Source organism: Phocoena sinus, chromosome 17, assembly GCF_008692025.1.
Source record: "Phocoena sinus isolate mPhoSin1 chromosome 17, mPhoSin1.pri, whole genome shotgun sequence".
NCBI lineage: Eukaryota > Metazoa > Chordata > Mammalia > Artiodactyla > Phocoenidae > Phocoena > Phocoena sinus.
The window spans coordinates 12,244,248-12,305,195 of NC_045779.1; the positions used below are offsets into that span (position 1 = coordinate 12,244,248).

General features: G+C 37.8%; 1 protein-coding gene across 5 annotated transcripts; it reads right to left on the minus strand.

Moving 5' to 3' along the window:
- Positions 1 to 18,726: 18,726 nt before the first annotated feature.
- Positions 18,727 to 53,353, minus strand: MYBL1 (MYB proto-oncogene like 1). Of its 5 annotated transcripts, XM_032610480.1 has the most exons (16): positions 52,963 to 53,353; positions 43,981 to 44,086; positions 43,592 to 43,663; positions 42,054 to 42,146; positions 40,184 to 40,404; positions 37,982 to 38,153; positions 35,491 to 35,565; positions 34,779 to 34,883; positions 31,407 to 31,637; positions 29,664 to 30,032; positions 27,357 to 27,499; positions 26,816 to 26,930; positions 23,453 to 23,569; positions 23,260 to 23,364; positions 22,642 to 22,821; positions 18,727 to 21,353 (listed from the first exon to the last, which is right to left on the minus strand). In XM_032610480.1, exons 1-16 carry the CDS (start codon positions 52,980 to 52,982, stop codon positions 21,228 to 21,230), a joined length of 2,250 nt encoding a protein of 749 aa, XP_032466371.1. In that variant the 5' UTR covers positions 52,983 to 53,353; the 3' UTR covers positions 18,727 to 21,227. The 5 variants fall into 5 exon arrangements, with proteins under 5 accessions (XP_032466371.1, XP_032466374.1, XP_032466373.1 ...); XM_032610483.1 differs by lacking the exon at positions 22,642 to 22,821; XM_032610482.1 differs by lacking the exon at positions 23,453 to 23,569 and having other exon boundaries at positions 52,963 to 53,164.
- Positions 53,354 to 60,948: the final 7,595 nt, after the last annotated feature.

Genomic DNA, 60,948 nt, shown 5'->3' on the forward strand with positions numbered 1-60,948 from the left:
ATTTGCTTTATAGTAAGTCCACCCCCTCTGTGTGATCTTGGGCAGGTCACAGAACTTCTCTGGTCCTCAGTTTGCTCATCTACAAAATGGAATCATAATAGCTACCTGCGAAGGTTGCTGTGAGGACCAAAGAAAATAATGCAGAAATCAGTGCTGGAACCCGTGGGGACCACACAGTCTGGTTATTATTCCTCTAATGCCAATGACTGGGAGGTGGAGGCTATGTATGGGACACCCTGCACTGTTCCTCATAGAGACCAGTTTCCTTCCAGTTACATAGATTATTGTCATTTTTCAACAATCTATGCCTGCCTTCCTTATGTCACTTTTAATGGATTTTTAGACCAATAGATTTTGTGAGTTTTTATAGAGTCTTCTCTAGCAATTTGCAGTTAAAGGAGGAAGTAGGTAAAGCAACAATTTATCTGGGTCATCCCCTTAATTATTTCTTCTGAAAACAATGCCTGAAAAAAAATCTTTTTCTGGGGGGGCGGGGATGCATTGAAGCAATTAGAAAAATGTTAAAGGACTCAGGAGATTCAACGGCTCTGGCCTGTGAGCAGACGGGCCATTCATAACTTTGTAGTTTCTAATTCAGAGCAGTCTCAGATGAATTTCCTACCCAAGCTGGTCTGCTTATGGAACAAAAGCCTGGAGCTGTGTCTGTTTCACGCCCCATTGGAGGTGCACACTGCCAGGGCTGGCCTCTCTGGTGGCCTATATTCAACAGAGGGACTCGCTGCCCTCAGCAATTTGGCTTTTACAAATCACTGCAGGGAAATCCAGTTTAGACAACACATAAATGCTTTCCTTTATACCACTGGGACTTCGCCACAGTCCTTTTTATCTTCTAAGTAACGCACAAAGGTTTCAATGAACTATTTCCTGTTACTGCAGCCTCACCAAGAAAGGCACCCTCTTCTGGGGCAACTTTTCCAAAATGCTAAAATCTGAAGGTGACCTCTGAAAGTTGCCCCTAAGTGATCTCTTCCAGGTTTTACAACATAGAGCCCTCCAACGATCATTTTCATGCGGCTGCATTTTACCTGATATCCTACTGGCTCTGACAAACAGGGATTAATTAGGTACCTGTAAAATAATACACAATCTGGGAATGGTGTTAATACCTCAACAGGCAAGAGATGCCAAGTGTCTCATTTTAAACAATTTACCTCGGTTTTAGTCCTGCCTTTATGAAAAAAAAAAAAAAAAAAGCTTCTGCAATTACAACTACTCCAGCCTCAGCTCAGTTACCTTACCTACATAACAAAGGAGGAAGGAATGGAGCCCAAGGACCACACGGTGGGCAGGAGAGATGAACAGATGAATGTAACAGGGAGGCTGGGCGCCACCTTCCAAGCAGATCAGACTAAGGGACAGGAGGACGGGCCAGATACCACCTCTGTGTGCTGGAGAGAGGAGACAAGAAACCAATTAACTAATTTTAAAGAGTGGGTGGTGAGGCATAACTATCACTTCCCAGGATTTTCCTGAGACTACAGTTTTTGCTTTCATAATTTAAAAAGTATATTTTTTTAATATTTGGAGATAATTGAATACTTATAAGTGAATTTCCTTAAATACTGAAAGTAAATATCTAATAACGGTGCCTTCTGTTAGAGAATTGACCTCAAATATTAAATTAAATTTTCCGAAAGCTTCAACCCAGGTTTCTTCTCCACATCTTGAATTTTGGCTTTCATATTCTTCAAACGTTAGGCTGACCTGATTTTTCTTTCCGGTTACATCAATGTAACATGATGAATTCCTAATAAGGAGAGTGTATCCAACTTTGTAAAAAAAAAAAAAAAGTTAAGAATGGAACTAAAATACCGTAATAGAAAAAAGAGCATTTAAGATAAAGACCAAACAAATTTTTTAAATTCTTTAAAGATAAAATTCATCTTACAAGGGGCTATCTGGATAGCTTCTTTTCATTGACTACAATTCCTAAGCATTATGTCATTTGTGTTATATTTACTCCATTATTAAAAATTTGCCCATGGACTACATATCTACCACAAATGCAACAATTCACACTGTTAGAGTAGCCTAATATGAGAGGCTGAATAATGACCCCCCCAAGATGTCGATGTGCACATCCCTAGAACCTGTAAACATGTTACCTTACATGGTAAAAAAGGACTTGGCAGGTGTAATTAAGTTAAGGGTCTTGACATGGGGAAGAGTAGCCTAGATTACCCAGGTGGACCCAGTGTAATCACAAAGGAGACAGAGGGAGGTTTGACTAGAAAGAGAAATGTCAGAGGGATGTAGCATGAGGAAGGTTCCACCAACCACTCCTAACTTTGAAGATGGACGAAGGGGCTAAGTGCCAAGGAACGCAGGCAGCCTCTTAGAGCTAGAAAATGCAAGGAAACAGATTTTCCCCTTGAGCCTCCAGAAGGAATGCAGGCTTTCTGACACCTTGAGTTTAGCCCGTTGAAACTGACTTCAAATTTCTGACTTCCAAACTGTAAGATAATAAATTTGCATTGTTTTAAGCCACTGGATTTGTGGTCATTTGTTACAGCAGCAATTGGAAATTAATACAGCAGAGTATAGTGTAATAATTCCCATTTTACAGAGAGAGACCTAAGATCTTTCTATTTCAAACTTCTATGAGCCAAAATAGTTGAGCACAGTGACTTGAATAAGATGAGTTGATATTGTTACCAAAGCAGGTCCGTTGGCCAACTCACAGCAAGCCAAGTGCTGAGATGCCAAGGTTCACAACCAAGAAAGAATTTACTCACAAGGCAGCCAAGTACAGGGATGGAAGAACAAGTCTCATAATCCACCTCCCTGAAGTCGATGGGTATATGGGATATTTAAGGGATAAGCAGGGAGGTCTTAGGTGTGGAAAAAGGTGACTGGCGGCAGGGGAAAAGGTAAGATAATGTGTTCTGCACAGGCATATCTGGGTTACATGCTTCTCATATTCAAAAATGGAGGCACTTGGGACTTCCCTGGTGATCTAGTGGGTTAGACTCCGCACTCCCAATGCAGGGGACCCGGGTTTGATCCCTGGTTGGGGAACTAGATCCCACATGCATGCCGCAACTAAGAGTCTGCATGCCACAACTAAGATTCTGCATGCCACAACTAGGAGTCTGCATGCCACAAATAAGTCAGCATGCTGCAGTTGAAAGATCCTACATGCCACAACTAAGACTGGTGCAGCCAAAATAAATAAATAAATAAAACTATATAATAAATAGCAATATATAATGTTATAAGCAATGAATATACTGTGTATTGATTGATAAATAAAATTTTTTTAAAAATGGAGGCACTTAACATGATCTTAGGGTAGAGTTCTCCAGTCCTCTGATGTCAAAAGACCATCCACTGGACACCTGCACAAGCCCAGTTTTAGGGTCAGTGGTCCCAACCAGCCTTAGCCGGCTGGCACTGGACAAGAGCTCCCTCCAATTTCCTGTAAAACAATGGGGCTATGTGAAGCTGGGAAGGCATGCAATTAAAGAGAGAAAAAAAAGGAAGGAAGGAAGGAAGGAAGGAAGAAAACAAAAGCCAGCTTAATCAGCGAAGGCAGTTTAAGAGCAAAAGGGTTTTAACAAGCTGTCTCCCTATCTGTTGCTCTGCAAGACAGTCTCAAGAATTCCTGTTAGCCACCAGCTTCTGTTCACTCTACGGGACCCGGTTTCAATATTCCTTGAGCAGGAATGACAAGATTATGGGCAAGAGCCAGGTGGGTGATAAAAACCAACCAATAAAAGCCAACCAACCTAGAAGTTAAAATTGTCTAAGGAAAATCCGTTAACATAATCCAATGAGACCCTTTACTTATTATTACATTGTTTTTAAAGAAAGAATTCACCCCAAAACTGCTTTTATATGCCTCTCAAGCCATTTCAAGTTTTTTTTAAAAAATACTATTTCAATAAATTCTAGAGTCCTATGGGACTTAATGATAATAGTAAACACAGTATTCTGACAATTACAATAACTGATAAGGCCCCAATAGTATATGTTGAGCTTGATTTTTCTAGATTCAATATAGTTATAGTAATAGACTGCACATGTTTGGAGAGGAAGTTTCGGCCAGAAGTAGCTAGAGGTGGTAATTGAGAACCAGAGGTCAAAGAGCTTTCCTGAGAGCTGGCATTCCTTCTTCCAACACTCCCCAACTAGGTGCCCTCCTGAAACTTTGAAAGATGCTGAGGTCATGTTCAGGCATGCACCCTACACATCCTGCAGCTGTGGCCTCTGATCTTAGAATGCGATGTTTCAGTGGACGCAGTAGAAGCCGAGAGAGCCTGCCCTGCTGAGGGGGTGTGCAGACTGGAAGTGTGTTCAACATAGAGCCTGGAGAGCAAACGCCAGCTAATAAATAAGTTTGGCTTCATTCTGTTCATATTCTTATACTTTATCTCCCTCTCTCGGGAGAGAGTCTGCTCAAGCATCATTTCCCTGGGGAAACCTTCTCTGCCTGACCACCCATCTAGTTGGCATTGTAGACATGCATAAAACATGGCATTCCTTTCCTTCAGAACGTTCATCATGGTTTGTGGTTATACACTCATTAGGGTCATTGTTTGTTTAGTGTGTCTTTCTCCCCACTAAACACTAAATCAGGTAAGACTGGAACCAGGTCTGATCTGTCCCTACTAGTTTACGGTTATGGTCAACATTTGTTGAGAGAATGAATGAATAAGAACATGGGATGTAATCCTCTAAAGCAGCCCCGCTGCTGGCCTCTCAGGGAGAACGGTATACTCTATACAGCTGGAGCTTGAAACTCCATTTTTGGATCCTAGAATAACGCTTTCCTTTGCTTCTGAACCAAACTTGGTCCCATTATATTGGTGAGCAAAACATTGGTCAGGAGGACCCTTGTTCGGCCTGACTCCAAAGGGTCAGTAAAAATGGCATGAGATTGAAACGAAGACTTCCTTTCTAGAAACCCAGATTTCTCATCCAAACATATGTATAATTCTACTTAGTTTGTAATCATAAATGTTGGTTCCCAAAACGGCCCCTGTACACAGAGGGAAAGGAGAGACTGAAGAAAGAGGCAGACCACCTCAGACTGTTCCAAGTGACCCAGCTTACATAGTGTCAAAGCACTGGGTTGAGGGGGCTGATCTACAGTCATCATCTGTCCAGACTGTCACCTCGCTGGCACAATCTACAGGGAATGAAAAATTCTTTAGGGGAGACCCTCAAGATGGTGGAGGAGTAAAACGTGGAGATCACCCTCCTCCCCACAAATACATAAGAAATACATCTACTCGTGGAACAACTCCTACAGAACACCTACTGAATGCTGGCAGAAGACCTCAGACTTCCCAAAAGACAAGAAACTCCCCACGTACCTAGGTAGGGCAAGAGAAAAAAGAAAAAACAGAGACAAAGAACAGGTACGGGACCAGCACCAGTGGCAGGGAGCTGTGAAGGAGGAAAGGTTTCCACACAGCAGAAGCCCCTTCCGGGCGGAGACTGCAGGTGGCAGAGGGGGGAGCTTCAGGACCGTGGAGGAGAGCACAGCAACAGGGGCGCGGACGGCAAAGCGGGGAGATTCCCGCACAGAGGATCGGTGCCGACCGGCACTCACCAGCCCGAGAGGCTTGTCTGCTCCCCCGCCGGGGTGGGCGGGGGCTGGGAGCTGAGGCTAGGGCTTCGGTCGGAGCGCAGGGAGAGGACTGCGGTTGGCGGCATGAACACAGCCTGCAGGGGGTTAGTGCGCCACGGCTAGCCGGGAGGGAGTCCGGGGGAAAGTCTGGACCTGCCAAAGAGGTAAGAGACTTTTTCTTCCCTCTTTGTTTCCTGGTGCGCGAGGAGAGGGGATTAAGAACGCTGCTTAAAGGAGCTCCAGAGACGGGCGCGAGCCGCGGCTATCAGCACAGACCCCAGAGACAGGAATGAGACGCTAAGGCTGCTGCCGCCGCCACCAAGAAGCCTGTCTGTGAGCACAGGTCACTCTCCACACCTCCCCTCCTGGGAGCCTGTGCAGCCCGCCACTGCCAGGGCCCCGGGATCCAGGGACAACTGCCCCGGGAGAACGCACTGCGCGCCTCAGGCTGGTGCAACGTTACGCCGGCCTCTGCCGCCGCAGGCCCGCCCCACACTTCGTGCCCCTCCCCCCGCCCCCGGCCTGAGTGAGCCGCAGCCCCCGAATCAGCTGCTCTTGTAACCCCGTCCTGTCTGAGCAGGAACAGACGCCCTCAGGCGACCTACATGCAGAGGCGGGGCCAAATCCAAAGCTGAACGCCTGGGAGCTGTGAGAACAAAGAAGAGAAAGGGAAATCTCTCCCAGCAGCCTCAGGAGCAGTGGATTAAACCTCCACAACCAACTTGATGGAAACTGCATCTGTGGAATACCTGAATAGACAATGAATCATCCCAAATTGAAGAGGTGGACTTTGTGAGCAACCGTAGACTTGGGGTTTGCTTTCTGCATCTAATTTTTTTCTAGTTTTATGTTTATCTTAGTTTAGTATTTAGAGTTTATTATCACTGGTAGATTTGATAATTGATTTGGTTGCTCTCTTCTTCTCTTTTATATATATAGAGAGATACAGATTTTTTTTCCTTTTTCTCTTTTTGTGAGTGGGTATGTGTATGCTTCTTTGTGTGATTTTGTCTGTATAGCTTTGCTTTTACCATCTGTCCTAGGGTTCTGTCTCTCCTTTTTTTTATTACTTAAAAAAATTTTATTCTTAATAATTTTTAATTTTTTTAAATAACTTTATTTAATTTTCTTTCTTTCTTTTTTTCTCCCTTTTCTTCTGAGTCGTGTGGCTGACAGTGTCTTGGTGCTCTGGCTGGGTGTCAGGCCTGTGCCCCTGAGGTGGGAGAGCTGAGATCAGGACATTGGTCCACCAGAGACTTCCCGGCTCCAAGTAATATCAAATGGCAAAAGCTCTCCCAGAGATCTCCAACTCAACTCTAAGACCCAGCTCCACTCAACAACCAGCAAGCTACAGTGCTGGACACCCCATGCCAAACAACTACCAAGACAGGAACATAAACCCACCCATTAGCAGAGAGGCTGCCTAAAATCATAATAAGGTCACAGACACCCCAAAACACACCACCAGACAGGGTACTGTGCACCAGAAAGACAAGATCCAGCCTCATCCACCAGTACACAGGCACCAGACCCCTCCACCAGGAAGCCTACACAACCCACTGAACCAACCTTAGCCACTGGGGACAGACACCAAAAACAACGGGAACTATGAACCTGCAGCCTTCAAAAAGGAGACCCCAAACAGTAAGTTAAGGAAAATGAGAAGACAGAGAAACACACAGCAGATGAAGGAGCAAGGTAAAAACCCACCAGACTAGGGCTTCCCTGGTGGCGCAGTGGTTGAGAGTCTGCCTGCTGATGCAGGGGACATGGGTTCGTGCCCCGGTCCGGGAGGATCCCACATGCCGCGGAGTGGCTGGGCCTGTGAGCCATGGCCGCTGAGCCTGCGCGTCCGGAGCCTGTGCTCCGCAACGGGAGAGGCCACAACAGTGAGAGGCCCGCGTACCGCAAAAAAAAAAAGAAAGAAAGAAAAAAGAACACCAGACCAAACAAATGAAGATGAAATAGGCAGTCTACCTGAAAAAGAATTCAGAGTAATGATAATAAAGATGATCCAAAATCTTGGAAATAGAATGGAGAAAATAGAAGAAACGTTTAACAAGCACCTAGAAGAACTAAAGAGCAAACAAGTAATGATGAACAACACAATAAATGAAATTAAAAATTCTCTAGAAGGAATCAACAGCAGAATAACTGAGGCAGAAGAACATATAAGTGACCTGGAAGATAAAATAGTGAAAATAACTACCACAGAGCAGAATAAAGAAAACAGAATGAAAAGAATTGAGGACAGTCTCAGAGACCTCTGGGACAACATTAAACCCACCAACTTTTGAACTACCAGAAGAAGAGAAAAAGAAAGGGACTGAGAAAATATTTGAAGGGATTATAGTTGAAAACTTCCCTAATATGGGAAAGGAAATAGTCAATCAAGTCCAGGAAGCACAGAGAGTCCCATACAGGGTATATCCAAGGAGAAACATGCCAAGACACATATTATTCAAACTATCAAAAATTAAATACAAAGAAAAAATATTAAAAGCAGCAAGGGAAAAACAACAAATAACATAAAAGAGAATCCCCATAAGGTTAAAGCTGATCTCTCAGCAGAAACTCTGCAAGCCAGAAGGGAGTGGCAGGACATATTTAAAGTGGTGAAGGAGAAAAACCTGCAACCAAGATTACTCTACCCAGCAAGGATCTCTTTCAGATTTGATGGAGAAATTAAGACCTTTACAGGCAAGCAAAAGCTAGAGAATTCAGCACCACCAAACCAGCTTTACAACAAATGCTAAAGGCACTTCTCTAGGCAGGAAGCACAAGAGAAGGAAAAGACCTACAATAACAAACCCAAAACAACTAAGAAAATGGTAATAGGAACATACATATCAATAATTACCTTACAGGTAAAAGGATGAAATGCTCCAACCAAATGACATAGACTGGCTGAATGGCTACAAAAACAAGATCCGTACGTATGCTGTCTACAAGAGACCCACTTCAGACCTAGGGACACATACAGACTGAAAGTGAGGGGATGGGAAAAGATATTCCATGCAAATGGAAATCAAAAGAACGCTAGAGTAGCAATTCTCATATCAGACAAAACAGATTTTAAAATAAAGACTATTACGAGAGACAAAGAAGGACACTACACAATGATCAAGGGATCAATCCAAGAAGAAGATGTAACAATTGTAAATATTTATGCACCCAACATAGGAGCACCACAATACATAAGGCAAATGCTAACAGCCATAAAAGGGGAAATCAACAGTAACACATTCATAGTAGGGGACTTTAACACCCCACTTTCACCAATGGACAGATCATCCAAAATGAAAATAAATAAGAAAACCCAAGCTTTAAATGATACATTAATCAAGATGGACTTAATTGATATTTATAGGACATTCCGTCCAAAAACAACAGAATACATTTTCTTCTCAAGTGCTCATGGAACATTCTTCAGGATAGATCATATCTTGGGTCACAAATCAAGTCCTGGTAAATTTAAGAAAATTGAAATTGTATCAAGTATCTTTTCCGACCACAATGCTATGAGACTAGATATCAATTACAGGAAAAAATCTGTAAAAAATACAAACAAATGGAGTCTAAACAATGCACTACTTAATTACCAAGAGATGACTGAAGAGATCAAAGAGAAAATCAAACAATACCTAGAAACAAATGACAATGAAAACACGATGACCCAAAACCTATGGGATGCAACAAAAGCAGTTCTAAGAGGCAAGTTTATAGCAATAAAATCCTACCTCAAGAAACAAGAAAAATCTCAAATAAACAACCTAACCTTACACCTAAAGCAATTAGAGAAAGAAGAACAAAAAAAACCAAAGTTAGTAGAAGGAAAGAAATCATGAAGATCAGACCAGAAACAAATGAAAATGAAATGACAGAAACAATAGCAAAGATCAATAAAACTAAAACCTGGTTCTTTGGGAAGATAAAAAAAATTGATAAACCATTAGCCAGACTCATCAAGAAAAAAACGGAGAAGACTCAAATCAATAGAATTAGAAATGAAAAGGTGGTAACAACTGACACTGCAGAAATACAAAGGATCATGAGAGATTACTACAAGTAACTATACGCCAATGAAATGGACAACCTGGAAGAAATGGACAAATTCTTAGAAAAGCACAACCTTCCGAGATTGAACCAGGAAGAAATAGAAAATATAAACAGACCATTCACAAGCACTGAAATTGAGACTGTGATTAAAAATATTCCAGCAGACAAAAGCCCAGGACCAGAAGGCTTCACAGGCGAATTCTATCAAACATTTAGAGAAGAGCTAACACATATCCTTCTCAAACTCTTCCAAAATATAGCAGAGGTAGGAACACTCCCAAACTCATTCTATGAGGCTGCTATCACCCTGATACCAAAACCAGACAAAGATGTCACAAAGAAAGAAAACTACAGGCCAATATCACTGATGAACATAGATGCAAAAATCCTCAACAAAATACTAGCAAATAGAAACCAGCAGCACATTAAAAGAATTATACACCATGATCAAGTGGGATTTATCCCAGGAATGCAAGGATTCTTCAATGTACGCAAATCAATCAACGTGATAAACCATATTAACAAACTGAAGGAGGAAAACCATATGATCATCTCAATAGATGCAGAAAAAGCTTTTGACAAAATTCAACACGCATTTATGAGAAAAAACCCTCCAGAAAGCAGGCATAGAAGGAACTTACCTCAACATAATAAAGGCCATATATGACAAACCCACAGCAAACATCATTCTCAATGGTGAAAAACTGAAAGCATTTCCACTAAGATCAGGAATAAGACAAGGTTGCCCACTCTCACCACTATTATTCAACACAGTTTTGGAAGTTTTAACCACAGCAGTAGGAGAAGAAAAAGAAATAAAAGGAATCAATATCGGAAAAGAAGTAAAGCTGTCACTGTTTGCAGTTGACATACTATACATGGAGAATCCTAAAGATGCTACCAGAAAACTACTAGAGCTAATCAATGAATTTGGTAAAGTTGCAGGATACAAAATTAATGCACAGAAATCTCTTGCATTCCTATGCATTAATGATGAAAAATCTGAAAGAGAAATTAAGGAAACACTCCCATTTACCACTGCAACAAAAAGAATAAAATGCCTAGGAATAAACCTACCTAAGGAGACAAAAGGCCTGTATGCAGGAAACTATAAGACACTGATGAAAGAAATTAAAGATGATAAAAACAGATGGAGAGACACACCATGTTCTTGGATTGGAAGAATCAACATTGTGAAAAAGACTGTACTACCCGTAGCAATCTACAGATTCAAGGCAATCCCTATCAAACTACCAGTGGCATTTTTCACAGAACTAGAACAAAAAATTTCACAATTTGTATGGAAACACAAAAGACCCCGAATAGCCAAAGCAATCTTGAGAAAGAAAAACGGAGCTGGAGGAATCAGGCTCCATGACTTCAGACTATACAACAAAGCTACAGTAATCAAGACAGTATGGTACTGGTACAAAAACAGAAATATAGATCAATGGAACAGGATAGAAAACCCAGAGATAAACCCATGCACATATGGTCACCTTATCTTTGACGAAGGAGACAAGAATATACAATGGAGAAAAGACAGCTTCTTCAATAAGTGGTGCTGGGAAAACTGGACAGCTATGTGTAAAAGAATGAAATTAGAACACTCCCTAACACCATACACAAAAATAAACTCAAAATGGATTAAAGATCTAAATGTAAGGCCAGACACTATAAAACTCTTAGAGGAAAACATAGGCTTAACACTCTATGACATAAATCACAGCAAGATCCTTTGTGACCCACCTCCTAGAGAAATGGAAATAAAAACAAAAATAAACAAATGGGACCTAATGAAACTTAAAAGCTTTTGCACAGCAAAGGAAAACATAAACAAGACAAAAAGACAACTCTCAGAATGGGAGAAAATATTTGCAAATGGAGCAACTGACAAAGGATTAATCTCCAAAATTTACAAGCAGGTCAGGCAGCTCAATATTAAAAAAACAAACAACCCAATCCAAAAATGGGCAGAAGACCTAAATAGACATTTCTCCAAAGAAGATACACAGATTGCCAACACACACATGAAAGGATGCTCAACATCACTAATCATTAGAGAAATGCAAATCAAAACTACAATGAGGTATCACCTCACACCTGTCAGAATGGACATCATCAAAACATCTGCAAACAATAAATGCTGGAGAGGGTGTGGAGAAAAGGGAACTCTCTTGCACTGTTGGTTGGAATGTAAATTAATACAGCCACTATGGAGAACAATATGGAGGTTCCTAAAAAACTAAAAATAGAACTACCATGCGACCCAGCAATCCCTCTACTGGGCATATACCCTGAGAAAACCATAATTCAAAAAGAGTCATGTACCACAACGTTCATTGTAGCTCTATTTACAATAGCCAGGACATGGAAGCAACCTAGGCGTCCATCGACAGATGAATGGATAAAGAAGATGTGACACATATATACTATGGAATATTACTCAGCCATAAAAAGAAACGAAATTAAGTTATTTGTAGTGAGGTGGATAGACTAAGAGTTTGTTGTACAGAGTGAAGTAAGTCAGAAAACAAATACTGTGTGGTAATACATATATATGGAATCCAAAAAAAAAAAAAACCAAAAAAGATTCTGAAGAATCTAGGGGCAGGACAGGCATAAAGACACAGATGTAGAGAATGGACTCGAGGGCATGGAAAGGGGGAAGGGTAAGCTGGGACGAAGTGACAGAGTGGCTTGGACATATATACACTACCAAATGTAAAAGAGATAGCTAGTGGGAAGCAGCCACACTGCCCAGGGAGATCAGCTCCGCCCTTTGTGACCACCAGGAGGGGTGGGATAAGGAGCGTGGGAGGGAGACGCAAGTGGGAGGAGATATGGAGATATCTAACACACCATTGTAAAGAAATTATACCCCAATAAAGATGTTAAAAAAAAAAAAGTAAATGAACCAGAAAGAAAAAAAAAAAAGAACATGGGTTGAGGATCCAGGCTCCTCTCCTCCTCCCCTAACAAATACTTGGTTAAGTTATAAATGGAGTCAGCATAGGGGAGTCAAAATAAAACCGGAACACAACATCCTGGAACATTTAGAGAATATATGTTGACGGCCCAGTGGGAGCTGGAACTCTTCAGAGAGCTACAAGTCCGCAAGAGGAGCTAAGGCATACATAAAAAACTACAACAAAAAAACAGAAGTGGGCTTCCCTGGTGGCGCAGTGGTTGAGAGTCCGCCTGCCGATCCAGGGGACACGGGTTCGTTTCCCGGTCCGGGAGGATCCTGCGTGCCACGGAGCGGCTGGGCCCGTGAGCCATGGCCGCTGAGCCTGCACGTCCAGAGCCTGTGCTCCACAACGGGAGAGGCCACAACAGTGGGAGGCCCGCATACCACAAAAAAAATGCCAGAAGTAATGACAACCAGCAGTGGGAAGTCAGAAGAGGCAAAGTGAGTTCCAGTGGAGGTTACCCTGCCTATTCCGTGAATTACCTCTCTTGATAACGTTCCACAGCCCCTTGCCCCTCAGTCTTTTTGTCCCATACATTTGGCAGATGGATACGCTGTCTGCTTCCTCTGCTGCTGCATGTGATCAACGGGCCCCTGTGGTGGGCACCAAGGGCAGAGCAGACACACAGCACTGTGTCTCGGTGCAGGGCCCTGCCTGTGGTTATGCACCCATCCAAGGGGACAAGTGGGGCTGGATGAACACAAAAGCATCATTACGGACCTAGCAGAGGGCCTGAACTCACACCTGCCAACCTGGGACTTCCCTCACGGTCCAGGGGTTAGGACTTGGCACTTTCACTGCTGGGGCCTGGGTTCGACCCCTGGTTGGGGAACTAAGATCCGACACGCCATGCAACACAGCCAAAACAAAACAACAAAACAACAACATCAACAAACAAAAAACCACACCTGCCAACCTAAAACAAGTCCTCCATGCTGCTTGGCAGTTCTGCTGTGTTTCCCTGATCAAATCCCTTCTCCATTCTTCTCAAGAATTGTTTCAGAAACCCTTTATTCTCCTCAGATCTCTGACGGTGCCTCTAACACCAACCATTCCTCCTTTTTTTCTCAGCAGAAGACCCTGCCTCTTACTCCACAAAGAAACTGAAGTCAAAGGATTGCCTCTGCTGAGCTAAGTGCTCGCCCAAGGCAGGCGCCCATCCTGGGGAGCCCACTTCCAACGGTAGACCCAGGGCTAGAAAGACTTGGGCTCCTCACCTGACTTGGAACAACTTGAGGGGCCATCCGAGCCTCAGAAGTCCCCATGGAGCTGGCCAAGGCCTTCTCCTCCCTCTGCCCAGTCCTGCTTCCTTCCCTTCCTCAGGCGTTGATTACAAGAGGGCTCCCTAGTTCACTTCTCTCTCGCCTGCTAATCCCCACCAGGGTCTGCTTCCCAGGGCATGCGTGTCCTCCCCGCTCTGTGCCCTCTTCCTCAGGAGCCTTCTCTGCCCTGTCCTCCTTCTCCACTCATCTCAACACTTCAGCCCCTCCGGCCTTAAGGATTTTTGCATGTGGAACACTAGCTCCCTCCGTGGGACCTTAACCTGCTGATCCCCAATCTTCTTTACCTAACTACCTCCTGCCTATCCATCGGGCAGATCTCACTTCAAACATAACTTTCTCCTGAGGAAAACAGATGAGTTTCCTTTGTCACAGCCTCTCATAGGATGTATTTCTCTCCTTCCCAGCACTTAGAGTTCTGTCTATCTCCCCTCCCAGATGGAAGCACGCTCCTGGGCTGCTTGCTTTTGCTATTGCATCCTTTGCGTTTTGCACAGCTCCAGGCGGTGTGCTAAATTCTGGACACATTCCCTTGGAGCTTACAATCCACTGAGAGAGACAGTCAGTCATACGGAGGTTAAAGAATGTAAATGTCCCCGGCCCCTCGGTCAGTAAGGAGAAGAACTGGGATTAAATTAATGAACTCCAAAAGACTTAGGCCGAAAGGAGGGGAAGAGGGAAGGGAGAGTGGGAAGAAGAATTACAATGACTATAACTTCTGAAGTTGTTCTGCTGTGGCCTGAAATAGGCAGTGTTTCTTCTGAATTACAAAACATTTTCTCTGTAAATTCCTAGTGATTTAGAACTGCACTGCCCAGTGCAGTAGCCACTGACCACATGTGGCTATTGAGCCCTTGAAACGTGGCTGGTCTTAGTTGAGATGTGTATAAAATGCACATTGGATTTCAAAGATTTGGCATGGGAAAAAAAAGAATGTAAAATACCTCATTAATAATGTATATTAATCACGTGTTAAAATGATAATATTTTGGATATATTGGGTTAAATAAATTATTGAACTTCTAAAAATGTAGATGCCCTCTTATCTGACATTATTTGCACTCATTGTTAATTGAGCAAAAGTGTTCAATAACCTGGAGAAGGCCTGTTAGCTTACTAACCATCAATCAGATGAGTAAGTTAAGTGAATGTTGGTTAAGAGGACGTCAATACTAGGTAATTCCCTGGCGGTTCAGTGGTTAGGACTCAGTGCTTTCACTGCTGAGGGCCTGGGTTCAATCCCTGGTTGGGGAGCTACGATCCCACAAGTCTTGCCGCCAGAAAAAAAAAAAAAAGAACCGCGAGAGAGAGAGAGAACATCAACACTAAATAAACAAGGTAATAAGACATTGTGCTATAAAGCAATGTAGCTGACAAAGTACAAAGTAACTAGTGGACCACATTAGAGAGACGTATAATTGGAGAATATGGAAATTTCAGTGGGGCAGGAGTGAAAGCTTGAACTTTAAGGTGGCGGCAAGGTTCAGAGATGTAACTGGACTGTTATGGAGGACTCTGACAAAAGTTCATTCGGTGGAGTGTAGGAAGCTCTTACAGGTCAACTTTTGGTATATTTGGTATATACAGCCCAAGGAAATAGTCACTTATTCCATGCAGCACTTTAACATAAATTTACCAGAAGAAATGGGCCCAACATATACTAGAGAATAATGGTGAGACATCCGTAACAGTGCTAGCATTGTAGACTCTTACATGTAAGCATATGAACGGAATAGTGCAAGGCATAATTCGTTTGTATTTTCCTCTACTATCCAACCTAGGCTTAATTTTTAAAAACGTGTCATAGAAGTGTAATGTACATAAACACAGAAAAGTGCACATTTAATAGTAAAGCTTGAATTTGTATAAACATAAAACCATCCATAAAATCAGCACCCAGGGAATTCCCTGGCAGTCCAGTGGTTAGGACTCTGTACTTTCACTGCCGGGGCCCGGGTTCAACCCCTCGTTGGGGAACTAAGGTCCCGCAAGCTGTGTGGTGCGCCCCCCCCAAATCAGCACTCAAAGCAAGAAATAGAGCACTGCAGCACTCCAGACACCCCCCTCAAGGTTCCCTTCAACAATCCTCCCAACCAGGGTACCTGACTTCTAATAGTATACATTAGTTTTGCCTGTTTTTATACTTTTAGAGAAATAGAATCATATATGTATTCTTTCGTGCCCTATGCTTAATTTTTAAAGAATCAATCCAAATCTCAGATGACTGAATGAATCCACGCTCAGCATTTTACTGAGTTTGGACAAGCCTCTTAACCTAAGCCTGTTTCCATATCCATAGAAGTGGATTATAAAATGTTTATCTAATAGAGTTGTTGGGAGGATTAAATGAGATCATATATGTGACTGGCACATGGTTGCAGCTGTTACCTGTACTCAAACTTCCAGTATGTGGACTTCCTGGGAGGTGGAAGACCCCTGGGCACAATTCTCCATAGTGTAAGGGAGGAAATCCACACTATCTGGGCGGAACTTGGCTACTTGATCTCACTTTTGGCCAAAGGAGGAGAGATGCCATTTCTGTTACATATTTACGCATCTCTTCTAGAATATCAGCTTCCTCAAGGGAAGCTATCCTGTTTACCACAGCATCCCCAGTACCTATTGCCAGGTACTGTAAACACACAGTTAAGTATTGGTTGCTAGTTGAACAAATAAATAAGTGCTAACTGTACTGGGGCTTAGGAAATTATGTCAGAAACTGATCCAGTCTTTTGAGCTATGGTTGGCATAGCTCAATCTCCCTCCTTCTTTCCCTGTGCTGGCAAGAAAAATCCACTCAAATCTAGCACATTCTGTACTTGGAACTTGAATAAGTATACCGGATCTGAGACCTTCAAAAATAAGGGCAGGATAGTACACTGCTTTTAATATGGAGTTTGCTCAAACTCAACAGCTTTTAATGTACTGATGCCAAGATGCTAAAAAGTTTTTGAAAACACTCTCTTCCCAACATGTCAGCCATGAATAATTTTTTTCCTGGTGTACTTTATCTTGGTTTTCCACCAATTTTTAAAAAAATCTTCTTGACATTATCCATTTATCAAGACAAACAAACAAAAACGGCCAGAGAAGGGGAAAGTGTAATGTTCTGATGGAATTGCCCTTGGTTCCTTTTACCCTCCACTACTTAATTAAAAATAACTTTTCACTTCTCACAGAGTCACAGAGTGGGAAGTACCTCTTCAAAACCTCCCATCTGTTTTATATTACAATTAAAAGTCTGATTGGCTGGCAAGCCTACCACTCTATAACTGGATAAATCAGGCAGGAAATCACATGGTTATAAAATGAACTAAAAGATTTTAACAAAATAATAGCTTACTGACTATAAAGCAACACTGGTTTTATGCAGATAACTGAGAGACCAAACCTATTCACAACTATTGTGTAAAATAAGTATAGTTAATATTCCCTAAGCATCATGACTCCTTTTATAACATTCTTTCAATTTAACACTTACTGAGATTTTCTAAGCACCACGCTAGACACAGGAGCTATAAATAGCAATCCCTACTCTTCAAAACATGAAGTCTAGTGGGAAAGTTTTATGGAGGCACCAGGATAATCAGGAAATGATTCACAGACCTGTGCCTTGAAGCCTGAGTAGGATTCTAACAGGTAGGGAGACAAAGAAAAGCAGCCACGAGGAGAGGCACAGAGATAGAAGCATGCACATATATGTTCCGGAAAGATCCAAGTCGCCAGGTCCAGATTAGGAAGTGAAGAAGTCTTATTATTTAAGCAACAGACAGTTATGGAAGATCTTTGAATAGGAGAGATGTGATCAAATCTGTGTGTTTTTTATAAGTTTCTTTACACTCACATATAAGCAGTTGTATTTCCTCTCAGCAGTTATATTTCACACTGTAAATTAATAAATTAGCATTCTGGTTTCATGTGTCAGTCTCACACACTTGATATAGGCATTCTAGTGAGAGGTAAACTCATTTTTGGTGTGTTAATCCATCAGATTTCTAAGGCTAAAAGTAAAATCTAGATGGTGACAAATTCACCGAGGTGATATAATACTGCACAAACCTGACTGGGTGACCAGTTGGCTTTGCCCAGGTGACACTCTGATGTCACAGAACAATTTCTTCATATTTCTGTAGAATGGAGATCAGAGTGATTAGTGCAATCATCTAAATAAAAGATGAAGGAATGGAATTACAGCTGTGCCTTTATGTGGGCTGAGATTTTACAACAGATTTCAATGTGCAGGGTGAGGGAGAAGCACGAGATTTCACAGTGGGTGATCAAAGGGAAAATAACACCACTAAGAGACAGAACAAAGAAGGGGGAGGTCCAAGTTGGGAAAAAGAGAACATACTACATTTAAGGTACCAACAGAAGAGTCATGGAGAGTCATATCTAAAGGCAGTTGAGGGCTTCCCTGGTGGCGCAGTGGTTGAGAGTCCGCCTGCCGATGCAGGGGATGCGGGTTCGTGCCCTGGTCCGGGAAGATCCCACATGCCACGGAGCGGCTGGACCCGTAAGCCATGGCCGTAGAGGCTGCGTGTTCGGAGCCTGTGGTCCGCAATGGAAGAGGCCACAACAGTGAGAGGCCCACGTACCACAAAAAAAAAAAAAAAAAGGCAGTTGAAAATATGGCTCTAAATGAAGCTCAAGTATTTCCATTTCTTGAGTAAAGACGTCAAGCTGTGTTAACAGATAAAATCACCTGCAAAGGGAGCTCTAAAGGAGAAAAATGGTCTAAGAACAGAATGTTGGGTTAAGTCCTTAAAGGTTCGATCAATACCATAAAATACAAAACCAAAGTGAAATGAGCAATGCCATGTCAGCTTGTACACAGATGTTTTATTTTGGATGTTAACAGTCAACATTGTATGCAAGATTCTCTTACAATGGAAAGGTTTCCCATACATCAAAAAACTGAATTTAGTCAGGGTAATTGCTGTATTAATGCGAAAAGCTTATAACAAAATGTGGTATTATATATGTGTAGTCAGTTTCCATGCAAGTATGGCTGCTACATGTATGTCTGGCATTTTTATAACATACTGAAAGAAATTCAAAGGAACATAACAGTATAAAAGGTGATTTAAGATGCCTGACATGTTTAAGATTAAGAAATCTTCTTGCAAAAAGCAACAAAGCAGTTAACTAGAGGATTCAACCAATACCAACCCAAATATGTACTCTGTCCAAAAAGCCCAAGCTGATTTTCAATATATTACATGTGGGATAATTTAATGCTCAAGAAAAATTATGCTTTAAAAAAATATAGCTCTTCCAAGATATTATACTTTGGTAATTGGAGACTATGTTCATCCAAACCAGCTAAGGGCTACATAAAAAAAAAGGAACCATTATATGTTATTCAAGATAACTGAAATTGAAATGATCCAGTATGATTTTGCTACAATCACTGGTTTTACAAAGTGAAGTTTCTGTGAGAAGTTCACTAATTAGGAAGCAATCAACATACTTAACAAACATGCTAAGAAGATTCAAATTGGTTCATCTATTTGTATCAACAAGGCATAATCTTAGTACCACACATTTTCTTCACTTCTCACTACATATAATATGCAAAAATGAGCAAGTAGATTTAAATAGCTTAAAACCCTTTTAGGTCTACTGTTCAAAAGCTAGGCATTAAAATAGTATTTCCATTTCTATCAACATAAAAACATCAGAGAATCTTAAGCTGTTTTTGTTTTAAGGCATAGCATTTTAATATTTGCAAGAATTTGCCTGGTAATGGTTGATTCCATTAAGTTAACTTGAGAACTTGCCATCATTTGCTTTTTATCTTTTCACACAGTGCAAGTGGTGGTTGCTCTTTCCTTCTCTCATAGCAGCAAGCCGATTCTGCTATCTTCTATAGCAGCATACTTCAGGAGTGGAGAGGGAGAGAGTGTGTCAATTACAAATAATTAAAACTACAGTGTACAATTCTATTTACCTGTCAGTGTTGAAGTTGACAGCACACCATTATATGTCTCAAAAAAAATTACATAAAATCTCTACACAAAAGCAAATAAAGACATTCTTTCAAGAAGAAATAAAATAAGTGCAAACACCTAAAACAGGCAACTGAAGCAACTGTTGTAACCTGTAGAGAAACACAAAACATTTATAAAAGGACATATATTTTTATAAATAAAAGATAATGTTCTCTACTTCTGAAACATTGAGTAAATATAATAAACGTCTAAGTGCAGACTGTTTTTAGGGACCAAGTACCATATTATTTTTTAAACAAAATGCAAAAATTTCAAACACATATACAAATCACCAGATTAAATTATATGACCCCCCCATATAATTTAAAAAGAAAATATTAAATTATTATTTAGTACATTTTTAGAACTACTTTATATAACCAACATGATTTAAAGGACATAGTGCAATATTTAGGTAGATGTGACATACAGTATAGATATTGTATTCTTTGCAGCTATAACTTACTATTGTTTCATACTTAAAACTCAAAACTGTTCTTTACTATGTTAGCTTGTAATAACAGGAAACAACATTGGCTTCTAGACACCCTGTATAGGTATAAATATCTACATTTAAGCTTTAAAAATGAAAATAAATTATAAAAACAGACTTCTTTCCAATTTACAAAGTTTTCCTGCTCCTACATACTGTACAATACATTCAACAAAACTCTCAGCTCTTCTGAGATTTATGAAGAAAATACTGACTCTTTACTAATAAGGAAAAAACCTTTTTGCAATGCCTTTTGTTTTTAGTACTATGCTCAAATAAATACATTTAACACTGTAGTTAATTTTACTGTTTTTTGAAAAATACCAAAAATTAGTAGTGCGACTTTCTTTCTTTTAAATTCCTTTCCACTGTGTTTCTTTGTAAATGGTAGCCTAAGTAAATCAGCAGATAGGCAAAAGTACTTCATAAAACCATGAGTGCTTTCTATACAGAGACTAGTTTCAGAAATCATACATACTCATAAAACCTATCTATAACAAAACCGCAGCATCAGGAGAGTAGCAACATATATCTTCTGAAGAAAATATGTGAGAATTTACTTTTAGAATACCCAGGAATATTCTAATATGATTTCCCCATCCTGTTCTTTAAAAACAATTTTTTAAAATCTTACGTCTTAAAAAATAAACTGTGAAATTGCCTACCCCTTACTTAAGTGCCTAGCTTTCTGCTTGCCCAATATGAAAAAGGATGCAAACCGTTTTAGGGCTGTATTAAAACTTTAAAAACAGTTAATCAACAAAAAAATTTCATTGCAGCCTAATTTGGTAGAGAATCTAATAAGGAAGTGGGGCATTTCATCCGTTTTAATAACAATCACAGTATGAGAGCTCTTGAGGTACTGCCTGTAGCTGTATAAGTGCTCAAATATCTTCTTGCTTGTTCCGTCATGATAAGTTGGTCTTCCGTCTTCCCATAAACCACTGTTTCCCATTCACAAGACTAGGAAGGCAATATTAATAGTGATGTGAAAATTACTAAGATAACTATCCATTCTACTTCACAATTAGACTTTTAAAAAATCAATTAATTGATTGGATATTTAATAAGTAATTATTGTAAAAAATGTTTTTGATAACAGCATTGTGATTCTTTTTAAATAATGATGTTTCAAAAGTACATACTAAAATATTTATGATCAAGTTTTTTAAGTCAATTTTTTAGCTATCTATAGGACTGTGGAGGCAGTTTAAAATTTCTGTTCCCACAACTGCCGTCAAATCAAATCAGTCTAAACATGGAAAGAAATGTCAGTCTTTACTGCTTCAAAGTTTTGCAAAAGATTTAGAGAGAATGCAATGTCAAAAAATGAACCAAGAATGCTTTACGTCTTGCAAATTAGGAAATATATCATAGCACAAAGTCAAGTTTACGTTTGTTTCATTTGTTTTCTTCCCTTATTATAGAGTAAAGGTTACTACTCTATAGGTATGACCTGCTATGTAATAAAATTTCCTGAAAAGTTCTGTGTTAAACACTGGTAAATGGGGATTCAGAGAATGTGTTACATGGCTCTGTGAAGAGCAGTGGCTCAAGAAAGAGAGGAGGTGGCCACATCTGATTGCCAAAGATGTTTTCAAGGAATGCTTGAAGGTCAGGAAGGATAGCTCTGCAGTCACTGCAGTGTAAAGAAGAAAACTTCCTCCTCAATGACCTCTCAAATTCTCTTGGTTGAATTCTTAAGATAACAAAGTAAAAATTTCTCCAGCCTTCATTTGCAGTTACGTAATGGCTGCATAGCATCAGAAAAAAGGATTCTGTTTTACAACTTTGAGCCAGAAAGTTCACTGGAAACCATTATATCGATACCAATAAAATGAAGTTTGAAACTGCTTCCAACCACTTACCCTTTAAAAGTAGCAATTAGGGCTACAATTATTTATTACAGAAGAGGTGCCAGAAGTAGATTTAGATATTTTTAGTTTAAAAATGAAACAGTGCTTAAGAAATCACCAGAAGAGTGATTCCAATTGTCTTTACTATGTTAGCTTGTAATAACAGGAAACAACATTGGCTACCATTCCAATTGTTTAGTTTATATGTGCCCTGATGAGCGAGTCTCTCAAAAACCCAAATCTAGTTTGAGTGACAAAACAATGGTGAATGTCTAGCTACTATTATAGTCAATTTTGAATTTAAAAGAAAAAGTATAATTTCTGATCAGTAGGTCCAAAGTAATAATTGAATGAACAACAATAAAAATCAGTGAAAGAAATTTATAAAGTCATACCTGAAGATTCTTTTCCAATGTGACAACTTTGGAAGTGTTAGGGTTTGGTTTCTTTTTATTAAGTGTATATGTTTTGTTGGTTGAATTTATATCTTGTTTTTCAGGAGTCAAGTTGCACCTATTGTCATGTATTTCCAATAATGGTATCATTAATAAAGATGTTGTAAATATATTTTCTGACTAAGAGAAAAAAGAAAGAGGAAAATAAAATAACTAATTCAAAAATGGAGACAAATAGAGGGACTACTGAGTAAGTGGTAGTGGAAGCCCTGTTCATTTCCCTCCAAGAAAGCTGGTTCCGATGAAATTTCTAGTAATGCAGTAAAATTAAATATTTAAGAAATGAACCAAAGATATTGAAATTTAAAGCTTTGAGAACTACCATTTTTTGACATCATACATAAGGGAGCTAACTCCCCTCAAGACCAAACAAATATAAAAAGCAAGGAAGTAAATAAGATATTCTCTACAGTTAATTGTTTCTCTCTGAATTAGGCAGAATACTACTAAAGGAAACCGTCTAAGAAGCTCTAATGAATTAGCCACACAATGAGTAAAACACAAGAACCACTAGGACATAAAGCAACCATCTTAATATAAGAAAAATTCTTTACAAACCTGCATGCCTGAAAGATCTTCAGTTACTAGTTGAGTGGCTGGTTCTTCTTTTTCCCAATTATCTAAGACTAGTGACTTTCTGACCTTCTTTACAGAAGCAGTATGCTAGAATGGATAATTTACAACAGGAACATTATGGTCAAGTCACTTGAACATGGTAAGACTTTTATTAACAACAATACTAAAAGATCACCTCTTGTTTGCAGCTTTTGTAAGCTGGTTCATCTTCCTCTTTGAGGAATATGTCTGTTCCAGTTTCTTCTTTTAAAACTTCCCGAATATCTTCTTCCAAGAAGGCAAGTGGCTGTGACTAAATTATTTTTAAAAGGGTTTTTAAAAAGCCTTTTATAGCAATTCCTTTTTCTCCCCATATATAGAAACCCATCTTTTATACTTTTTCATTATTGGCATAATTTTCTCCCAGTCCCTATAGATACATACACAGATGAAAAAGATGTGATCACTGCTCTCAAATAGCTATGGCAAAAATAATATTGCAAAATATTATTGGCAAAAATAATACTGCACATTGCAAGCACTGAATGAAGTGTGCCACTTTCTTCACGCTAGGGCACTAAACAAAAGTCTTCCTTTTGGGGAAACTATTACAGCTCCTGCTTCAATCAGGATCCTCAAAATTAAACAGAAAAGCGATTATTTCCCCAAGTATTTTTATATAAAAATAGGAAACATAGAACGAATTGGGACTACAGTAGCTCTCCTTCTATTTTTATTGTACTTATTGCATAGTGTCTAATTACTAGTTTACATGTTTCTCTTACTACTAAATATGTGAGCTATTTGAGAGCAGTGATCACATCTTTTTCATCTGTGTATACATCTCTGCACACCCAGCCTTAAGCTTAGAGCTGAGACACAGTGTTCAAGAAGTGTGTGCATGTGTGTCTGTGTGTGTCTATGTGTGTACTGGAGTGTGGGAAGGCAGGATACAAAAAAAACGTGAATATGGGCTGAATGATGAAATAGTCTCAAAAGATTATTCATCTACCTGTTTAAAAAAAAAAAAGGTAATCAAAGCGCCACTAAACAAAAGAACAAACTGGCAGCATGTAATGACCAGCAGCTTATGTTCCCAGTCAACAAAGTTAGGGAGAGTAACATTCATATATAAATGAGATTTCACAGCACTTACAAAAACTTTAAAAATGGAAACAGAATTTTTTTAAAGTGCTCTCATCTACAGCCTGAGACATGCAGGAATTATGTCAGTATTTCTGTGTGTTGCTCCAAGAGGTCTTGTTTTAAGGATTACATTTCACAAAGAATATAGATAAGGTGTTCTTAAAAAGAAACCTGGAATCTATTTTTCCCCTGTAAGAATACAAGTGTCCTAAGATGTGGTGCATATGTACAAGGGAATAATACTCAAGCCATAAAAAGGAAGGAAATAATACCATTTGCAGCAACATGGATGGACTTAGAGATTATCATACTAAGTAAAGTAAGTCAGGCAAAGACAAATACCACGATATCACTTACATGTGGAATCTACAATAGACACAAATGAACTTATCTATGAATCAGAAGCAGACTCACAGACATAGAAAACAGATTTGTGGTTGCCAAGGGGGAAGAGGGGTGGGGGAGGGAAAGATTAGGAGTTTGGGGCTAGGAGATGCAAACTATCATATACAGAATGGATAAATAACAAGGTCCTACAGTATAGCATAGGGAACTGTATTCAATATCCTGTGATAAACCATAATGGAAAAAAATATGAAAAAGAAAGTATATATATGTGTGTGTGTGTGTGTGTGTGTGTGTGTAACTGAATCACTTAGCTGTATAGCAGAAATTAACATAACACTGTAAATCAACTATACTTCAGTTTAAAAATAAAAAAAGAAAGAATACAAGTGTCCTAGAAAGCCAACCTCTAAGAAGTGCCTTTGACCCACTGTAAGATACACAAGAAAGCTCAGTGGTTAGCACATAGTGGGTGCTCAGTAAATAAGTGGAGGAGGAGGAGCGGAAGGAATGAAAAGTCAGCTCGCTACAAATGAGCCTACAGATACTTTACAAATTTTAATTACAAAATCAATACTTTCTTTTTATCTTAAATTGCTGATGAAAATGACCTGTTTTGGCAATAGATAAATTCTTCCGAAACATGAACAAACTGACAGGGACTTAGGTATCTGAAACCTAATTTCTTATGTACTATTATTAAAATGATAATTTTTACTCAACGTATATGTTGACCAAATGACCCTGAGGCACTGTCAGAATTTTTCAACTGTCTTCAAATTATTGCTTATTTGTCGAATTCCCAATTAGGCTACACACCCTTCTGAAGGCAGGAAGCATACCTGACATGTTTAACATTACATCCCCAAAAGCCTAGCTCAGCGCCTGGCACATATTAGCCACTCAATCAATATTTATCAAATTAATGATAAATTTTTTAAACGAATAACAAAATGCTGAAACAGATTAAATCAATTAGGTAATTCCATACAATGGACTAATACAAAAACATTAAAAATTATGGGATAAATATATACAATTTATTAAATTTTAAAAGGTTACAAAAGAGTACACAGTGTGATCCCACTTTTATTACGTATATATTCATAAAAACTAAAAAGTTTAGAGAACTCTAAAGAGAATATAATTGTTCATAGTAGCATATGGAACTAAGTGACAAAAAGACTTGATCAATCCTACTATGTACCCTCTAAAACAGTATTTCAAAAAAAAGGAAAAGACTAGGAGATTTGAGTGTGAGACACGCTCTTTGGTAGAAAATTGATTAAATCAAGTAAACTAGAATTTATTAATTGATTTACTCAAAATGTGACTAAAAATAGAAGATAACTAAAGTACCCTAGAAGTGACCAATATTTTAAAAATCATATTTTATTTCTAATGTACGTAATTTGTCAGATATCTTTATCTGCCTAGAATCAGAGTGCCCATGGTTCACCTAAGGTACTTCAAAATTATCTGTGTGCTAACACAGGTAACAATTCCCACCTCCGCTCATGTACTACTATTGTTACCACTATTATTAAATAATAATAGCAGCAACTAAGCATATACTACTTGAAACTTAGTACCAGCCTCTTTATTTCTATTATCTATCTTCACAAATAACCTGCTAGGGTGTTTTATGATATCCACTGAATAGAAGAGGAAACTGAGCCTTAAAGAGGTATCATGATCAATCAGTTTCATAAATATTATTAGGATAGTACTTATGTATATCAAAATATTAAAATTATTTTATTCTACTGTAGGTAACTGCTACTGAAACTACTAAAAGGTGGGTTTTAGTATTAAGCAATGTTCTACTGAAACTTGACTTGCCTTCTCTAGACGATATAAAGAAAGTCTGAATTCAAAAGAAGCCAAGCAAAGGTTTACTTACAAGGAAAAAGATTAACACAAATTCAAACTTATAAATCGAGATAACATTTTTTTAATCCAGTTCATTGAACATCTTTTTTAAAATGTTAAAAATCAAGGATAAAAATCAAAATTTGTGTCTTATTAAAATTAGGAAAATTCTTAAAAATAAAAGGAGTATACATACCACAGTTTTAAGAGGTCCATATTTTTTCTCCTGAGCAGCAAGCGCATTCTTAAAAGGAGTGGGAGTTCTTGGTGTGGTACCCAATATAGATCTTCTAATAGTAGGTGTTCTAAACCTATCCAATCATTTAGATATTTGTATTACAGTCAAAATTTGATTTCATATGAGTTAAGGAAGGCAAAGCCACAATAAAAGCACACACTAAATTTTCCTGTATATACACATGCTTTATTTAAACATTCCAAGACTTTTAAAGCGTGCCTGCCTAAACTATTCTTATTCCAATCAATCATCTTAAAATAGAAAAAAGACTAATGCAGGAATAAGTACTAAAAATGTTGTTTGCTCAAGATCAAAGTTTTATACTACATTTAGCTGGTTTTCAGTCTCCTAGGGATAAAACATAAGGTTATGATTTTTTTTTATTCTAAATTCCATATGGACAGGGATCATGATATATGTATAAATGGACAAAAAGCTAATCTGCTCTTGAAATTGTGCTTCCCATTTTCTCTAACACAATTATTTAATGTGTACTTACCCTACATTTTCCTTTTGATCTTTGGGGGTTGTTTCCTTATGAAGAGGAGTTGTAATGAGAACTTTCTGCCCACAAATAGGGGTTGATGTGAATGAAGGATTTTCTATATTAATTTGTTCATTTCCAGGACACGTGTTGAAAAACTAAAAAAGGAAGAGAGTTCAAAGACAATTTCTAAAATGTCAAAATCCTACACAAATATCAAACTGATAAGATTTTCAAATTATTTCTCCATTCCTTTTAGGAAAGGATTATCAATAATACATTTACATTCCACTCCATAAAAATTAAGCTCCAAGAGGGCAGGCATTTTTGTTTTGTTCATCACTGCCTCCGCAGAACAGTGTTTAAGATGTAACAGGTATTCAAAAAATAGCCGCTTAACAAATATTCAAAAGTAACAAAACACAATAAAAAAATTTCCAAACAGTGCATCTTATCAAATAGGAATCTATAGAAACCATAAATAGCTGCTGTGTTAAATGTAAGCTTTGTACAACAGTGTAACTGAAAAAAATGTTTTATGATTTTATTAATAAATGATCTTAAGTGTTCCTTTCTATAAGAATATTTAGAACTCAGAATATAATAACAGTGCTTTGCTAAGAAGAAGTACAGCTGTCTGGCAAATTTGCCTATTTAGAACACAGCTCAGAACCTCTGAGCAGCCAAAATCGGTATCATAGAGCCTGTTTTCCAAATGACAAATTTACTCATTGGATCTTAACTTACCATACAATTGTGAAATACTACTTTATTTCTGTAGCCAACAGAGTAGAAGCAATGGTAAGAAAAAGTGGAAATTGCCAGGGACTTTCCTGGTAGTCCAGTGGTAAAGAATCTGCCTTCCAATGCAGGGGACACGGGTTCGATCCCTGGTCGGGGAACTAGGTTCCCACATGCCGCGGGCACCAAAACTACTGAGCTCATGCGCCTCAACTAGAGAGCCTGCATGCCGCAAACTACAGAGCCCAAGCGCTCTGGAGCCTGCACATCACAACTAGAGAGAAGCCCGCACGCTGCAAGGAAAGAAGATCCCGCATGTCTCAGTGAAGATCCCGCATGCTGCAACTAAGACCTGACGCAGCCAAAAAAAAATAATAATAATAATAAATAAATTAAGAAAAAAATGGAAATCGTTTTAAGGTTGCTTATAACTGGAATGAATTCTATAATAGCTCTATCACTTCTGATGCCCATAAATCATAGGATAAAATCCAAGTTCTTTGCCATGGGATATACAATCTTTATAATCATGCCTCACCTTCTCAGCCATTTTCCACCTTACAATTTACTGCTCAATGAAAATTGCAGGTACACAAAACTCCAAAAATAGAAAATTGCTAGTCTGCTCAAGCCTGGTTCACCTTCCTCGGGATACTCTGTAACTCTTGGGGTGGGGGGTGGACACACTACCTGCATTGTAGCCTATGTAAATAGCATCCCCTGAAGCAGAGGGGGTGCCATTTTCAGAGAAAACAGTGGCTGTATACTTACTACCAGATCCTCATCTTCCCAGCATCAAAAACATACCTCCAATAATATCCCAACATCCTCCAAGTTTATTTGGCCATTAAACTTCCTTCTTCTCCTATTGGACTTTTTAACCTCTGTCAAGACACTTTAAGCAAACACCAGCTTCATCTCTTTCTTAATAACTGACCTTGGACAAATTGCCTAACTTCTGAATTTCATTTACCTACCTCTAAGGTTTTCTTAAAGAGCATTAACTAAGATACTATAAGAAAAATGTTTAGCACACAGCCTGGAACATGGTGTTCATTAAGAAAGATAGTATTATAAAATAAAAGGTACAGTTTGCCTTGATATAAATATCTGCTCCCCAGGGATATAACTACAGGAGAAAGCAGATAGTTCCTGACATCCCTAAACAACCTACTGACACATGAAATTCTTATAGGGAGCAGTTGTCTATGAATATATACCTGATATCTCTTGAACAGTCAGTCAGGAAACTGGCTCCCAGTCTCAGCTCTGCCATTAGATAACTTTGGGCTAATCATTTTATCTTTCTGGGCCTATTTCCTGATGAGTTCTATAAAGATGTAGAACTACGTATCTAAAACATCCCTTTCCGCTCTAAAAATTGTAAGATAAAATGCAACTACTACACTTTGTGAGATACTTTTCTGATTTACCATAGCTCAGCACTCTCCTGTATACATTTAAATACATTATCCATTTTTATGTGCTATCAAAGCAAGGAACTGTTAGTATGGATGTTAAAGATCTAATTTAATCCAACTCGTCAACATTTGGAAACATAAATAAAAATGACACTACTACCTGTGAAGGAGAAAATGGTAGTGTTTTCACCGGTGTGTGTTTTAGTGCCGTATTACCACCATCATTGAATGAGCCATCACCAGGGTTGCTGCCTGGGGACTGACCCACTCGCATTCTTCTCTTCTTTCTGAGGATGGTTGGTGGGGTGCTAAACTTAGCCACACTTGGGGATGTTAAAGGAACAGCCTCACTGTCTGCACTGTTACAACTGTTTTTTTTCCCTTCAAGTACAAGACTGACGTTAAATTGACATTCCATGGCTCCTTCGTTGTGCTGAATTCGCATTAGTTTAACTGGTGTGGACTTGACAGGAGAAGCAGCAGCATCAGAAAGATCAAAGCTAGTAACATCACTCCATGCTACAGGATCCTGCAATAAATTAAATTCTTAACTAAAGTTATTACTGTTATAACCTGGTTAAATCTAGTCTTGAACATAGGATGATGATTTCCAGAGTTAATTAACTACTCATTTTTATCAGTAGAAATAGGTTTTCCTTGGTTCATCTTTTTTTTAAGCAAGCCCATTCGAGAGGAACAGATTATGCTTTTACGACAACTCCAGTTGGAATATTCCAAAGTAATATTTCATCTAATTCTAAGTAGCTGAAGCTTACTGTCAAAGTACTTTAAATGAAAATAACAAATTATTTTAAGTTATTTTTATAAGAGAGTACAGTTCGTCATAAAACTTCACATTCTATTCCACATCAGAAAACTTTACACTATATTCCACATCTACATAATCATTTGGTAATATGTATGGAATATCTTCAAAGTGGTCATACACCGTGATCCAAACATTCAATTTAACCTAAGGACATAATCATGATTTTGCATAAAGCTTTATGTATGTTCTTTAATTTGTAATACTGAAAAACTGGACACCACATAAATGGTGTAAATAAATAAATAATAGTATGTTGGATAAATAAATTTTGCTACATTCATATGACAGAATACCATGAAGCCATTAAAACTCAAGTTTAAAAATGAGTTAAGAGGGCTTCCCTGGTGGTGCAGCAGTTGAGAATCTGCCTGCCATTGCAGGGGACACAGGTTCGAGCCCTGGTCTGGGAGGATCCCACATGCCGCGGGGCAACTAGGCCTGTGAGTCACAACTACTGAGCCTGCGCGTCTGGAGCTTGTGCTCTGCAACAAAGAGAGGCCATGACAGTGAGAGGCCCGCGCACTGCGATGAAGAGGGGCCCCCACTCGCCACAACTAGAGAAAGCCCTCGCACAGAAACGAAGACCCAACACAGCCAAAAATAAATAAATAAAATTAAAAAAAAAAAAAAAGAAAGGATGTTTACAAAAAAATGAGTTAAGAAAACAGGGACATGCTCACGATATAATGTGGGAAAAAAATTCACAAACATAATACATTAGTGTATATTTGGGTTTAAAAATGTATACATATATGTGTGTTTTATATGTCTATAACACAGCCTGCAAGGAAATACCTCAAATTATTAACTCTGGGTTTATGGGGGTTTTAATTTTCTTCCTACAGTGTTCTCTACTTTCCAGCTATCTCTAATATACAACTTGTATAATAAATACATAAATATATATATATTTTTTTTTTTTGCCAGAAACCACTGCAAAATATCAGAACAAAATTAAGCATGACAAGGTAATGTGTAACATAAAACTGGTCAGTGTCCATTAAACTGAGTTTCTGAAAATGAAACCACATAACTAAAACTGAGCTTTTGATAATCTCACCATTTCAAACTTACAGATTCAATAAGTTCTAGAGTCTCTGCAAATTCTGGGATGGTCTGTAGAGAGGACAGCACAGCGTTTGCCTCCACGGCCAGGAACTTTGTGGGTGAGTTCTGCTGAGCAGACACAGCCTGATTTTCATCCAGACCGTAAAACTCACTAGTGTGCTCCTCGAGGCTTAGAGTATTAGACATGCTATCATCCATGAGGAAACTACCAGACCAGCTAGAAAAGCTTCCAGGTTGCTAAAAGTACAAAAGAAATTTGAACATTATTTGTCATTCCCAATCTAAGCAAAAATTTGGATTTTAAGTAAAAATTTTTTCTAGACCAACATACTTCACAACATTTCAGCTAAAAATATAGTAGCAAATATACCATCTTTCCTCAAAACTGATATAAAAACTTTTTAAATTAAACCTCATCTTGACTATATTTTTTTCTAACTAAATTTTTCTTAAATCTATAAAGTCATGGTGAGATAAAACTAGTAATGTACCATATATACTACAACATAAGGTCCAAACTCCTAGAATCTGTCTTTTCTCTACCTTTCTAACTTCATCTCCCAACTCAAGCCCCTGCTCCCAGGGAATAGTGAATACCCAACTATAGTACAGTACTTGCAATTCGCTGATAAGTTTTGGGCTTTCACCCTGGATAAAGGGAGCAGCCTTTGCACACACTGCTGCTCCCTTCATCTGGAATGCTCAACCTACTGACCAGGGAAAATTCCTATTCCTCATTTAAGATACAGTTCAAATATTGGAAAGTACCCCATCTGATTATACACTTCTACCTGTTTCTGTTTATAATAATGTCCTAGTTCATCTTTTTGCTAATACATAATCACTGCCTGTCTTTCAAGACTGAGCTCAAATAGGATTTCTTCCAGGAACCCTTCTGACTACCTAAATCTCAATCTTCTATGAACTCCCATAAAACTGTGTTACTTATTATATCACACTGGATGCTGTTTCTTATCTGTGTCCCCACTGTCCTTTGAATTCAGGGACTGTGTCATTTTTCTTTATCTCTCTAGAGATGTACACTGGCCAATTTACTTATCTTTTGAGCCTAGTTTCCTAGTGTCTCATAATGAAAAACAAGAAGAGAGACCTTGAAGAGCCATGGTCAAGAAACATTATGTAATTTGAGAACTGTTAACAATAGTAGATCCCAAGAGATCTCATTACAAGGAAAAAAACATTTTTTCCCTTTTTCTTTCTTTTTTGGTACCTATATGAGACAACGGATGCTCATTAAACTTATTGTGGTAATCATTTCACAATATGTAAGTAAAATCATTATGCTGCACACTTTAAACTTATATGGTGCTATATGTTAATTATATTTCAAAAAAACTAGGAAAAAAACAGAAAGAAACAGGATGTAAAGTGTATAGCACTGTCCAACAAAATCTGTGAGGTGATGAAAATGTTCTGCACCTGAAACTGCTCAATACGGGCGCCACCCACACGAGCAACAACAATGTGGCCAGTGCAACCGAGAAGCTGAATTTTTAAATTTCGAATTAAATGTGTCTAACAGTTACCATATTTTAGAGAGCACACTGCTCAGTCCATAGGAGGCACTCCATAAACAGTACCTATGACTATTAAATAAAAAATTACTAGAATATGCTAGATATTCACAATAGCAAAATGTTAAGTTTCGAGTTAAGTAAGGTGAAAAAACAAATTTTCAACATTGTTGCAAAACAGGTTCCACCTGTTTTAAAGATTCCTATAAATAAAAGAAATTAAAGCAATCTTATTTCACTAGCACAGCCACCTTCCGAGTTTACAATCACTTTCTGGAGATAACTTCCAAACATACACATTTCAGCTAAGTTTGTGGGCAGGAAAAAGGTTCAAAGAGGGAGGTTTACTAGGCCCACTGGCCCGATTCTGAATCCCTTGCAACCAACCACCTAATTTGCAGGGTTAATATAAGGATCACCAGGAATACATATAACACATCTACAACAGTGGAACGTAATGAATACTCAGTAAAGTGGCAATCATTATCATCACATAATTGTCTAGAATGAATACTTTATATGCATATGGAGTCTATTATACTGGGTGCAGCAATTTCCCTCTAGAACCTCCAATCTCCCTATTCAACCAGATCTTTATGAGGGTGGATTTTAGACAGAAACTATGAAAAAAATTAATAACTTTCTTTTTTAATGCAAATGGCAATTCTTTTAGCTAATTATATTGTCCTGTTATAGTAAAAATGATAGACTATTATCAAAAAATTTTAAATGTGCTTAAACATAACCTACAAATGTGAACGATTATTTATTTGCAGCTTCTTAATAAAACTGAAATTAACTTTAAAATAAGTACACTTCAGGTCTCCCTATTTGCCCACGGTTTTTGCAGTTTCAAAGCAAAAATTACTTTTCTCATGGTGTATATCTCATCTACTACAATTAACAAATGTCATTTTTATTAATACTCTCTGAAATGGTACAAAGACATCGCCAGTTGCCTCATAATACTATTTCAAGTCCTCAGGTTATTCTATTTAGTAATTTTGTATTAGTCACTCTAAATATATTGTCCCCTCATTCAGCCCCAAACCAAGAAAAACACTTTCCTAAACGTAAGAAGGCCCAGGGTATTAAACTTTTTAAATTGTCATTTAAATATAAACTTTTTTTTTCCTTTTAATCCATCTAGCATAGCCTGTTTAACTTAGCTAGAATCATTACCATTTATCCTGATTTAATACTCCTAGTTGTTCTTATCAACCAAATCTCAGACAATACTTTTCATACCTGATAACCAAAACCCAACATCCATAGAAAAATTTATTTAGAGAGCATAAAATCTAAATGTTTCCTTTTCCCATATTTTTAACATTATAACTTTTTCCAATTTACTGAATTTGTGTTCTAAATATAGTAAACAGGAAAACATTTTCAAAGAGAGAATAAAAATAATTCTGAAGCACATAAATCTGTACACATCTATTAAATTCCTTGTTTTTTAAGCTTTTTTTTTTCTATTAAGGCCATTATCACATGGAATGTCCAAAGTAAAACCAAAGCCTAATCTGAACCACACGACATTTTCACAGATATACATATTGAAGGTTATACCTTAAGTCTGTTTGATATTTATGACTCAAGAAGCATCTTAATACAGAACACTGTAAAATATGTTCAAAGAGATGCATATCAAAAACAGGCAACTTCAAAGTTGCAAATTAGAAAAACTATTTTTAGTCCATATTAAAATCTGAAGTCACACTGAATATGCTTTTTCCACTTGCTGGCATATGAAAGTCAGTCCTGATTAAAACTATAAGAGCATATAAAGCATATAAAAGATTCTAACAATAAAATCTAAACACTTAGTCTTATTTCTTACTGATGGAACTCGCTTTCTTCTAACTTCATTCTCAGCTGACATAAGAAGCAACTCAAGTTCCTTTATTTTTTTTTCCTTATCAGGGTCTTCATCAACAAAGGGTTGCTAAAATAAGTTAAATAAAAGAAAAAAAACAGGCTACTTACAAAATTGCTTTATTATTATTATTAATGTTCTAATTTTTATTTTCTTCTATGCAACATAAAATCTATTTTCTCTAATAAAGCTTAATACTACTAAATCCCAAATACTCAGTATCACAATCCTTCTGGTATCTAAAGAGGTGCTGGTAAATATTTTCAATTTAACAGAAAGAATGTGGGAAATTTAAATGCATGAAAAACCTTACATTATATCATCTGTATCAACTGAAAAATTATGTGTGGAGTCTGTTTTAATTTATTGAATCTTAATATATTCTATCCAATTTAGCAAAAATATGTCCATTCATAATCTGAATGCTCTAAGTTGGAAGAATGAAAGAACCACCTTACTCTTGTTGTGAACTACTTTTCATTTGTACAGTTTATATTTCTCAAACACACAAACTTTCTCCTTTAATGTTATAATACTCAAAGTAAATAGACCAGATAGTACTATTTTTGCCCTAATTTTAAAGATGAGGAAACAGGCACTATTAGATCTGAAAATGTTTGAAAGTGCTTCCTTTGGGTTTGTTTTGGTTTTTTGCTTTTTATAAATAAAAAGTTACCTGAATAAAGGCAGAAGAAGGCTGAACATGTTCTACACAATTGCCTCCAGGTGACACATACTGATAGCCCGGGATCTAAAAAGTAATTAGAACATTAACATCATACATATAATGCTCTGGAAATTTTTAAAAATCTGAGACAAAGCACAAAAACTGAAAATCAACATGAAAAACTAAGTATCTCTGTTAACTTTGAATATTTACACATATTAATAGTTCCTTAATAACTACATCTTTAATCTTAGGACCTACTGATTAAAAGTCATAACTCAGCAAACACCTATTTTCTCCTGAATGAAATATAAGAATTATCTGGGCTAGATTTATCACCCAGTCAGTCTATCTATTATCTACAATATCCACCAAGTATTTTTTTTTTCTTTTTTTTTTTTTTTTTTGCGGTATGTGGGCCTCTCACTGTTGTGGCCTCTCCCGTTGTGGAGCACAGGCTCCGGATGCGCAGGCCCAGCGGCCATGGCTCACGGGCCCAGCCGCTCCGCGGCATGTGGGATCTTCCCGGACTGGGGCACGAACCCGCCTCCCCTGCATCGGCAGGCGGACTCTCAACCACTGCGCCACCAGGGAAGCCCCACCAAGTATTTTTTAAAATCTGCTATTAAAGTATTGCTCTGCCTCCTGCAGAAGACAAAGTAATTGTGTTCCTATCCTTCAAAGGAAGGGGCTGGTCCATATGAAGCATTCTCCAAGTGAGAGCCTAAAGCAAGTCTTCAATATTCTTAACTCCTACTTCTACCACCACCCCATGCCAATCTCTGTACAGAAAGATATGAAAACAGAGGCTGCTTCTATTACTTGTCTCAGAAAAACAATCAGAATCACTCATGTACTTTTTAATACTCTGAAAATAGACTAAGAATTATTCTGTTTCTTTTCTAAAGCATCTGTAATAAAATTTCTGAAGTTGCATGCAAACTTAGTGAGCAGTGGTAGGGAGAAATATGAGAAGTGTTTTTTAAAACCTTAAAATCTAATACATATAAATATGAAATTGTCTATTTTCCATAATGGACTACCTAAATCACTACATAATGCAGAAACATTATATATAACTTCTAACATGGAACTTAATTTTCACAACACTTCATTAGTATCAGTTATTGCTCAGCTTCCAATGAATTAGAAACTTATCTTTCTCAAACTTTTCATTTTAATCTGTGACAGGATTTCAAACCAATCCATTTTCTTCTTTCAAGTCAAAATTAGAATTACCTTTTTAGCAGTTTAAATGAATTGAACTATGAATACACAAACCTGTCAAGAATTATTAAAAGTAAGGTAAATAATTCTTAAAGTACAAGAAATATCCTTACTTTCCAATATATTTTGATTGAGTGTTAAACACTCCATTGGCCCCAAATAATAAAAAAAATTATCTTCCTATGAGTTAAAAAAATACATTTATATGATAACCTTTCTAAGATAGAAGCAGAATGTTTCAGCTTATGCTGCTGAAATCTAGGACTCTAATGAAAAATGTAAAGAAACAGACCATAAAAACCTTAAGGTACTGAGTATCAGCAGATAACTGTACTGTCTTTACGTGTTTCCCTATTTGTAAATTAAGATCTCACTACCTTTTTTAAGTGATTCTTTTGAAATTATGGCTAAAAAAATAATGTCCACTTAGTGGAATAAAATCAAATCTGTGGCATACTAAGCACAGATTGTTAACAATTAGCCAATTTTTATCTTTTGGTAGATACTTTATCTTGTCACATTTTATGTGACAAGAACCAAGAACTGCTCAACATGAAAAATGGCACGACAGACAAATAGACAGGAAAACGTAAAACAAATCTTATGAAAACTCCTAATTTCTTGCAGGTAGGAAAATGCATTGTAAGGAAAACAGAGCTTGCCCTATGATGAACGTGGGTCATCTCCAATGAACCTGTCTAAACAAAGGCTGAAGTCACTCAGTCAGCTGAGTGATGAGGGAAAAGCAAAGTTGAATGCCATCAAAGAACCAATTATTTACCGCACACTCCAAAATGATGGCTTGAATGATTTTTGACTATCTTCTCCTCTAAACCATTTTATATACACTTACCTCTTAGAGGTAAGCAATACTACAATTACACAAAATTTTTTTAAAAAGTAAACTACAATCACTATTAAAGCACAAATGATCATTAGCTTTGAATCATGAAGATTCAAAGAATGATAGTATTAGGAAATGTACATACTAAGTTTCTTAACTAGATAATGTAAAAATTATATATAAAAGGAAATATTTTAATGAGTTTGCTCTCAAAATATTTATCAATCAAAACAAGTAGAGATAAACTTCCACTAATGGTTTAAAAGCTAGTCATGGCCTATTTCTTCAGTTTGGAAATTTAAATGTCTATTCCTCTTAATATATGTTGTTTTTGTCTTATTAAGAAACTAAACACCTTCCCTAAAGAAACTAAAGAAATATAGCAACTAAAGATATTTTTTAAATAATAAAGGTATTAAAAATATGTGCCTGAACAGGTATGTAAAACTGATTCTGGGTTTGCAAATGGTCCATAGTCGCACAAGGTTTGTGAAGTTTAGATGAAGATCGTTCTGATTTTATTCCATCTTGTAAGTAGCCTTCCTGCTCCACTTTTCTCCGCATGGTAGAATTCCAATGATTTTTGATAGAGTTATCAGTCCTAAGAAAGTATATATTTAAAAAGAAAAAGAGGATTCCATAAATGTTAACACTGTATAAAGTATACGAAGTACTTAAAACAAATTTTTACAACTGGTGAAATTAGACACTTTTTTTAATTCAAAAAATAAACTGTATGTCTCTATGTCAGATAAAGCTCTAAACACTGGAGATACAGCAGTGAATAAGATAAAGAAAGTCCCAGCTCTCATGGGGCTTTACATTCTCACTGGAAGCATGGGGGCAGGGAAGGAGGAAAGAAGAGAAAAACAAAAAAATAAATAATAAGAAAAATAGTGCAATGCAGATCATTTAAAGTAGGATAAGAAAAGTGAGTAACTATAGTACTTTTTTGATTAGGTGGTCCAGGAAGTCCTCTGTGAGGTTACAGTGAAGCTAAGATCTGAATGACAAGAATGAACCAGCTATACAAGAACAGAAAAAAAAAAAAAGCATTCCAGGCAAAGGGCATAGTGAGGGCAAAAGCCCCAAAGCCAAGATCAAACATGGTCATAAAATGCAAACCACAAAATACAGAATCCCAGTATTCTTTTTCACTTCTTACAACAAAATACCTACGAAACAAAGAGTTCATTGGCTCCCCTTTTACCTAAGTTCCCCTTGTAAAAATGGAAGTCTTCAACCTACAGCTACTTGTAGTATAAATTTTTAAAAATACATAAACATTTACTGAGAATCTACTTTATGCTAAGCACTAAGCTAGGTTCTACGGACAGTAAAAAGATGTATCAAAGACTGAAAACATCAGAAGTTCCTAGACCAGGTTCAGTAACTTGGATAAAAAACTTAACACTATGCTTCAATTTCCTTATCTATAAAACAAAGACAGCAATGTTTGCTCTACATATTTCACAAGTATATGAAGATTAATTAAGAATATATAGAATACAACACGCTATCTCCAAGTTTCAGCAGGAGGGTAGGAGCGCAATTTTAGCTGACCTGGCTCCAAGTTGTAAAACTACTTTCTAAAAAAGATATGAGAAGTTTGTTTTTCCTTTATATAAAGCCAAGTAACTAACACAGATGGCTACTCCAATTGCTAGGTAAGTGTACGACAGGATGAACTATGTGAAATAAAATGGTGCTGTCAAGTCTTCTGACTTAAGGACTAGTTATTGTTTATCTTGAGAACCTGTATGTAATGGGTGGTATCTGCTAGGCTACGTGGGTGAAAGGTGGGATTTCTCTCCGGTTTTTTGCAATCTCTTATCAGATTGCCTATGATGGGCATCACATTCTGATTTAATGTTTATTCAACAGTAAAAGTGTTTTCTTTCTCTAAAAAAAAAAGAAAAAAAAGAATATATGTAAAAAGTATTTTATAAACTATTAAAGACTATACAGAGATTACAGCAATAAAAAACAAGTGCGTATCTTCCGAGTGAGGTATGGATTTTCCCAAGATTGTTGGTCTACTGTACTACAGACAGCTAGGAAACATTTGAACCAGTGCCATGTATAGTGTACTTAGCACATCAGTGCCCCTGAGGGAAGTGCTATATTTTAGCCACATGGATATATACACACTACTCATGATCTGAATGATACCATAATTAATTAAGAATTGAATTTTCTCTAATGTACTTTCGTAACAGTTTTTTTAGCCAGTGTATCTGTTATTCTCTGGTCTTATACACAGAATCCAATACGAAAGAAATCTCTTCAACTCAGATTCCACTCCAAATTAGTTTGTACAAAGAAGGTTGCTTAAATGGCACTGATGTGTAAACACAATTTTGGGAGTGCATTAAACGTTCACATAATCTAAAGGTCCATTATTTTGTTGCACAAATTACCGCTATAAAATATTTCATTAAAAAACTAATTATATCCCTTACCACAAAATGTACTGATATTACAAATAACGCAAAGGGTTGCTTGTATTCTGCAGTCTAAATTTTAATTATAAATAAAAGTCATGGGCTAGTTATAAACATATTTAATAGTAACATAATAAAGATCAAGTTTAAGTAAAAATGAAAAATGTATATACATTTATATAAGTACCTTCCAGGAAGTAGTTTGGCAATTTCCGCCCAACGATTTCCCAACCGCTTATGTGCTTCATAGATAATCCTGTCCTCCTCTTCTGTCCAGGAAGATTTCTTTACCTCAGGATTCAGATGATTATGCCATCTTTCTCTACACTGCTTGCCTATTCTTCCTTTTAAATGTTTTGCAATTAAAGACCATCTTTTTGGCCCATATTTCTGAACTAATTCAATAACCTAAGAAACAGAAAGCAAAGCTTAAAAAAGCATTACCATTTTTAAAATAAATAAGTCATGGGGGTAAAATGTAGAGTATAGTGGCTACAGCTAGTAATATTGTATTGCATATTTGAAAGCTGCTGAGAGAGTGGATCTTAAAAGTTCTCATCACAAGAAAAAAAAAATTTTTTACTACATATGGGGATAGATATTAACTTGACTTGTGATCATTTTGCAATATATACATTATTTTGTACATCTGAAACTAATACATAATTATATCTCAATTTTAAAAAAGCACTACCTTCACAGAATTTTAAAACATAACTCAAGAATGCCATTTTTAATGCATTAAATCCAAACCACAACTACAACTTAAAAAAAAAGCAATTTTACTAGTAACTATTCCTTCAGCATTTGCCATCTTTTTTTGCAATCAAAAATTGATTCCAGGGCTTCCCTGGTGGCGCAGTGGTTGAGAGTCCGCCTGCCGATGCAGGGGACGCGGGCTCGTGCCCCGGTCCCGGAGGATCCCACATGCCGCGGAGCGGCTGGGCCCGTGAGCCATGGCCGCTGGGCCTGCCCGTCCGGGGCCTGTGCTCCGCAAGGGAGAGGCCACAGCTGTGAGAGGCCCGCGTACCGCAAAAAAAAAAAAAAAAAAAAAAAAAATAATTAAAAAAAAAAAAAAAAAAAATTGATTCCAAACTTATCTAAAATACAAGTTGCTAATTAAAGTGACTTGTAAGTTAAATTGTTTCATACATTAATATGAAATAACAGTAAAAACGTTGAGACTTAAGCATTTTCTACTCTTACTTTTTTTTTTTTTTTTTAAAGCTTCAGCTGAAAGCCTAATCATTATGGAAGCAGGAAGGATCTACAGTTACTGTCTTTTCATTTCTTCCTTTCTCAAACTGAAAGGATACAAATCATACATTTTAAAACTTATCATTGGCCATCAAATAAATCAGATCAGTTCTGAACCTAGTGAAGTTTGGGTTTTTTTTGTTTGTTTTGTTTTGTTTTTTGTTGGTTTTTTCTTTACTTTGAGTGGCAGTAAGAATACTCTAATTTCCCAACTACATTAACAACATTTATGCCATAAAGAGCATGAACTAAAGAGCAATTCTCAGTAGAGGACAGCAACTCTCCCATTCTTCTCACACTTTCATAACACAAAGAATTACCTTGGTTTTTGAATCATCCAACTCTTTGGGAACATGATGCTCTGATATCTATCTTATTTGGGGGTTCATTATAGGTCAAGAGGGAAAGTTAAGAATGACTTCCTTACACCTCACATTTTCAGATAAAATAGGAATAAAATTAAATTCTGTTTATAAAATGCTAACTCAATTTTCACCAAGAAATTATATCCTAAATGTTGCTAACCTAAGCTCTAAAGAAGGTGACTAAGCTGATAGTATTTTTCCTTCTGCAAACCAAACTTTCAGACAGCAAAGGCTATATATATTATATTTGGTTTGACTCAGTTCTGAAAAAACTACATTTCAAGATACTCAAATTTCAATTCTTATGCCAGCAGTAACTCAGAGAACAAATCAAAGTGATTTAAACATGTATTTATGTGACAAAAAACCAATGTATTAGGAAGAAAAAAAGCAAGTCCACCTACACAGTGAAAATAAAGAATATGAACATGTTACCCTCTGATCTTCCTCTTTAGTCCAGGGACCCTTTATCAATTCTGGATTTAAAACTTTCTGCCACCGATGCTGACACTGAAAATCAGAACGATTCTGAAAGAATTCAGATGATTTTGTTATTGAACAATTGTCTTCCAGAAAGCAAGTCAGCCCAAACTTATATCTCACAACCTTAAGAAGAAAGTTTTTCGAGAATAATGCATTCAATAGCATTCTTGAAAAATGTAGTATTTATTTTACATGCCTGTGCCCCAATTCATTTTTAATTAAAGTTGTCAGCATTGCTTAGACTATAAATAAAGACAATATATATTTGAAGTTAAATTATGTATCTCTATACTCTGCCTTATAACAGCAAAAAGCAAAGCTACAACACAGATACTGCCATAAAGAAATGTACTGATGAATAAAAGGGAGTAAACAGACAACTATACAAAGCAGACATACGAACTCAAACAGCATAGCAGTCTGGATTCATATAGTATAGCAGTACATAACTCTAGAAAATTAAAAAATCCTGAAAGGCATTATTAGACCACTCATGGTATTTAAAGGATGTTTATAAATGACAACCTCCAAGTTATCAAGTAAAAACTAAATATACCTAGATAGAAGATGTGCATTATATACCAGTTAAATTATTTAAGTGTTAAAGTTCAAAAGGGAAATGAATTTACCAGGATAAAACCTTATGTAGAAACAGCCCAAACTCCAAAAATGATTCATAAGTGTAGCCTTATTTTAGTCAAGTCACAACCTAGTAACTCCTATGTATTACAAGGATAATAATAATAACACTTAACTTTTCATTAGTGATTCAGTTTCCAAAGATATTAGCTCATATACAGGATTACAGATGATTTAGAAGCATATAAATACAAATACTTTATTTACCAATAGCTCTGTCCTGGTGCCTAGTGGACTTATTTTTATTCAAACTGAGCTTCTTCCTTTACAGCTTCTGTACATCAATGCTGATCCATTTTAAGGTTATCAATTTTTCAAAATAATTAGGCTGTTCCTGTATAGCCTTGTAGCATTTCTCTGTTCACTTCATTTGCTGTTATACCATTGAAATTAAACTGATAAAGCTAATGTAAATAGCTTTTCTAATTTAGCTTCCATTTACTGAACACATGCTAAATGTCAGGAACTGTGCCAAACATCCTATACGTTACTTCTAATTCTCACAGCAACATAGCTTTTTCTGGTTTTATTAATTAGCTACCAAAATACTTCAATATATTTAACTTCTCTCAAAATGTTTTAACATTTATCAGCAAATATTTATAAAGCCCTACCCAAACTTCGTATCATTTTTGTTTTAGATTATTAATCTTTTTAGATCCCTGGATAAACTAATTACTAGAAAATCAGACTTTAAAAGCTTCCAACTGTAGGAAGATCGGAACAAAAGAGATGTTTTTAGGAAGGAAATCTAAATCTAAAATAATGTAGACACATTTCTGAAAAATAGCAAATGTAACCCCATGGCCTAAATCATTCATGTCAGCAATAAAGGATAATGTTTCACTTACTTGAAGATGACTAGCAATTAGAGTCCAATCATCAGTTCCATGTTGTTCAACCAACTTCTTTAACTTATCATCCTATTAAAACAGGTATGAAAAATTAGAAAGTTCTCCCTCACCCTATTCCTGAATATAGATACTCTCCAATTCTTCCATGTCATATCTGGTGGCCATTTTTAGAAGGACTGAAGCCATTATAACACAAGTTCTCCCATTTACTAAACTGATTCTGTCAGTCTCAATATCAACCCGCTATTCATGTATGGTTGAAGAAAAATAATGTGCAAGTTAGTTGATGGATAACTTTTCTCATGTTTTGTTTCTAAATATCTTTAATATATATTATTAATCATTAAATACGAGCATGGAATTAGTAAGCCTTATCACATAATTACCTCATCTCTTGTCCATTTTACTCTATTCCAGAGTTTCTTCAACACTTTTTGTTGCGGGACTTCATAATCATGATCAGCATACTGAAGGTCATCATCCTCATCCTCACTGAAAAGAACACAATTGTGAAATCAAGAATTTTACTTAGGGCTTCCCTGGTGACGCAGTGGTTGAAAGTCCACCTGCCCATGCAGGGAACACGGGTTTGTGCCCCGGTCCGGGAAGATCCCACATGCCGCGGAGCGACTGGGCCCGTGAGCCATGGCCGCTGAGCCTGCGCGTCCGGAGCCTGTGCTCCGCAACAGGAGAGGCCACAGCAGTGAGAGGCCTGCGTACCGCAAAAAAAAAAAGAATTTTATTTAAAGATGTGAATTCAATCACTGAATCTGAATACACAGTTACGACGAAAAGAAGCCACTCAGACTAGCAGACATATGTCCAACGAGATTATTCAAAGTATAAAAAAAATTAAGAGTCATACAATGGAGAGGAGCTGTAGTTCTTACTGACACACAGGAATGAAGCTAGATATGTCAGCAGAGGCCAAGTGATAACCTTTATGTCATGCTAAGGAGTTTGACCTTTATTCTTTATTTGACCTTTAACCTAAAGAGTTAAAGGAATTTAAGTAAGGGAGTAAAAGACCAGTATCTTGTGTTTCAGCAAAAGTCGCTGGCAGGAATATGGAGAGATGGAGGAAGGAAGATCAGTTGGTAATCTTTCACAATACCCCAAGTAAGAAATTATTAGGGCCTGGCAACGATAATGGTAAAATACAAAACAAAGTCAGTTAAAAGACACAATGGAAGAAATGAGCCATTTACAACACCAACAAAAAAAGTTAAAATATGTAGAAATAATTTGAGTATACAGATCAAGTTATAGTAAACAATGAAACACTATTATGAGACACAGAAGAACAAATGAAAAAACATTCAGAGCACATTCTTGGAAAGGAAAACAATATTATAGATGTCCATTCTCTGTAAATTAATTCATAAATTTAGATTAAATGAATAAAAATATGAATAGATTTTCAGAGGAACTTAGACAAGTTGATTCTACAGTTCACATGGAAAAATAAACAGGCAGTAATAGCCAAAAAAGTTCTAAAAAAGGAGAGAGAATTAGCACTACCCAATATCAGAATATACTGTAGAGAAACAATAAATAAAACAGAATGGTACTGACACATGTGCAGATACTCAAATCAATGGAACAGAATAGAACATTCAGGAAAAACACAAAACCCGTATGGGAATTTGGTAAATTGTAACATATCAATCAGTGGGGTAAAGATGGACTTTTCAATGAAGAGTAAGACACTGGGTAGCTATCTCAAAAAAATAAAGCTAAAGTCTTACTTTAAAATAAAAACTTCAGATGAACCAAATATTTTACACTTAAAAAAATGAAAACATAATAGTACTATAATAGGGTTGAATTCTATTTTTTACATCCTTGAGTAGAAGAAATCTAAATGTGACAAAAATCAAGAAACCATAAAAGAATAAACCAACTAAGGTCGTGATAGTAGTTACAGAAAGAAGCACATAAAACTGAGATATGAAAAAGGTAGAAACAAAAGGATTTTTCAACTGATGAATCTGAGAGACATGGGAGGAAGATTCAAGGACGACTCCAAAATTTCTGGCTTTGGGAGCATAAATAGAGCTATCCACTGAGATACGGAATAGAAGGAGAAACAGAACTTTGGAAGGTAGAAGGGAATGAGGAGAGTAAGCAATTTGGACTGATTTCAAGGCACTTGAGAAATATACAGGTGGATACTGGATATATCCAGAACAGCACTGTCCGATAGAAATGTAATGCAAGCCACATATGTAATTTCTTAGTGGCCACATTTAAAAAAATAGAAACAGGTGAAATTAATTTTAATAATAAATAATATTTAACCCAATATATTTTTTAATTGTCAATTCAACATGCAATCAACATAATCACAAAATCTTTTACATTCTTTTCTTCTTACTTAAGTCTTCAAAATCTGGTGTGGCATTGTCCAGGAGGGAAGAGAGTGCCAAAGGCAAAAGAGAAAGAGGAAAAAAAAACAAGAAGATGAAGCTGATAGAAAGAGCCCAGGAGCAACAAAGTGAATTCCTAGCTACAGACAGAGCTAATCCGAAAAATAAAAATTAAATTAAATTTTTAATAAAATAAAATTAGAAGTACATAGCAATTCCGACTAGCCACACATCAAGAGCTCAACAGCCACATGTGACTAGTGGCTCTCCTACTAGGCAGAGCCAATCTAGAAGACAACTGGGCACATGGATCTTCTGCTCAGGTAACAGGTTTAGGGTAGACATACAGTTTTGGCAATCACCAGCACATACCGAACAGTTAAAGCCATGAGAGCACAAAACCCCAGAAAAGAGGGCAGGTCTTTATGATAAACTGAATTAGAGGATTTTGAGTAGTCAATGGACTGAATAAAGTATGAGCATCTGAAAATAACATGAGCTAATATTTACTTAACGTTTCTAAGTACCAGACACTGTGGAAAATGAAGGCCTAGATTTAATATATACTGTTTACAGATCCTTTGCAGAACTTCTAATTTCCCTTGATTTGTCAATTCCATTAGGACCAAAATTATTCTTATCCGACCAAACAAGACACCAAAATCCCCCACCCACCTACCTATGGCACCTAACTGCTTCTTTAGTTTAATGTACTTCTGTATTCCAATACTTTCTCCCCTAAAGCCAATGTCTATTTTAATAATCTGCCAGTCCTATTTCCATATATGATTTTGTTAATCTATGCTGAAAATAAAAGCACAGGTTTAATTAAATACCTGTTATTTGCAGCCATCTTCAGCTATCAGAAATATCACTTGATTAGCCACGATTAAACTGTTAAATTGGAGATGGTTCAGGATCCAATGACTTCATAAATTTCTAAGAAGGCTAGTAAACCAGATAAAACACCATACTGAAGCTTGCTGTCCACTGTACGCACTCATGGAACTCACCCATCCTTCTCAATGCTATCACACTTGTCGACCTTCCCAACCAAATTGTAAACTCAGGAGTACAAAGACCATGTCTAATATGTTCACCTCTCTTCATCAAGCACAGTACCTGCCATTCAAACATTTGTAAAATTACTGAATGTTCTCACTTACTCTTTCACCTCCTCCAAGTATTCTGTATTCCAAAATTACCTCACTCCTTCCCAACCCAATCAAAACTTTTACCTCCCTTAATACAGCTGATCTCAAGTTGACATGAGAAAGAAAACTTTTTTTAACAAATGCAAATACCTCTAAGAGGAGATAAAAAGCATTCCCATTTATTAAAAAGAACTTTCAAAATCCAAATGCACCTCCAAGTGGTAGAATTTTAAGCATAACCTGCTGAAACAAACATAAAAAAAAATTCAGTACAGAAGGGGTTCTTTGCGGTGTCTACTAATATTGCCTAACCTTTCCTAGAACTGTCCCCTGCAACATTATCACTTCCTGTCATCCCAAACAGCCCTCAGTAATGCTTTTTACAGGTTCCCATCTCTTCTTCCCTCCCCTCAGACCCCAACACCTTCCATAACAGCATGTTTGAGGTTATTTTAAAAATTAGGTTATTTGAAAACAATTTCTAATTTGGGGACTCACCCATATAAATTTTGAGTATTCACAAAAATATTTACATCACATCTAATCTGTACAAAATTCACCTTATCAGTATTCTTATCAAAATATGTTAAGTTAAAGATATGAATCCAAAAATGTTATTTTGGTCAAAAGACTAGTTTCCAAGGAGTAATATTCCTGAAAATGTGTTCATTTTAACTTTAAAAACCTGCCTTATTTTTTAACCACATACTTGATTTGTGAGAAATTTCTATTTCTACAAGAGGTTTCATTCTCTGTCTTGCATCAGTATGGCCATCATGTTCAGGAAGCTGGGTTTTTTGAGTGGTTGAGTGTGAGGGAGGATTAAAGTAGAATTCTTAGAATCCATCTCTCTACCACTGGGACTTCCCTAGAATCTATCTACCTCTTAGTTTTAGCATTAAGTTATTTCTATATTATTTAAGTAATTGTTGAAAGGATGATAAAACTTTCAAGTAAGCGTCACAAAAGAAGATCCTAGAAACTCATCAGTAGCTAAAACATAAAGCTGCCTGAGGGGCTTCCCTGGTGGCGCAGTGGTTGAGAGTGAGAATGCCTACAATTTGCGAATAAAAACGGGAAGAGATAAAACCCCACAAATAACTTCACCAATATTCTACTTTCACCATTTAACAATGAAAAAGTCCCATTGCTTAAAAATGGTTAGACACCATCAAAACAAATCATTATTTCATTTTCTTTATTTGTTGTTTTATTTGCTTTATTTTTCTGCTTTCTACTTCATTCTTTAGTATTTCTGTATTGTAGCTATCAATGCTGGTAATATCTAATAGTTAAATAAAATCAACTTCCTACTATCTATCTGTAAATAGATAAACCATTTTTAGCCTAGGGTGACTAATCTAGAAGACAGTAAAAATAGGTGAAATTATTTCTCCAGTCACAAAGCAAAAACCGAAGAGGAATTTGGTCTTTGAATCTCCATTCAAGACTTGGTTTCCAGAATCATTCTGCCAGTTTTATTTTTTAAGTCAAATAAAATATTTATTCTGTAACTGTCTAATGCATAACCTAAGTACCATATTCAAAAACTTTTGTAGATTATGAATGAACAAAGTGATTAGGGTGATTATGAAACTGCAAAATGAAGAGCATATGCACACACACAAAAATACTATGACTCATTAGGCCAGGAAAATGGTTAAGAGTAATTCTACACTGGGGTGTAAGCTAATAGGATGTGATAGTCATAACTTTCCCTGTGAAATAATACACAAACTATTCACACTTGGGAATATTAAGATAAAACATTCGAGAGAAGTTCAATTTTAAAGGACATCAATTATTCCACCTAAAAAAGAGTAAAACGTGGTGTGCCAAAGGAAGAATTTGAAATTTTTTAAAATTTATTTTTATTTGAATAGAAACTGATTTGAATTAGAGAAATATCAGTAGTTCTATAAAATTTGCTCCAGTAAAATCACTTCAACTTGATAATATTTTAAATCAAACTGCATCAAGTCTGAATATTTTTATCATAATCAAAAAATACATCTTTATTATACTGTCTTGACAGAATAACTGTGAATTTTTTTTAAGTTCAGTCGAATTCAAGGGATGAAAATTTACCAGTTTGAGTCAATAAAGTGAAATCAGGCCACCCAGTGGTTAATACGATGTACTGCATACATGAATATTTTATTCCCAAATCTGCAAATTAGCATCATTATAGTAAGACAAATTCGACTTTATTTGACCATTAATAGCAATAATGAAATAAATACTGAAGGGATTTCTACCTAGCTATCCATAAACAAAAACAATGCGAGAACATTTCTATTTTATTCCATCAGTGTGTGTATATTTTTAAATGAGGAAAGATGATTACAAAAAGAGTTCAAAATAGGAACTATATTAAAGCTAGATGGTACCTTATAGACCACAAAATCCAAACCCCTTATATTAACAGACAAAAAGCAGGGCTATAGAGTTTACTTGCTTTCCCCAAACAATATTGCTAATTACAAAGTTGATTTAAAAATCAGTTCTCCTATTTCAGTATTCTTCACCCACAACACCCATCTCACTAGAAACAACACAATAAAATTGCTTCCTACAACACACATACCACATACCTAAAGAGCTGGCTTTTGTCTTTCCAGTTTAGTATAGTCACCAGTCATCTCAACTGTAAATACCTGAATCTGTTCCTACTTAAACAGGCCTTCTAGCGTCTAAATGACACTTTTTAAAGCTTATTTTTAAGAGTAGAACTGGCGTTTAAAACCTAAAATTAATTACTTAATACATAAATATGGTTAAAAATCAAATACATGTTAATAACAGATATACCAATTTTAGTATTGCCTGTAAATTATGTCATTAAAACCCCCAGTGGGGGCTTCCCTGGTGGCGCAGTGATTAGGAGTCCGCCTGCCGATGCAGGGGACGCAGGTTCGTGCCCCGGTCCGGGAAGATCCCACATGCCGCGGAGCGGCTGGGCCCGTGAGCCATGGCCGCTGAGCCTGCGCGTCCGGAGCCTGTGCTCCGCAACGGGAGAGGCCACAACAGTGAGAGGCCCTCGTACCCTAAAAAAAAAAAAAAAAAAAAAAAAAAAAAAAACCCCCAGTGGGATCTAAAAACTATTTAAAGTCACAACACCAAATAAACCTTTTCCTTTATGTAAATCCAGATCAGAGATACTATAGCTATCTTAAAGATCAAAAGAGCTAACATCCTTTAGTTGTTTAAACCTGAGGTAACATTTTTTACTCCTTTTTTTTTTCAGATCATACAGGAGAGGTTATTACAGGATTTATGCCTGTAGTTTTATGCAAAACTTTTATACAGCGAGTATAGTTTTCAATCAAATACTTAAATGGTTGTATAGTGGAGATTTTTTTTTTTTTTATGCGTTACGCGGGCCTCTCACTGTTGTGGCCTCTCCCGTTGCGGAGGACAGGCTCCGGACGCGCAGGCCCAGCGGCCATGGCCCACGGGCCCAGCCGCTCCGCGGCATGTGGGATCCTCCCAGACCGGGGCACGAACCCGCGTCCCCTGCATCGGCAGGCGGACTCTCAACCACTGCGCCACCAGGGAAGCCCTATAGTGGAGATTTTAAAGTGACTGAATTATGTCCTTTTTCATTCAACTATAAATTAGGTTCATATTTATTATTAAGATATTTAGTTAAAGGCATGAGACTAGACTTTGCCCAATAGATTATTTATCCTTCAAAACATTTCACATCCTATTATTTTCTAAGATAAATAAGTCATATTTACCTATACAAGAAATATCATTTAGAGCACAAAACACGTTCAAGTATGAAGACCCTAAGAAATACACCATTCACAGATGATAATTCCTCATCACATCTTCTACCTGTATACTCCCATAGGGAGTGTAGCTTCACCCCATCACATTTTACTCCAGACTTATGACTCTTTCAATCATTCTGTAATACATTTCAATTAATTTATACAGCTGACAGGAATAAAAGTCAACAGTGCAATTAATGTTTAGATCTCAAAGCTCACAGTATTGTCAATAAAACAACTTATACAGGCAAATTAATCATTAAATCACTTCTTTCTTAGCCTATTATTATGAAGCATATGCAAATTATGGACAGAAAAACTAACTGGAGAAGGCAGGGTTCTGACATTCAAGCATCCATGTCTAACCATAACTAACTGCTAATGACAGAATTAGCCAAGAAACTGTTTCAAATAAGATTAACATCAATACTGATAAGTAGATAATGCCACACATTGAATATAAACTAACTCCTGTTATTGACTTGACAATATCCACTTGTCACCTTGCTTAATGAACGTATATTTAAAAATTCAAAAGAAAAGGCCTAAATCAATACCTCAGTAATTATAGTTACAGGAGATTTTAATATCTATCTTTTCTGAAGACTGAGAAGTCAGTCAGGTCCTTGATGTTCTATAGTAATAATTCTCACCTGGGTGATTCTGGCCCCCAACAGACATTTGGTAATGTCTGGAGACATTTTTGGTCATCACACCTGGGGGAAGTGGGGTGTTACTGGCATCCACCAGGTAGAGGCCAGGGATGCCGCTAGACATTCTACAAAGCACAGGACAGTACCCCTCCCACCCCGCCTTCCCAATACAAAGAATTATCTGATCCAAAATATCAAGTGCCTAGGTTGAAAAGCCTCTTCTAGAGAATGTGTGTGTGTGTGTGTACATTTGTTCCACCTCAAGAGTTTGATCTATTCTGTAGTTGCTACAAAGTAATAATCTAACAAAGACTTAACTACATTCTATGCTGATTTCTGCAAAAGATACCTTACATGCAGCAGATACTTAATAAATGAAGAGCAACAAACACTATGTGTACTTATTGCCAATTTTTAACAGTAATCTGCAGTGAATGAAGCTAGTACTAAATTTCAACTTGGGAAATACACCTCCAGTTGAGACTTTGAGGCTGTGGATCTAGATACATAAAGCCATTTGGAAATCCTGTCAAACATCTTTTCATGTTTATTTAATAATACTGACAGCTAAAAGATACTGTAGTTTTTTGTCATCTAAATAATTCCTACACACAATTTAGGAGTAGCTACTATAATGACATAAATAAAAATGAGAAGCGTAAATTCATCCTAGCAAGTTTTCCAAAAAAACATGCCCTACCTTGTTGCAACACTTAGGCACAGTCAGAGCCCAACAGACACACAAAATATTAAGTGACTCAAACACATTGTTTTATTTTAAGATCAAGCTACTGGTGGTAACAGTGTGGCATCTTCCCAGTAGAAGATATTAAAAATACATACATAAAGCTGAGAACATGGGTATGGTAATTACAGTAAACATCAAAAAAGGTCCTTTCTCCTCAGCTATTCCTCAGAGGACTTCCACACCTTTCAAGGGAGCAAAGACGGCAGAGGGGTCCCCACCCAGGTTTATCACAAAGTTCCTATTTTTAACTGGCCCAGTCATTCAGAGAAAAAGCGGCCCTCTGAACACCATTTTCAGGTCGTCCAGGCAGGACACTTCCACTTTCATCTGCGGAGCGTATTCCCTGAAAGCGCACAGACTTACCTGTCAACTCCCACCAAGAAGTGGCTGTGAGCGTTTGGGGGTCTGGATGTGCGCTGTGGGGAAAGTCGACTCAAAAGAGCAACCTGGGCATCTGTTAGTCACTTTCTGAGTCTGAAACACACTGGTTCCCAACTCCACACGTCACGGCTGCGCTGAGGCCAGCGGGCCGAAGCGGCTGTGGAGCAGCGGGAAGAAAACCTCTGCCCCGGCTGGGGAGGGCCTGGTGCAGAAGCAGCGGGAAAGGAAAGGGAATCTGAGCCGACACTGTGCCGATGGGCCCGGGCGAAAGGGATGTCACCCACCTGCGCGACCTCTTCGCCATCCTTCAAGTACCGCATAGGCGCGGGCTGGGCGGGGACGCAGTTCAGCCTCCTCCAGCCTCAGGCTAACGCTCCTTCTCCCCGACCCTCCCTCCGCTTCCCTCTCCGAGGTCCCTCTCCGCGGCGACCGAGTGCGAAACGCACGTCCCCGGCAGCGCAGGACAGAAGGACTGAGGCGCGGACCGCGACCCGCCCCCGGTCCGTAGCGCCGCTCCTAGCCCCGGCCCGGCCCGGTCACGGATGCCCCCAACATGTCAGCAGGCGCACTCCCGCCCTCCGCCGGCCCCTCCCGCCACCTCTCAGCCTCCTCGCCGCTGTCCCAGCGCGGCTCCGCCGCGGGCGCCGACCCCCGCCCTCTCCCCGCAGCGAACAGCCCGGCAGGGATCACAGCCTCCTGCAGGGTTTTGTCCGCACCGCCGAATCTCGCGCCCAGCCTCCCTCAAGAGCCGCCGTTTGAATCTGCGCACGCGGCCCCTAATCTTATTGGCTGTGGCGGCCGCACGCGGGGGGACGAGGGCGGGGCGGGGAGAGCGCGCGCGACTGCGGGCGGGGGCTGGGGAGCTGGAAGTCGGGACTGGAACCCGCGGGAGTCGGGGAAGGAGCTGGGAGCCAGGGGGTGGGGCCGCAGGCCAGGCTCGCGGGTCCAGCAGTGACAGGACCCGGAGCGCGCAGAACGCCGCACCCGAGGGGGCGGGACGCCGAGGGCAGCGCGGGGCCTGCTGGGAAAGCGAGTTCCAGGCTCGCGGAGAGGCGTGTCCGGAAGCGGCGGCGGGAGCCCAAACTTCCCGGGGTGAGCGGACGGTGTCCCTGAGGGTTGAGCTGTCCTGCCAGGGCATGTCCCCGCAGCCTTCTCTCGGCCTCAGCTCTTCAGTCCTCGGGTGCATCCCTCCTCACTAGTTAGGAGGCACGGTCTTCGGACTTGAGACAAATCTAACCATAAAATTTGCGCGGCCGTTATTGTTTAAGCAAAACTGCGAGCTATTTTTGCCAAACATTGTAGCTGCTGAACTAGCGAAGACCGTAGCAGGAAACCGAATATCAAGAATGAGCAGGAGTGTGACAGGAGAAAAAGTTTTTAGCTGAACACGTGCTTGGAACTGAAAAGGGAAATAATCCGGGTCGGCGGCTGGTCTCCAAAGTGCTTAATCTCCCCGGCTCTACGGGAAGTAGCTGCTGTGCGCGGTGAAGGAGCCCTGATCCGGGAGAAGAGTGCAGGAAGACCGGAGCGGACTGGGAGTTTCGCCCAGATGAATGAGTACGGTCGTCAACAGTAGAAGGTGACCTTCCTTCTCAGGAGAGACAGGAGGACGGGGCAACTGCACTGGAGGAGCTTCTGGCAGTTAAAACTACTCTAGAGGTTTCAAGTCTAATAACTACAAACTGCTCAGTTCAAGTAGCATTAGAATAGATTAACTACAGTAAGGATTAGAAATGGTAAAGGACACAAATTTGCAAGGTAACATGCTCTACTGCATGGAGCACGAAACCACAGGTTAATATTGTAACAAACTTACATTTTGCTATTTTGAAAGTTTACGCATCAATTTTTGCAAATAAGAGATGCAGGTGCAAATGTGAATTAAGAGGAGCTTGCATGCACTACTTTTAAAACTTAAAACACCTGCCTTTTTATAGTTCCTTTTTCTCAAGGTATGGGTTCTGGGAAGGTAAAACAGCTTTTCTTTCAAATCATTCCTTGCTGTGTTGCTAGTTAACTTTAAAAAAAAAACTAATTTAGAAAGTAATGTCGTTTGAAAACAGTGTTTTCTTTACTCTTGGGTCACACATCACTCCGCTTATTTACATCCTAACAGGAAGCAGAGTTTCTACTATATTTTAGGCTGTAGTCTAAAAGGTATACAGAATACGTTTTTAGAGCTTGAAGAGAGTTGTTTTAGATTTTGACAGCAAACTAAGTCCCTCTCATTTTAGAGATAGAGAAAAACATAATTCCTCAGAAAGATAACATCGCAAATTCATTTAGTTACAAAAAAAAACAAAGTGTGGAATTAAAGTGGTTCACAGTCATTTGAATACACATACTCAAATATAACCTGTGACTTGTGTTTTTTTAATCAAAATATATTTAATAAAGAATTTTAATTCAGAGTATATAAAGAAATCTCAAAACTCAATAATGAGGAAAAAAAAGAAGCAATAAAAAGGGCAAAAGATTAGAGCAGACACTTCACCGAAAAAGATAAGTAGCATGAAAAGATGCTCCACATCATTAATCATTAGAGAAATGCAAAGTAAAACCACAATGAGGTACTACTACACAGCTATTAGAATGGGGGGAGGGGGACTGTAAAAAGTGTTGGCGAAGATGAAGATGCTGAGCAAGTATAACTTTTCATACACTGCCGGTAGGAATGCAGCTGAAACAGCCACTTTGGAAAACAGATGTTTACAGTGGCTTTATTTGTAATCACCAGAAGCTGAAAACAAAGGAACTTTGTCATGCATTTACTCCTCAGCCCCCAAGAGTTAGTTTTGAATAGTCTGTTAATGCTTCTCAAGTCTTTCCACAGAGGTATAGGGGGGAAAACCAAGGGGAGACAGGGGTTGGGGGCAAGTGCTGGAAATTTCTTTGAAAACTCATTTTTTATATTTAAAAATGAGTTTTTAAATTATTTATTTTCTTACTCCAAATCTTTAAATAAATCGCCTCATTGTTATTAAATAAATGAGCAGAAGGTTCACCATGCTCATCCTTCACATGGCTGCACCAGCCTCTTATCCTCCTGCAAAGGCCAAATACTCCAGAGGTTTGCTAACTTAGTTTGAAAAGCTTATGCTGGTTTAATATAGTACCTAATAGACTATAGTTTTCATAGAGCTGTATCAACCATTCCCATAAGTAGATTTTTGTCTGTTCTATTTATTGTTAGATCCTCAGTCCCTAGAATAGTGACACACCCAGATGCTCAATAAATATAACTGTAGAATGAATGGAAAAATATAAATAAATGCATTAAGTAAATATTTATGCTTACAGGGATGCAACAAGTACAAATTAAACCAGATTTGAAACACGATTTTATGACTACTAAGGTAGCAAAATTTTTCTAAATCCTGCCAACAAAGTTTGAATAATTCCTTGATGTTAGTATTGAAACTGGTATAATCCTTTTGGAAAGCAATACCAAGCAAAAGCCGTAAATGTGTGCACAGCCTTTGACAAAAATTTAAAATATAATTCAATACAAGCAGAAAAGATGTGCTTGAGTGCTTATAGTAGTGTATTCCATTAGAACCCCAGTTTGGAAGCATTCACATTTTGAGGCTAGTTTAAATGGTTCATCAGCAGGAAAAAACAATTATATAGCCAATAAATATAGTGTAATATTAAGACAATGCCATTAAATGGCTGTTACACTACTAGGCCCTTCTAGGTGCTTTGCATGCATTAGTCTTTGGTAATAGCCACAACTTCTATAATTGTAACAACCCTATGAGATAGGTACCGTTACTTTCCTCCACTTTATAAATGAGGAAAATTGGGCACAAGGAAATAGCACAAGTATGGTGTGTAAAACTTGTCCCAATATTGATAATGCTAAATAAATACACCTTGGCAGAATAATGAAACCATATATTATGTATTTGATACGAAAACCAAAATCAGGTTTAGAATGCTACTTTGAATACATAAATGTATGGTCCAACATCTGTCTCCCCACCACCAATATATTTTGCTAATCTGTACATTTAGGGTGCTATTTTAAATTTGATGGGAATTATAAATAGAAACCGTACTAACGTAAGCAGCTATAGAATTCTTAGGTTGGCTTTTAAAGGCAAAAGTAAGGGTGGTTGAACTGCAAGAAAAAAAAAATACTGTAAGAGAAAAAAAAATGTTTTAAAGTGTCCCAGTTTCAACCCAATATTCCTTGCTCTACCCTTTTCTGGTAGATAGAATAATGGCACCCCAAATATGTCCACATCCTAATCCCCAGAACCTGTGAATATATTACCTTAATGGCAAAAGGAACTTTGTAGATGTGATTAAATAAGGATCTTGACAAGGGGAGTTTGGAATATCTAGGTGGACCCGATGTAATCACAAGGGTCCTTAAGAGTGGAAGATGGAAGCAGAAGAGTCTGAGGAGATTGAAGATGCTATGATGTTAGCTTTGAAAATGAAGGAAGGGGTCATGGGCCAAGGAATGCAGGCAGCCTTTAGGAACTAGAAAGTCAAGGAAACCGATTCTCCCCTAGAGCCTCCAGAAAGGAACACAGCCCTGCTGACACCTTGACCTTAGTTCAAGGACATCCCGTTTGCACTTCTGACATCCAGAACCTTAGAATAATAACTTTGTATTTTTTTAAATTGTATTTATTTTTGGCTGCATTGGGTCTTCGTTGCTGCGCGCGGGCTTTCTCTAGTTGCGGCGAGTGGGGGCTACTCGTCCTTGTGGTGCACGGGCTTCTCATCGCGGTGGCTTCTCTTGTTGCGGAGCACGGGCTCTAGGCGCGCGGGCTTCAGCAGTTACGGTTCGCGGGCTCTAGAGCACAGGCTCAGTACTTCTGGCGCACGGGCTTAGTTGCTCCACGACGTGGGATCTTCCCGGACCAGGGATCGAACCCGTGTTCCCCACAATGGCACGTGGATTCTTAACCACTGCGCCACCAGGGAAGTCCCCTTTGTGTTGTTTTAAGCCACTAAATTTGTGGTAATTTGTTACAGCAGCAGTAATACAATAATAGGAAGAGGAAACTAATATATCTTCTCTGAAATTTTCAACACTTTTGGCCTATCATAATAAAAATAGTGCTTTCTCTTCAAAAAAGAAATCTTTCATCGTGTTCAAAATTTAGCCCTTACAGCAAATGAGCCTACTAGCTGAAGGCTTTAAACAAAGGATAGGAACTCCAAGTTAAGGGAGAGGGTACTCAGGGCATTGAAAAAGAGAGAGAATTTACCGGCATATCACAAAATCCTTAAGGCAGAGCTATCACTGATCTGTGGGAAACATGACATCTGCCAAGATATGAATGTGTGTGCTTGTCCTCTTAAATCCTAAATTTTCTACCTCTACTCTCAATTTTATCGCCTCCCACTGTATCAGGGACAATAATCTATCTTGGCTTTATTTCAGCCTCCTCTTCTCCTCTGGTCTAGCACATCCAGGCAGTCCCAAAGGGAACAGTGAATTTGGGAAATTTTAGGGGAATTTCTGGTTATTGAAGGTCCTTACTGCCATTTAGAGTGCCAGGCCTAGGAACATAAGACTCTCGCAGTGCCTGAGACTCCTACACAAGGAAGAATTATGTTGAGTTCCATTCAAAGTTCAACCAGACAGTAAGTGAAAAGCCTGGTGATAATTATTTTAGCCTAGAACCAACTCCTTTTTACTTATAAACAGAAGTACACAAGTATTGGGGGATTTTTTACTGTTTTGAAATACACTGAATACTTCCAGAAACACAAGTACTATATAAACCGGGGGAAGATTGTATTTTATTTTATTCAGACTTAAGCAAGAGTTGTTTACCTATTTTAGAAAATCACACCACTGAAGGTATTAAGACACTCAAGATTGTAAGTTGCTAATACAGCCCACTGATATCTGTATTTGTAGCTATTGAGTTCATGGTGAGTCTACGTATGTATCAGTTGGATTAGTTGTGCTTGAGAGGGGTTTTATTATAAATCTCTTCTGTTTCTCCTCATATTATAGGTAGAGCATTAAATTTTCTTTAAAAAAATTATAAGTTATCTATGTATTTTATTTTAGTAGAGTATAGGGACTAGAATATATTGCTATAAAAAGGGGATATTGGCTCCAGTAAGGTTGAAAATATTGATCTAAATATTATCTAAAATTATCTAAAATCCACCCATCCTTCCCTTAACCCTGTATCTGCAGTATTCTGTTCTTCCCTTTCAGTCAAACTTTTTTTTTTTGGCTCAAACTTCTTAAAAGTTGTCTTGACTTCACTATCCAATTAGTCTTCAGTCCTTTCACAATCTAACCTTTACCACCATCATGCCATTGAAATTGTGGCTATAAAACCAATGGACACTTGAAGAAGGAAATCAATTTCGCCTGAACTTTCTACAGCATTTGACATCATTACTCCCTTTTGTTTGAAACTTCCATCCCTTGTTTTCTGTGACATCACCTCCATGATTTCCATCCCTCAGACTCCTCCACTAGTCTCTGTTCTGCCTGCTCCTTAAAAGTTGGCATTCCCCCAAATTGCATCTTTAGCGCTCTTCTCACTTTACACTTCATCCACTCCTGTGATTTCAGTCATATCCTATGATTCACAGATCTTTACTTCCAATCCCCACCCCTCTCCTGAACTCCATCTCTCTCCATCTGGAAGCACTAAACACCCAAAATTCAACACATCCAAAAATGGGATTCACTTCCTACCCACCAATGTGTAATTACTCCTGCATCCAATTCCAATTTAGTAGCACCACCATCTAGCCTCTCACATCACAACCTGAGAGTCTGGATTGACTCTTTTACTCTCCATTATCCTCTTCGCTCCATCCCCACTGCCAGTGGATCAGTTCAAGCTCCCATCTTTCATCTCTTATCTGGTTACAGCAAGTCTTTAACTGATCTCTCGTCCCAATCCAGTATATCCTCCACTTGGCCACCTGTGGGATCTTTTAAAACATAAATCTGTTTAAATTACAATATCTGCCTTGGGAAAGCTCCAACTTCTAGTCGGCGTCTCAGAAAAAAAAAAAGTCCTTCTCATTTTGATATTTAAGATCACCTCAGCTGTTTATTAGCTTAGTCAAACTATACTTTAAAGCAATTATGGCTACAGAACATATTTTGAATATATAAACCTTGATAACATAGAAGTAATAGTATAGCTAATAAAAGGAAGTAGAATGGAAAGATAAGGCACATGATAAAGTATAGAAATGTTAATTTCCTCATTTTATATAATGGAGAGTTAAGAGGTAATGTCTAAAGTTGATGGCTCAATAAACAGATACTTTATTCAATACATTATATAAAGTTATAAAGAAAACCTAAAAAGAGCAATGGGACTCAGCCTTCATAATGGAGGAATCAAATACTGTCTAAAGTTGATAAATCAAGAGATGAGGGGCTTCCCTAGTGGCTCAGTGGTTAAGAATCCGCCTGCCAATGCAGAGGACACGGGTTCGAGGCCTGGTCCAGAAAGATCCCACATGCCGTGGAGCAACTAATCCCGTGCACCACAACTACTAAGCCTGCGTGCCACAACTACTGAAGCCCGCGTGCCTAGAGCCCATGCTCCGCAACAAGAAAAGCCACTGCAATTGAGAAGCCTGCGCACCGCGACCTGCGACGAAGAGTAGCCCCCGCTCACGGCAACTAGAGAAAGCCCGCGTGCAGCAACGAAGACCCAACGCAGCCAAAAATTTAAAAAATACATTTATTTAAAAAAAATTTTTTAAAAAGAGATGAGACCTGTAAACATCTTACTTAAGTTATAGAGGTAGCCACCAAAAGAGAAATGGTTGATTTAGCAACTGAGATGGGGGAGCTGGGTGTTTTTCTGTAGTTAAAAAAATTTTTTTTTAACCATGTACATGCATTGCCTTGAGAATAACTTTTTAAAAGGAAAACAATTAAGTCCAATTTCAAGGAAAACGTTTACAGATTACTTCTTTTTCAGATTTTGGTTTAAGTTTTCTAATGACTGTACCAAAAATAAATTTAAGTTTACTTAAATTGTTAAGTTTACTATACAAAAGAAAAAGCCAAATCACTTGCTATAAGAAAGATAAAATGATAATCTTAACTTGAAAAGCAATATTGTAAGCACAACTTAAGATATACATTGGTTACTAGCCACTTGGAGAGTAATACTGCTTAATGGAAACCAAGAAGGTGACAGATACTGGGACAGGGCCATGAGAAGCTAGAAGAAGAAATGGAACCATCTTTCTATAATCCTGGTAATGTTAAGTCAGAAAAATTGAGGGCTTCCAGCTTCTAATTTGAT

What these genes read in the sequence shown, in the direction of transcription:
- MYBL1 (XM_032610480.1), bottom strand. Translation starts at nt 52,982, where the DNA reads ATGGCGAAGAGGTCGCGCAG. An exon ending in CTCTAGAACTTATTGAATCT is followed by an intron (nt 30,033 to 31,406) that starts GTAAGTTTGAAA and finishes AATTTATTGCAG; the next exon opens with GATCCTGTAGCATGGAGTGA. An exon ending in ACAAAAGCTGCAAACAAGAG is followed by an intron (nt 23,365 to 23,452) that starts GTGATCTTTTAG and finishes TATCCATTCTAG; the next exon opens with CATACTGCTTCTGTAAAGAA.